The 58,846-nt window shown below is 42.0% G+C and overlaps 1 protein-coding gene across 1 annotated transcript; it reads left to right on the forward strand.

Moving 5' to 3' along the window:
• Positions 1–8,949: 8,949 nt before the first annotated feature.
• On the forward strand, positions 8,950–42,318 carry YWHAQ (tyrosine 3-monooxygenase/tryptophan 5-monooxygenase activation protein theta). Its single transcript, XM_081253670.1, has 6 exons — positions 8,950–9,058; positions 9,482–9,839; positions 36,067–36,190; positions 38,461–38,624; positions 39,269–39,364; positions 41,237–42,318. The coding sequence occupies exons 2-6, from the start codon at positions 9,546–9,548 to the stop codon at positions 41,294–41,296; spliced, it is 738 nt and encodes a 245-aa protein (XP_081109796.1). The 5' UTR covers positions 8,950–9,058; positions 9,482–9,545; the 3' UTR covers positions 41,297–42,318.
• Positions 42,319–58,846: the final 16,528 nt, after the last annotated feature.

The following is a 58,846-nucleotide window of genomic DNA, read 5'->3' on the forward strand; positions in this document are numbered from 1 at the left end:
TGTCCATTCGGTTGTCCACTTCTTGGTACCCAGTGTACGCACCAAGCACTCTGCTAGGCACTGGGGCTACCTGGGCAAGTCACAGAGACATAGCCCCGCCTTCCTGGTGCTTCAGCCCAGTGGGAAAGTGAGGTGCCATGCTTCCTGCTTGCGGAGTGCAGGGCAGGGGGAGCTCACCTAGCTGGGAGGGGCGGGGAGCCCAAGGACAGCCCCGAGAAGCTGTCATTCCTGCAGGCTCAGGACATGAGAAGTTAGCCGGCTGAAGCTGTGAGGAAAGAGGGGGTGGCGGGGGCAAAGCTCCGAAGAGGCTGGAGCACAGGAGGAGGAGAGGGCCAACAGATCAGACAGGGGAGGCGCTGGGGTGAGATCACGGGGGGCTTATGGGTCACCTGAAGGATTTTGAGTTGATCCTATTTATCTAACAAACACATATATAGCACTGTTCAAAGCACCTTCCCAATATTAACTCACTGAATCCTCGTAACAACCTACGAGGTAGGTAGTATTATTGTCATCATCCCCATTTTACTAGTGGAGAAAGTCAGGCACCGTGCACTTAGCTAACCTACCAGGATCACCTACCTAGTGGGTACTGGGGCCAGGCCATCTGGCTTCTGAGTCCAGCCACTGTATTGAGCTGCAGTTAAATGAAGCTGAAGGGCTTTAAGCAGGAAAGTAAAGCAAAGGTGAGACTTGCGTTTTTTACAGGATCAGCCCTGCCTAAGGGGCCAGGAGGTTCATATAACCAGTCTCCCCAGCGCGGCCTGCGCTTGCTAAGCTGCCCGTCTGGCTGCGCTGGTTCTGAGGGGATGGGGTAAAGAGGCACACAAGGGTCCACCTCCGAACTACAGATGCTGAGACCCCCTCGGGGGGTCTGCATCCCGGCATTCTGTCCAGAGCCCCCTTCTCGGGGTTCAGCCCTGTCCAAAGCTGACTTCCGCACAGAGGGGAGCGGCTATGGCCTTCCTGCGCTTCCAGAGGCCTCCACTGGGGCGGCAGAAAGGCGGGTGTGCAGACCATCGTCCTCTCGGTGGCTCTCCCCTTCTACCACGATCCCTTTCTCCCTGTAGCCCTCTGACGCCTGACGTCTTCTGCAGCGGCCCTGGCCAACACTCACATCTCCCTGCTCTCCACTCCCATAGCACTTATTGTGAGAGCCACACAATCAGTCCTGTGTGCATTGTTCCCCGACTGTTTTGTGTTCATTCATCCATTCAACTGTCCTGAATTGTCTGCAGATGAGTCATAATGTGAGAGATGGCTGAAGATTTGTTGCTTTCTGTACCAAAACTTTAAAAAAAAATCCAAACACTCTGGATATATGTGCATATATATATGCACACATACACATGTAGTATATAACAGACTTCAGCGACAGCAACAAAAAAATGAGAACAGAAGGAACATTTTTTGTGATAATCGAGGCACCTTTCTACGTACCTAGCCCTGCCTGAGACGTACGGGTCGTGCGCCCTTCCACTAAAAGGGGCCAGTCTCTTGGGCTTTCTCATTCACTTCTTGTAGGTTTGTCGTCTCCACCTGTCAACTGATTGCCTTGCACAGACCTTCCACGTAGACTAGATCCCAGGTCAGGCCATGGGGACAGGCCCGGGCTGGCCCCAGAGCCCCCTGCACTTCCTCTCCTCTGAATCATCTGGTGAGAAGGTGGAGTGGATTTCAGAGGGACTCCCAGGAGAAATTCTACTCCCGTTTTCTGAAGAGTTACTTCTAAACCGCTGTGGCTGAGAAGTCAGGTTGCTGAGCATCTGAGAACAGAAAAGCCAGGGAGACGTTCCCGCCTCTCCCCTGAGCTGCAGGTTAGGTGCCCCACCTCCATGCTCTCCATCAGGCTCCTCGTAGGCACTGTGTCTTAATCATTTTTGGAATCCCCTAGGGCAGTGTCTGGCACATGGCAGACCCTTCAATATTTTGTTGAATGAACGAATAGGAAATTGAGCCGAGTCAGGGGTTGGGAGCTCCTTAGAGGGCCTCACACAGTCCTCCACGTGTGCGCATCAGTGCTGGACTTTAGGACGTTTTTCTGATGCTCAGAGACCTTCAGGGCCAACTTCAAGGTTCTTAGTGTGCTCGTCACAGCAGATGCAATTCCGTGTTAAGGGAATACCTGCGAAATATACAGCTCCGCTTTGTATGCTTTCCTCTGTGAATTTACTACGATTCTAGTGATTTTATATATGGTTGGATACAAAGTAAGCACCCAGTGCAAATAATTGCTGGTATTGGAAATGTCCCCCTTGATGGCCCAGATTCACTCTCAACACGAACCCTCACTGAATGTCTTCTATGAGTCAGAGTCACTAGGGACATGGAAAGCAGATGAAACTCTGCCCCCTGGAAGGTCACAGTCTAATGGGGGAGCTGGGAGAGGAGAGGAGAGACAGACATGTAATTAATAAAAGGGAACAGATAAAAGATGAGAAGGTACCCTCTCCCTGCAGAGACGCTGAGAGTAAAACAGAGACTTCCATATGAAAATAAAATCAGCAGCTGATTCACCAGCAGATATATACTTAGCCACCCATGAACCTTAGATAACTAAACATTGTTCCCAGACCAGCAGACACTGGAGTTTTCATCTTCCATTGCAGGTAGTGTAGAGTCTTGTTTATTGTTGTAGAAGAAGATTGAAATTAGACAGACTTGTTTTTGAATCTTAACTCCGTAGCTTACCAATTTAGACTGGTAATTTAACCTCCCTGGGCATCAGTTTATTCACCCGTACACCTTTGTTGAGAGGACAGTAAGGATACAGATCAAGGAAGAAAACCCTAACCCTCAGGAAGCTCACAGTCTGGCAAAGGAGAGAGGTGAAACATATGTCACGGACACACACTTAAAGCTAGTAAAAGATACCAGATTTTTTGTTGAATGACAATATTAGTCAAGATTCTCCAGAGAAACAGAAAAAGATATGTACATATAGGTATATATTATAAGATAATAATAAGATAGATATATAGAGAGATTTATTATAAGGAATTAGCAAGTCCAAAATTTGCAGGGTGGGCTTGCAGGGTGGGGATCTAGGAGAAACTACATTTCTGTTTGAGTCTGAAGGCTAGCTGTTATAGACCCAGGGAGCGTTGATGTTGCAGATGAAGTCCGAGGCCGTCTGCTGGAGAATTGTCTCTTGCTCCAGGGAGACAATTCTTCTTGTTCTATTCAGGCCTTCAACTGATTGGAGGTGGCCCACCCACATTATAGAGGGCAATCTGCTTACTCAAAGTCCACCAATTTGGGCTTCCCTGGTGGCGCAGTGGTTGAGAGTCCGCCTGCCGATGCAGGGGATGTGGGTTCGTGCCCCAGTCTGGGAATATCCCACGTGCTGCGGAGCGGCTGGGCCCGTGAGCCATGGCCGCTGAGCCTGTGCGTCCGGAGCCTGTGCTCCGCAACGAGAGAGGCCACAACGGTGAGAGGCCCGCGTACAGCAAAAACAAAAGAAAAAAAAAAAGTCCACCAATTTAACTGTTAATCTCTTCCCAGAACACTCTCACAGAAACATCTGGAATAATGTTTGATCACCAAGTTGACACGTAAAAGTAACCGTTGCACTGAACAAAGCGAAGAAATGTAATCTCATGCATGCAAAACCACATGCATACGTCCAAATGAAAAGCGCTATATCTAGAAGGAGGTCACCAAAATGCCAGCAGTGGTCCCCTTGCAGAGGCAGCCTCTCAGGTTCTTTTTTACTCTCCTTTTGTATATTTATGTATTGTTTCATTGTTTTAATATAATGTGCACTGTTACATTTTTATTCAACATTATCATCATCACCATTATCATTACAAAAGCAATCAAGCTTTTAAAAAAATACCCTACGGGGCTTCCCTGGTGGCATAGTGGTTGAGAATCCAGTTCGATCCCTGATCTGAGACGATCCCACATGCCACGGAGCAACTAAGCCCATGCACCACAACTACTGAGCCCTCCTGCTGCAACTACTGAAGCCTGCGCTCCTAGAGCCCATGCTCCGCAACAAGAGAAGCCACCACAATGAGAAGCCCATGCACCACAACGAAGACCCAATGCAGCAAAATAAATAAATAAAATAAATAAATTTATATATATAAAAAAATACCCTACTAGCATAGAGGAAATGCTGGAGAAATGTCAGAATGCTTAAGCCTTTCCCCAGAAGCCCGGTGGACCAAAAGCTGGTTCACAATGCCTGAAATTCTACCAGTGAACTTTTTTTTGTTATTGTTTTTGGCCAGGCCTCATGGCTTGTGGGATCTTAGTTCCCCCACCAGGGATTGAATCCGGGCCCACAGCAGTGAAAGCACTGAGTCCTAACCACTGGACTGCCAGGGAATTCCCCTACCAGTGAACTTTTATCCTTTCAATGTAAGAGCTTTCTTTCTCTTAAAATGCAAATCGTGGCAGAAGAAATATTGCTGGAAGACTTATCTGTTTTTTAATGATGAAATGATTTGATTAGATTTTTTTCCTGAGAACACACAGTGAGAGTTGGAAAACATTGTGTAGCCGACGGGTGTCCAGGAGGTGCCAGAAATGGGACACCCACGAGCACAGAGGGATGCCTCCAGATGGCAAGGATGAACCTCGCCAGCTGCAGGTCTGATGGGAGACTGAGTTCTACAGGCCTGACCCCGGCCCTAAGCCAGGAAATGTGTAGGAAGACCTTGCCTGACCAGACTCCTTTGATTTCCCCACCTGTCCTGGCTCTACCTGAGTCTCATTTAGCCCCTCCAGGTGGAGTGGAGAATGGGGGCAACTCTTCAACTACCCCTTCAACAGAAGTATTGATAATGATTATATGGAAATTTGCAGTGAAAAGTCCCACTCAAATGTTTGTTTGTCAATGAAATATCTGCCATATGGCAAGAGAGGAAGAAGTTCCTTTCCGATGACCCACTGCTCTTGGCAAATAAACCACTGAAACAATTTATCAGAGTAAACTCAACCAGAAGGACTCATTCATTCTGAAATATACACTGAATGTAGCCATTCTGCAGACCATTAACTCTGCTAATTACAACAGTGATTCAAGAGATAAACCTTCACTAACTTTTTTTTTTTTTTTTTTTTGCGGTATATGGGCCTCTCACTGCTGTGGCCTCTCCCGTTGCGGAGCACAGGCTCCAGACGCGCAGGCTCAGCGGCCATGGCTCATGGGCCCAGCCGCTCCACGGCATGTGGGATCTTCCCGGACCGGGGCACGAACCCGCGTCCCCTGCATCGGCAGGCGGACTCTCAAGCACTGCGCCACCAGGGAAGCCCTTCACTAACTTTTTATGAGGCTCTGAGGCTCCTTGCAGCTGACAGGCATCTCCTTCCCTCCCCCTGCACTCTACCACCAAGCAGAGGGAAAAAGGGGGGAAAAAACCCTAATATTTATTGAATATATGCCCAGCATTTTCCTATGGGATAGCTCCACGATCCCTTTGGGGTAGGGATTATTTTTACAGGTTAGGAAACTGAGGTTCAGAGAAGATCACGGTGTTCAAGGTCAAACTGCAAATAAATAGCAGAGCTGGGACTGAGGATCTCCTGGCTTCAAGCTCAGTGTGCTCCCTCCTGCTCTTCTCTGGAAGCTTCTTCTCACCAAGTAATTTAGAAAAAATAACAAGAACATCAAACAAATAAAGTAAGAACTCAGTGCTTTCTTTCTTAGCTGTCTGTTCCCTAGAGTTCTTCCCAGCACGTTGAATGTGGATGTTTAACACATTTCATATTTACTGGGATGAAACTCCTAGAGAACGGAGACTAGTGTGATCTTTCCTGGAGTCCCTACAGCATCAAGCAAAGGTGTGGCAGAGCCGTTATACGGATGGGCTTTGGCACCCAGACTGCGTGCATCGGTGTACATCGAGGCTCTGCCACTCACTAGCTGTTTCACTCTGTGCACAATCCAAGGACTGTGCCTCAATTTCCTTATCTGTGAAATGGAGAAGGTGATCAGAATAGTACCTACTTCATAGTGGCATTAAGCAGAATAAATGAGTTAATACTTGCAAGAGACTTAAAATGGTGTTTGACACACGTAATCACTTAGTAAGTGTTAGCTCTTTGTGTGTCCAGGGGCTTCAAGTCCCCAGAGCTTTTTTTAAAAGTCTTTAAAATAAATTTATTTATTTATTATTTATTTTTGGCTGTGTTGGGTCTTCGTTGCTGCATGCCAGCTTTCTCTAGTTGTGGCGAGCGGGGACTACTCTTCGTTGCATTGTGCAGCTTCTCATTGCTGTGGCTTCTCTTGCTGTGGAGCATGGGCTCTAGGCGCTTGGGCTTCAGTAGTTGTGGCACGTGGGCTCAGTAGTTGTGGCACTCGGGCTCAGTAGTTGTGGCTCGAAGGCTCTAGAGCTCAGGCTCAGTAGTTGTGGCGCATGGGCTTAGTTGTTCCACGGCATGTGGGATCGTCCCAGACCAAGGCTTGAACCCGTGTCCCCCGCATTGGCAGGCGGATTCTTAACCACTGCACCACCAGGGAAGTCCCAGTCCCCAGAGCTTTAATTTTCTCCAACTGAGTTCTTTCAGGTGCCGAGGACTTTAGATTTAACTAATCCCTCTGGTCCCTCATAAAATATAATTTCATAGTGTGCCATTGCTTCCGAGAAGTTTTTACCCATGATTCCAGATGTAACTATATGAGTTGGTGCTCCATAAATATCTGATGATTGGATGAAAGCAGAAGTTATAGAGACTGAGTTACAGGCAGCAGCAAAAACTTGCCCAAGGTCACCTGGGGAGATGGCAGTACAGCCCAGACTTTCTGACAAAGAATTAGTGTTCTTGCCCCTACCCTCCCTCCCTACCACAAAGGTTCTGTCCCCTGACCGTTCTGCTCAGGGGTCTCCATCCCCCACCCACCTGCACTGGTTTCTCCTCTTGCCTGAGCTGTCTCTAATTTCAGTAAGCTTGAAATTCACTGGTCATACAGAAAGCATTTTATCTGTCCTTGCACATGCAAATTCTTTCCATTGGGATTTCTTAGTGTCCAGCTCCACCCCAGCCCACACGGCCATAAACACTCATGTGTCTACAGCCTGGCCCCAGGGATTCCAGAAATAACAGCAGGGCCCTCCATTAGAACGCTGGAACATAGTAAGGCATTTCTGCATTAAGACACAAGCCCTTTCCAGCCCAGGCCTCTCCTGTCCGTCAAAGCACAAAGCAACCTTTACAAGTCAGGACAGGGAGGGGCAGCTGGGAGGGAGTGTAGATTTCTGGAAGGTCCGCACCTTCTCCTGCCGTCTCTCTGCTCTCAGATCTTCCATTCTAGAGAGTCTCCAGATCTGCTCCAGGCTCCACTTAGAATCTGAAATTCTTTCTTGGCTGTGTCATTCTTTGCCTTCAATGATCTATTCTCCCTTGGACATGCTGGAACTGGAATCATGGCAGTGTGAGCCCATATGGCACAAAGGCCACTTTCCAGACACCCAAGACAGCCACCTGATTTGGAGTCAGGCACTGGGGAAGTGCCAGGAAAGAAGGGAGTGGCTGGAGGGGAGTGCCCAGTTTAAGGAGAAAGGAAAAGGCTAGCAACGACCCTCAATAAAAGGCATGTAGGGCGATCATTCCCATTTCAGAAGGATGTTCACGAGTAGAAAGTCAGAAGTCAACATCTAGGGAGAGAAGTTTAGCTTTCCAAGTGTCCTCTCAAAAATAATATCAGAAGGGACTTACCTGGTGGCGCAGTGGTTAAGAATCCGCCTGTCAATGCAGGGGACACGGGTTGGAGCCCTGGTCTGGGAAGATCCCACATGCCACGAGGCAACTATGCCTGTGCACCACAATTACTGAGCCTGCGCTCTAGAGTCTGTGAGCCACAACTACTGAGTCCGTGTGCCACAACTACTGAAGCCCACGAGCCTAGAGCCCGTGCTCTGCCACAAGAGAAGCCACCGCAATGAGAAGCCCGCACACCGCAATGAAGAATAGCCCCTGCTCTCTGCAACTAGAGAAAGCCCGCGCACAGCAACGAAGACCCAACGCAGCCAAAAATAAATAAATAAATTTATTTAAAAAATATATATACCAGAAGATTAAAAAAGCGTGTACGCATAAGACGACAATGATGTAAAAAATACGTATTTAGATGCATGACCTAGAAAGGCTAGAAAGAAATATAAAATCAGTTGCTTTTTCGGGGGTCGGGGGAAGGATTAAATGGGTGTTTTTCTCCAAATTATCCTTAAGGTCATTTCCCATTTTAAAGAAACTCATAATATCTGGCATTGCCAGAGACACCTGCCTGGACTTTTTTGGGTATTTTCCAAGGGAATTTCAGGTTTTAGGTGCCCGTCCGAAACCGAATTTATCTTGTAAAACGCATGCTTATGCCACTTTCTCCAGGAACTAATTCCTCTTTAATGGGGATGGGATTATTTCTAATTCGCGGTCCCCATCGCAACGTCATTAAAGGCTGAGTTCAGTGTATTGAGCTCCAAACCTTTGTCACGAATAGGAAGGTGGAGGAAAGGCAGGCGCTTGTGCAACAAAACAGCCGATGGTGTCACCCTCCCAGGCCGGACCTCACCAGGGCCGACGAGAGACGCAGCTGCATTAGCCCACAGGATGCAATGCACCATCAGCAACGGTGCTGCAGCAGGAGACCCGGCCACCGCAGGGGAGGTCATGGGAGCCTCCTGCTCCCGTGCCGCGCCCACGAGTACCGGGGGTGGCGGGGAGGTTGAGGGGAGTTGGTAACAGCATCGCCATGGCAACAGTGACGTCCTTGTACCCTGGATCTAATTGGAGGAAACCCCGTGGCCGAAGCCGCAGCCTGCCGGCCAACCGAACTTGCCCAAGCCGACCCACCCTCCTAGCCTCCGCTTCCTCTCCTGCCTCGCCCCCTTCGCCCCCTTCCGCGCGCTCAGTCCTCATTGGCCAGAGGCAGGGAGGAAGGCGGGACTCTCGGGGACAGCTCAGCGCGCCATTGGGCGGGGGGAGCGAGGGCCGCCGCGCTGCGGCCCGCCTCCCGGCTCGGAGGTAGGCTGAGACGGGAGGGTCCTCGGCTAAAGCCAAAGGCGGATCAAAGTGGTGGGACTCGCGCCGCGGCCGCCGAGACGTGAAGGTGAGCGCTAGGGTCGCCCCCGGCCCTCCTCGGGTCGGGCCGGGCCCGAGAGTCCGGCGGGAGGCCAGCCCCGGGGAGCGGCTGGCCTCGACGCCGCTCTCCTCAGGGACGGCTCCGGCGGGAAGGAAGGTGCGGGCCAACGGCCGCTTCCATCTTGGGCCGGGCGGGCGCGGGAGCGGCCCTTCCTCCTCCTCCCCTTCCTCCTCCTCCTCCTCCCCCCGCCGCGGGCCGCTTCGGCTGGCGCCCCCGGGCCTCCCGGGCACCCCGCGGGGAGGATGGGCGGGGGAGGGAAATTCAACGGGGCCGCGCGTGCGGACACAGACAAAGGGGGCGGCGGGCGGGCGGGCGGGCTGCCGGGGCGGCGGGCGCATTGTCTGACGGCGCCGCCCCCGCCTTCTGCCCGCGACCCCGCCCCGCCCGCAGGCCCTCCGCACTCCTCCTCGGCATCCGGGTCGGTGCTCGCCCTCGCTGTCCTGTCCCCGGCCCCATGGAGAAGACGGAGCTGATCCAGAAGGCCAAGCTGGCCGAGCAGGCCGAGCGCTACGACGACATGGCCACCTGCATGAAGGCCGTGACGGAGCAGGGCGCCGAGCTGTCCAACGAGGAGCGCAACCTGCTCTCGGTGGCCTACAAGAACGTGGTCGGGGGCCGCAGGTCCGCCTGGAGGGTCATCTCGAGCATCGAGCAGAAGACCGACACCTCCGACAAGAAGCTGCAGCTGATTAAGGACTATCGGGAGAAAGTGGAGTCCGAACTGCGGTCCATCTGCACCACGGTCCTGGTGAGTCCGCGACCGTCCGGGCGGCGGGCGCCGAGGCGCCTTTGTGTGAGGCTCTCCGTGGGGAGTTCCCCGGGAACGGGCACGAAGTGGGGGCCGGGGCCTGCCTGACGCCCTGCCGACGCGTAGGGGGCTTGAGGAGGTCAGCCTTGGCTTCCGTAACGCGTTATTTCAGTTCTTGAGATGAAGAAGCTGCTTTTTCTTTTTTTTTTTTTTTTTTTTCCGGTGGTAAGTATGTCTTTCCTAGGTGCTGCGTTGCTCCTCCACCAGATAAGTTTAAACGTGAGAGTCGTTTTGTAGAAGGCTGACACTCGTTTTGCAGCGTCCTGAGGCGATCTGGGAACCCTTTAAACGTATTGAATCCGTTCGTAGGCTTCAGGCTTCCGTTGAAAGAAGGGGCGGGCGCCTTTTCCATAAAGATCACGTATGTAAGTCGGTTTTCCTCCCACATCCAGCAATGGAAATTTACTTCGAAAATCTGAATAGGTACCTCGTTTTTCAAGTAAGAGTATCTGTTGAGCTTTTCCTTGTTAAAAGCGGGGAAGGGGGAGAGTTTGGTAAATGTGAAAAAGGCACAGCTACATCAAAGGAATAAAATGTCCGGGGAAATTTCGGTGCTTGATACCATTTCTTCGCTGTTACATAGCTACACGTGAACCCCGAGGTGTTGAAATGGATTCAGATCTGGTGTGGAGTAAGCGAGGAAAGCTTTCCAGGTTTTGAGCTGCCGGTCTTAGCTAGGGTGGCTTTGGGTGGAGTAGGGTGACCGCTGTATTCACGCTTATTGGTGAGAGAGAGCATTTTTAGCTTCGTCATTGTATGGATCTTTTGATCAGTAAGATAAGTTTTTAAAATGTCAATACCAGCATTATATCCTGAGGTATTTTAAAGTGTTTTAATACTGCAAAGAGTCATTTCTACTCATAAAATATGAAATAGCCGCTGCGGTTGCCTCTTTTAAGTGCCACTTTTCCAAGGGGCCTACTGATTTTTGATGTGTTTGTTCCATGTTGTGTTTTAGGTGGGCTTTGAAAGACAAACATGCTAGATTGGTGATTTTTCAAGAGGGAATAGAGGGGGAAATGCCTCTTGCTCTCCCAACCTTTGCTTCCTTGCCCTTGAGATTCGTGGGGCAGGAAAGTTTTTTCCTTTCACCTATTTTTCCAGTGTAAATAACAAGTGACCTGAACGGAATCATGGCTGATGGAGATAACTGGTAAAGGGGCGAAGGAAGCAGTGCAGAGCATGTTTTAGAGGTGGAGAAAACTTCGAGATTATTTGCTTTATGTAGGCGAGATTTTATGTTCATCCATGTCTTAGGTTCCACTGCCTGCCTAGCATAGAGGAGACACTTAGGCTTTTGGAACTGAATTGCTTGTATTCAAAAAATTTGCCAGCTTGAAAGTGATGGTAGACTTCAGTGGCATATGGTAATGGTTATTGACAACATCCACTCTGTCATCGAGGAAGACTGTAAGAACTCCATATGTTAACGAGAAGCTTTTTTTTCTATGCATGTTTTACTTTGGGACACTCTCACAGCATATTTCAATCTCTTTGTTCTGTTATTGTTTTGCAGTGTTACTTACCCTGCAGCAACTCAGAATTACCACAGAATTTTTCCTGTTCTCTAGCGAGTTAGCTGGGAATATTTGTTTTATTTTGTGGCTCCTATAAATTTTGGTTTCTCTAATGGCATAAGTAGAGGAGACTTTGCTTAGCTGATAAGTGACTTGAAATAGAAACCAAATAGATCATTTCAGTAGGAGAGAACCCCTGAAATTAGGACAGGTTTTGTTTGTTTGTTTGTTCTGTTTTCTTCATATATACTAAGTGAAATAGAAGAGTCGATTCATCAGACACCAAGGAATAAATAAAATATTTCTATTAGTGAAATGGCTTAAAAGACTAATTGTGACTTAACGGCCAACCTCCGAAAAAAGTCCTGAGGAAAGCCCATTGTCAAGTTGGCCGCTGTATTTGAGAGCTTAGCATGTGCAAGGCACTGTGCTAAAGCAGCATGGGGAAGAGCAATGCTGAAAACGGTAGATTTTGTCCTCCAGTAATTTATAATAAGGAGTGCATATGAGAAATCCCCAAATGTAAATAATATATAATTCCCGTAAGATGGTTATGCATAAAATGCTATGTAGTTTAAAGGAGACAGGAACCTCAGGAAAAGCTTTACAAAGAGGGGCTTTTGGAATGAGCATTGAGGGAGGGGGACCCAGGGGGGGTGTCAATATTCCAAGCAGAAGAAGTATACAGGATGGGCCTTATTCATGGAAGAAGGTTTCTGTACGAGGATCAGAATGTGTGCAGAGCTGGTGCAGGAGAAAAGCCTGTGAGAGAAGATAGGAACCATATAAGAGAATGTCAGAGGGAATTTTTCTCATCTGCCTGACAGTGGGAAGACTGAAGATTTTCGAATGAGATGCAGGTGGCAGTATCCAGAATTCATGCTTGGGTGCTAATTTCCGGCTTGTACTCTGAACTGATGGATAAGGAAGCAATAGACAAGTGAACAAGAACGTGGGACTTGGCACATTAGTGACGTAATCAGGAGTCTAGCAAATAATGGGGGAAGAAGAATGAAATCTAAAGTTGCTGAACATGAGCCAAAATTAGGTGTCCTCTCTGTTTTTCCCCCCTTTGGTGAACAAGAAGGAGAATTTAGTGTGCAGGAAGGGGATGACACTGACTTGTTATAGAAGGCTAATAAGAGAGTAACGTGGAGGGCTAGGCAAAATTTTGGTTGTGAATAGCAGAGATTCTCAGCTTCATCTTTCTATTTCATAGAGTAGGTTCAGGGTGGAATTATTTGGACTGTTTACTCGAAATGAACATGGCAGACAACTCTCAACCCTGTTGATAATCACTGTACTGAGAGAGGTTATTGAATTGCGGAGGCAGTAAAAAACGTTGAAATCCAAATATGTAATCTAAAGAGCAAAAGGAATTAACAAGACCCAAACAGCCAAGACCAGACTCTTCGTAGAATCTAAGAGAAGTTAAAGAGGAAGATATTACCAAGTTATCTCTGTCTCTCAGTGTCATTTGTGAAACCAGAGGTTGGGCTAAAATTTCTAAGTCTGTTCCAGTTCTGATACTTGGGGACTATAGACTTATATGGTCCCAGTCATTCCACCTGTGCTCTGACTTCCAACTCTAAAATGACTAGTTTTTTATAGTCCAGGTTGAAGAAGAACATGTCCTTAATCATTTAAGAAATGTTGAAAAACTAACGACTTCAGTGAAATGTCTTTAGGAAGAGGGAATGCAGAAGTCATTGGTGATCCTAAGTAAGCAGTGTTGAAAATAGCAAAGTTTAAGTGAAAAAGGTTAATACTGTAAGTTGTATGACAACCGGGCAGTGGTTAAAAACTTGAACAAGGTGTTTAAGAGTCATTAAGAACTGGGGTGTGAGGTAAGGGTAATTGAAGAAATCAGAGGGGTCCACAAAGCCCTTCTGGGACCTGAGAACAAATATCATGTACAAAGTTCATGACCTTGGAGTAAGAACAGGACACTTAGAGAATGTAGTTACAAGATAACCTCTGTCTCAGGCAACCCCATGTTATCCTTCTGTGTTAATGGTCTTTTTATTAGACTGTTTTCAGTAGGTTGCTTTAGTATAAGGTATAAATGGTTTCAGGAGTTAAGGTCTATGTTGTGATTTTTTTTTTTAAGTAAGAATCATTTAAAATATATAGAAACTGAAATTTGTCTCTGGTGTGTAAAAGCCCTGTAATCTTAATTCCATAATGTGCTTGAATTTAGTTGTGTTCTGAATTAATCTCTTAATGAAAATATGTCTAGTGCTAGTTGTTATTTTGAAGTAAGACCAATATGTTGTTCTTGATAGTTAATGAGTCTTAATGTAATCTTTTTGACGTGATGGAAAAAGTATGGGCTCTGGAATCAAGACTGACTGTTTTTGGGTCATTGCTCCATAACCTTATAATTTTGTGACTACAGGCAAGTTTCTCTCAGCCTCTGTTTCTTTATCTATAAACTGCTGATGATGGTTCTTGCCTTTATAGGCTTGTAGTTAAAATAATAGGTAATAACGGACATTTAATGGGCATTTACTATTATATACTAAGTACTGTTTTAAGCACTTGATATACTCACTCTGTTCCCATTAGTTAGGTTGATAGTATTATTTATGTTTTAAAGTTGAGAAAACGGGGGCATAAGGAAGTTAAGTAACCTGGTCAGTATCACAGAACTAGTGAGTGGTAGAGCAAGGATTTGAACCCAGGTAGTGTGACTCCAGATGAAAGTGTATGAAACACATTTGGCCCTAAATAACATAGTAGCTGACTAAAGATCACAGTGTTTTGGGGAATTTGTACAGTTTAATAAATGTTTGTAAGTTCAGAGGGAGGGAGGATAGATCTGCGGTGGACAAAACTCACTTAGTCTATAATTTTGAAGCCCTCCTTATATGCAGGATATTGCAGTAAAATTTTTAAACTTGACTTTTGGATTTTTTGCATTTAGAGTGTAAGCTCCTTGAAGCTAAGAGTTGTTTCTGAAGAGTGAAATGGAATGGAATATTGTACATACAGGCATAGAAGTATAAGGTTTGATCAGTGGTTCTCAGCCAGGGTGAATTTACCTGCCAGGGGACATTTGGAACGTTCTGGAGATAGTTTTTGCTTGTCAAGGCTGGGGTGGGAGTGGGGAGGTGCTACTGATACACTGTGAGTAGAAACCTAAATGCTGCTAAGCATCACATAACGCATAGGAAAATCCCCCACCACAAAGAATTACCCAGCCCAAATGTCAGTAATGACTGAGGTTGAGAAACTCTGGGTTAGGTTATAAATAAAACAAGCAGTATTAAGTTGTATTGAATTGTATCACACCTGTCCTTTAGATTCTTATTAATATATTGGCATCTTGTCAGAACCCTTTGTCTAGACTTCAGCTATTTTTTTTTTCTTTGACACTCTTGTGTGTATGCTATTTAACTCTGCAGTTCACCTTTCTGGCACTTACTCACTTACTCAGTGGGCTCTGCATTTTCAAAGTTCCACCTCAGGGTTTACCTCCAAGGCCCTGAGCTTTTTTCTTTTAAAAAAAACTTGGGGGGCTTCCCTGGTGGCGCAGTGGTTGGGAGTCTGCCTGCCGATGCAGGGCACACGGGTTCGTGCCCCGGTCCGGGAAGATCCCACATGCCACGGAGCGGCTGGGCCCGTGAGCCATGGCCGCTGAGCCTGCGCGTCCGGAGCCTGTGCTCCGCAACGGGAGAAGCCACAACAGTGAGAGGCCCGTGTACCGCAAAAAAAAAAAAAAAAAAATTGGCACAGAGAAAAACGATCCAACTGAAATTATAGTGAAATCTGTTTAGGAAGAGGCAGTTAAAATTGATGAACAGGGCTTCCCTGGTGGCGCAGTGGTTGAGAGTCCGCCTGCCGATGCAGGGGACACGGGTTCGTGCCCCGGTCCGGGAAGATCCCACATGCCGCGGAGCGGCTGGGCCCGTGAGCCATGGCCGCTGAGCCTGCGCATCCGGAGCCTGTGCTCCACAACGGGAGAGGCCACAACAGTGAGAGGCCCGCGTAACGCAAAAAAAATTGATGAACAGCAAATATTCCCCTCTCCTTCATAACTGCCATTAATAGTTTGGCATATGTGGTTCCAGACTTTCAAGCCTGTACTGTGTGTTTATTTGGATGTTGCATAATTATACTTATGCCCCACTGAACATTTAGGTTGTAAACAAATTTTTCTCTTTTATAAACAACACTGGGAAGGACATCCTTGTTGCGTGCTTTATGCTAGGATTTACTTAGGTTAAGTTTTGGGAAATGAAATTTCCAATCAGAAGATAACACATTTTTTTTTCCCCAGATAGCCCTCTGAAAAGATTTTATGTGTTTATACTGTCATCAGCTGTTGTTGAGAAAGGCCATTTCCCCTTACCCTCTCCAGCACAAACAGTTGTTTGAGGTTAACAAAAATCTAGTGACTGGAAGGGTTGAAATTTTACCTCCTTGTTCCGTTTTGGGTGTAATGAGGACTACCTTTGTTCTCATAAAGGGCTGGTTACCAGACTTTTTTTTTTTTTTTTTTTTTTTTTTTTGAGTCTCATATACAGTTCCACTTATAAAATGATGCCATAGCATGGGATTAGTTAATTCAGGGTGCTTGACAGTTGGGAAATCTGCTTGATCATATTGATGTTTATTTATTCCTTTTTGATATTTATCAATACCAATTTTTGTATTTAGCACTAGTTCTTTCAGAGTAACAACGGAAAATATCTTTGTACCATTGACTTTCTAGGTATCAAGGAGGGATGTTAGAGAGGATCATTTGAAAAGATGAGAAAAGAATAAAAACTATAGTTCATCCATTTCTACTTTAATTAAACTCTTAATCCATGGGTAAATCAACAATGAAGGTTCCTGAAATACTTCATGATAAATAATTCGACCAGATTCGAAAACATTGTTTGCATATTGAAGTGTTTAAAGACAAAATGATGCTAATACCTAGAACTTCAAAATAATGGGTGAGGGTTATAGATGAAACAGGTGTGTCTGTGAATTAATACAGTTGCAACTGGCTTTAATGGGAATTCATTATACTACTCTCTCTTCTCTTGTATATGTTTGCAGTTTTCCATAATTAAAGGGTTTTCACCCCTAGAAATTTTCCACTCTTACGTACTTACACAAGAGGAAAGACCTGTACAAGAATGACCATAGCAGCTTTGTTCTAAGAGCAGAAACCTGAAAACAATCCATTAGTAGGAAAAAGGGTAAAGTGAGGCATATTCATACAGTGGGGTACTATTCAGCTGTAAAAAGGAATGGACTACTGACGCATACTATAATGTAGATGAATTTCAAATACACGCTAAGTGTAAGAAGCTTTGCACAAAATAGTACATAATGTCATTCTATTTATATGAAATTCTAGAACAAGCAGAAGTAAGTAGTCTGTGGGTGAAAAATCAGAAGAGTGGTGACCTCTGGGGATGGAGGCAGGGACTGACTGAAAGGGGCAGGAGAGAACTTTCTGTGGTGATTGTAATGTTCTTTGTGTTGATATGGATTTGCGTTACACATGTATATGCATTTGTGGAAACTCAGCAAATATGCGCTTAACATTTGTTCATTTCATTGTATGTAAATTTTTGCTTCAAAACAAAATAAACTCTAGTTAGTGATATTCGTGTACTGATGTCTCAGTTTACACTAGAACTAGTAGAAATGGATGGATGTTTGGTAAAAGGTTAATGGTAGGATCTGGGTGGTGGGTATATGGGTGCTCACTGTAATTGTTGGTTGCTGTATATTAGGGGTATAATATTCTACACGCTATGGTTGAATGCCTTTAATACCTATAGCAAAAAAAAAAAATACTGAAACCCATGTCTTGTTGACCTCAAGATATGAGAACATGTCTCCTATCCACCTAGGAGATGGCCCTGATGGACTTGGCAACATAGCTTTTGTTTGCATTTGGAGGTGGATGCTAACTAGATTAATGGGGGTAAAGAATGCAGTGGAAGACTTACAGAACTGACCGGCCTCTGGGGCAGTGGTTCTCAAGCTTCTCGGTCTTAGGATCCCCTTGCACATACTTGAAAATACTGTGGAACCTAAAAGGTTTTGGTTGTGTAGATTATATCTGTAGATATTTACATTATTAGAAATTTAAACTGAGGATTTTATAATCCATTTTAGAATAATAAGTCCATTAGAAATTAACATTACTTGTGTTTTTTTTCAATTGTAGTAAAATATACATGATGTAAAATTTACCACTTTAAGCATGCACGTCTATGGCATTAAGTAGATTCACACTGTTGTGCGATTGTCACCACCTTTCCAGATATTTTTCTTCTTCCCTAACTGAAACTCTGTACCCAGCAAACACTAACTCCCCATTCTCCCATCTCAGCAACCACCGTTTTGCTTTCTGTCTCTGAAATTGACAACTCTGGATACTTCGTGTAAGTATAATAACTTTTTTTTTTTTTTTTTTGCGGTACGCGGGCCTCTCACCGCCGTGGCCTCTCCCGTTGCGGAGCACAGGCTCCGGACGCTCAGGCTCAGCGGCCATGGCTCACGGGCCCAGCCGCTCCGCGGCATGTGGGATCTTCCCGGACCAGGGCACGAACCCGCGTCCCCTGCATCGGCAGGCGGACCCTCAACCACTGCGCCACCAGGGAAGCCCTAACATTTTTTTAATAAAAAAATTGAATGAGAAAAGTGGCATTGCTTTATAATCTGTTGTAGTATCACGTCTCTTTTAGCTCTTGGAAAACTCCACTCATGAGAGAATGGCAGTGAAAAAGCAAATAGTACCTTAATACGTATTATGAAAATGGTTTGAGTTTGTGCCCTTCCCCATCCAGAAAGTTGGGGGGAGGGGTAGAAGTTCTGTGAACACATTTAGAAAATTGCTGCTCTGGGGGCATTCTGTGTGATTGAGCAGTTTCTGAGTAGTGGTCATCATGTGGTGATGATTAAATTTGTAAAACCTTCCCCTCCCTTCCCATTGCCCAGTCCCTTTACCCCCCAAATTATTCTAGGAATATAGTTTTGGAGACCAGAAAAATCACAGACTTGATAATAAAGAAAAGTTTATTTTAGATATTGGGTAAGAAAGAGTCTCTGTTCATTCCTGAAAAACTAACTTGAGAACTAGTATGTTGGAATGGCTTCTGCTTCCTTATGTTGAGAATGGTAAAGTAAGGTTAATATGATGTCTCACTCCCCAGTACCCAACCCAAAGGCAGAGGTGGCATGAATGAAATATGTAGATAATGGGCTTTTGGATCTGGTTGCATTTAGGCTTGAAAGTTAGCTCTTGAAGATAGGAAGTCAGGTTAGTTGTTAGCCATCATTGGTTGAAGCATTTCAGTGAAACTCGTCTTTCACGAAGATCTTGACTATCCATTTACATTTTTTCTATCCAGCTGAACAGTATTCCATGATTTCTTTGTCAGCTGGGCCTTTTGCTCTGGATGGATTTGGCGTGGGGTGGTGCTGAATACATGTTGTAAAATATTCTCAGTTTACTGACTGCCTTTGACCATTCTTGTGTATGTTTGCTGCAGGCGTTACTTAGAGAAATGGAGAAACAGTGGTGCAGGTGGTGAGACCATGACTATAAGGACTTCTGTAAATTTAATCTAAATGCTTATTCTTTTGTAAAAAATTTATTTTATTATTATTATTATTTTTTAAATTTAGTTTTGGCTGCGCTGTGTCTTTGTTGCTGCACGCGGGCTTTCTCGTTGCGGTGAGCGGGAGCTACTCTTTGTTGCGGTGTGCGGGCTTCTCATTGCGGTGGCTTCTCTTGTTGCGGAGCACGGGCTCCAGAGCGCAGGCTCAGTAGTTGTGGCGCAAGGGCTTAGCTGCTGCGCGGCATGTGGGATCTTCCAGACCAGGGCTCGAACCCGTGTCCCCTGCATTGGCAGGCGGATTCTTAACCACTGCACCACCAGGGAAGCCCTAAATGCTTTATTCTTAAAGGACAGCCTTAGATTGCTCTTTGTAAGTGCCAAGGTGACTGTGGGAGATAAGTGGGAAAGTACGTGAAACTACTTTAAAACCATAATGATACTAAATCAGACTTTCTGCTGTTACTCATCTAGAGTATTTAGTACTCCCATTTTCCTTCTTATTTTGCTCATTCTGCCAGACATGACTTGAACACAGCTCAGAAAGGTTTTGCTCTTTTAAAACTATAGTATTAGATAAATGTAACTAAACATATATCAATACATATTAAGTGTTCTAATCTTTCAGCCTGGTACTATTTCCAAGTATTTGGCAGTATACTTCTAGACCTTCAGTGGTTGTGTTGCTCTCTCAGGATTCTGCTGAACTAGTAAAGAGGTTAGAAAGATTATAGTAAGGGTTTACGCATCCTTTAATCAGAGAATACTCTAGATTATTTGGGGACTGATTGCAGAGACCAGGTATTTGATTCTTAAGGATGTCAGAAACTTAAAAAAGAGTTTGGAAGGATTGACTATCCCGTTAATATAGTTGTGCTATATGTAAGTTAATTTTTATGTAATTTAGCTTTTAATATATTTGAAAAAAATTATGCAGTATTTAAACATCGAGGGACTGACATTTGAAATGGGGAATGGTATATATTGAGGTGACTTTATGTTCCTGGACAAATTGAGATGGGAGTCTTTATCAAACTACCAATGGTCCCCTGGAAATTTTTATTTCCTCCTGACCTTTCCCACATCTACCAAGATACTTGGAGTAGAAAAAAACCTGAGAACCATATAATTAGAGAAGGGATCAAGAGAGTAGCAACTTCAAAAGATTAGGGGGCTTCCCTGGTGGCGCAGTGGTTGAGAGTCCGCCTGCCGATGCAGGGGACACGGGTTCGTGCCCCGGTCCGGGAAGATCCCACATGCCGCGGAGCGGCTGGGCCCGTGAGCCATGGACGCTGAGCCTGCGCGTCCGGAGCCTGTGCTCCGCAACGGGAGAGGCTACAACAGTGAGAGGCCCGCGTGCCGCAAAACAAAACAAAACAAAACAAAAGATTAGGGAAGGAGGTAGGGGAGAGTGCATTGGCCAGGCTCAATGACAAAATTTGTTAATTTTGATGAAATATGACTTATTTTTTTTTCTTAGGCTGCTTGTGCTTTTGTTGTAATATTTAGGAAACCATTACCTAATCCAAGGTTGTAAAGATTTATACCTGTGCTCTTATCTAAGACTTCTACCATTTTAGGTCTTACATTCAGACTTTCGGTCCATTTGGAGTTAATTTTTGCATGTGGTGTGAAGTGGGGCCCAACCGTCATTCTTTTCATGTGGCTACTCAAGTTGTCCCAGCACCATTTGTTGAAATATTCATGTATGCTTGATCTGAAATTCTCAACTTATGGGGAAAATAACAAGTGGCTTGGCATAAAAGCTCACTTAAGGAAAACTTGTGATTGCTCCATTCTTCATGCTCTAGCCAAATTGTTCACCCAAAGCCCTGCATATTTTGTTTCTGTCCCTCTGCTCACTGCTTTTCTTGGTTGGAAGCCCTTCCTTCTCCCATTTCTATATGTTGAAATCACACCTATCCTACCAGATATAATTTAGGTGCCACTACACTTGTTATTATAGTCAGTTACAAATTACAGCCTATTAATACTTTCAGATCTGTTTCCTTCTACCCTCCTATGTGCAGTTATGGCTGGATGAGACATGTGTTCACCTGCAAGGAAGCTGAGCCATACTGATTTACTTAGTTACACAGCCAGTTAGCTGTGACCTCAAATTCAACTCTTCTAGAATAGTGTTCTTTCTGTTCCCTCTGCCTTTCATAGTAAAGCCTTCCTTTATAGACCCTATTCTTCTGAGATCATCTCATCTTTCTCTGGGTTCTCTCTTGTGTGTAAGTCGGGGAGAGTCAAGGCTTTATAAGTCTGTGCTCTTCAACTAGAGCAGCTTCCTTTTATCTCTTTTACTGTTTACTGGTATTGCTTAAAAAAGACTTAGGGCAGCAGGGAGAGAAAATAAACACTTCAAAAAAATTTGAAACCATTACCCTGTTAGATGGAGTCCAAGTTCCTTAACAGGACTTAGAAGACCTTCAAGCCTTTCCCTTTAGCTTCCTTTCTCACTACTCACTCCTTCCCTCTGTGTTCCAGCCACATGGAATTATATGGTTCTCTCCTATATTCTGTACTTCCTTAGCTCTGCTCTTATTCTTTCCCCTATGTAAGCATGGGTTGTTATATTAATATAGTGTTTTGTTTTCCACCGTCTAGTAATGAGACCCAATTCTGTATTGTCTGGAGTTTACAAGTGTCCTGAGTTCCTCTTGCGGCTGCATCTAAGTCAGATCAATATTGGTAAGCTGTAAGGGTATGTAAGAATAAGGACTTGGTCTATATTTTTTCTTCTGTATGCTATTAAGCACTGCTTTATTTTTCAAGGTTATTTTTTGTGCTGTACCCAGTAGTTCAGTTGAATATAATCAGTAACCCATGTAAGTTTAGGTGCAAATGCAGATAAATTTTTTTTTCTTTCTTTTAAAATTTTCTTCTCTTTATGCTCTGTAATAGGTCTGGTAGACGAAAGGCTCAACTACAGGGTTGTATATAATTCAGCTGCAGAGGTAAACGTATGTGGCATGGGTTAGCCACAGATGGAAAAATTAGTCTGCAAATAATTGTGTAATTTCTATAATGTAGAAATGGCTTAATTCAATTTGTCATAGACTTACAAAAAACAAAGCTCATCTGAAAGTACACTGGTATCTTTGCTATTATCTATTTTTGGTAGTTTTCCTAGGATATAGCAAAACTTGACCCATATACTAAGCTAGCAAGGCAATTTTGACCTATTTTTAATTACTTGAACATATTTTCTTTTAGGTATCAGGATGTCTGTCCAGTTGGATTACTTATGACCAAACTAAGATTTGACTTCCTGTTCTGTTTGTTTTGTTTTCTTTTCCTTTTAGGGAACACTGTTGTTTTCTCACTATCATTTGTCATGTTTTACTTTGCACATTGCAGTGGCTAACATAGTTTCTGGATACTAGTAAATTGCAAGTTCTCCAAGGGGAAGGAAGTATGGACATTGATGCTTGCCTTGGTTCTTCTGGTAGCACTGATCTGTAAGTGTTGGTAAATTGTGGTTGTTCATGTGTAATTGGTTTTAATGCAGATTTGACAGGTTTGGAAATCGGTATTAGTGTTGCCAGTGTGTGTATTAAACTGTCCTTCCAAACTTTTATATCCTGGCCAGAGGGTTGGGAACTTTGAACAGAAGGGATAACATTCGTATCTTGCGGTTGTGGCCACTCAGTATCTAGCTGCTAAAATGTGGAGATACAGCAGGTCAGACAAAGGACTGGACATTACCTTTGTCTCTAAGAATATCTGGACTTGGCTCGGCTGCCTTGGGTGAAGTAAGGGGACAAAGACCGTGATTCTCTTTAATACTGACACATTGCAATTTGCACAAACCGTATTATTTGTCAGAGGCTAAACTCTTTCTGTTACGTGTCTTCACCACTGCAGTCATAACAGCTCTGTAGCTGCGTTGGAAGATGGGACGAACATTCTTATACAAGAGAGCATTTTTATTGTTTTTAAGTGCTAATTGTTTAGGAGAGGAGAGGGGGGTGTACTGTGCTCACAAAAGGGCCCCTAAAAGGCACCACCGTGCCACAGTAGATGTTGATAGCAATAGTACTGTCATTGGTGATCATTTTGCCTGGGTCATGGGTGGTGGTGGCTAGACATCTTCTAGACCAGGAGAAAGGGTTTGGAAATAATTGGGGACAGGGACATAGATCAGAGCTTTTTCTCTTTTTGTTGAGAACTTTGAATTCTTTTTATCTGTTTCCTCCCCTTCCCCTTTGCCTGTTTATCTTCTGGGTTTTAGCTCCTTATTTCTTTTTGCCCACAGAAGTAATTAACCACTTGATTGCATGGACTACTCTGGCTTATTTTACTTTCACTGAAACTACAGTAGCACATATATCCCCTTGGATCTGAGGAATCCATATTAAATTTCTCTGACCACGGTGGCAGTTCATCGTGTCACATTAGTTCCTATTAATTTTATTTTATTAATTTGACATGTATTTCAGGCAATGTTGGATTTTAGGTCTTTTGTTACTTTTAGAATCATATCTCAAAAGTTTTAACACTTTTTGTACAAGGTGGTTTTTAGTCTACACCCTTTCTCCCAGGAAGGCATGTTCACGTTCATGAATGCTCCAGAGCTGTTTAAATTTTAGTAAATAGAAATTGGAGATGTGAAGAACTTGGTAACACTTTTTCACAGATTTCTGTCCCTCAGATCACGGTAAGGCAGAATTGTCTGTCTGTCTGTCAGGGTGCCAGATGAGTAACACAGTAGTGTACACTTATGGTCTAGGGTTTGTCTCCTTGGATTTAGGGCCTCCAAATCCACTTCGCTGGCACACTGAGGGGGAACTACAAGAGTTACAAGTCAGGCAGTCGTTGTCTAGCCGTGTTTATTGCTTGAAGGCAGATTTACTGGAGGAACCAAATTAGCATTAGAAGGTTGTTTGGTGAGCATAGAAACCAGCAAGAAGAGGCAGCAGTTGGATGATCTTAATGACTAGTTACTATCAGCACTGCTGCATCCAGCCTCGCTGTTGGAAGACTGTTCACAGACCCAAGTACCATCTTCTCTGAATAGTGCTGTAGATACTAGCAGTGTTTGCTTTTTCATTAACCGCCCCCCCCCCCATACCTGCTGTATTCCCATCACCTAGCAATGAGTGTTTTGCTTCTTGGCGCGCCACTTTAAGTACTGATATTCGGGAGGCACACCGTTGTTACTCCATGCTCTTCCTGCCGGTGCAGGAGTAGTAACAGTAGAAACAAGTGTGGATGTCAGTCGGTTGAGACAGTGCTTCCCAGCTCCCTTTGTCTTGTGGCACACACAGAATAACCTTTTTTATTTTATTTTATTTTTTTTGCGGTACGCGGGCCTCTCACTGTTGTGGCCTCTCCCGTTGCGGAGCACAGGCTCCAGACGCGCAGGCTCAGCGGCCATGGCTCACGGGCCCAGCCGCTCCGCGGCATGTGGGATCTTCCCGGACTGGGTCACGAACCCATGTCCCCTGCATCGGCAGGCAGACTCTCAACCACTGCGCCACCAGGGAAGCCCCAGAATAACCATATTTGTGTAACACACTGGGGCAAATGGATTTCTTCTCCAGCTTCATGCTGCTGGATGGCTGAGGGGATCAGTACCTCTTCATCACTTATATTAGTTGAAAGCTCTAGGTTTAGAGTCTAATCCTGAAGGACCATGAGTGCTAGGCTTTAAATTTATTCTTTAACAGCCATGGGGATTTTTTGAGCAGGGGATTAACGTGTCCAGAATTTATGGTTAATCTTGTAGTAGGATATAAAATGGATTAGAGAAAGAAGAAAGCCTAAAACCTGGTAGATCAGTTAGGTTATTGGATTAGTTGAAGTGAAATGATATGGTTAATTCTGGGTAATAGAAATAGAAATGAGACTGAAAGGATAGATCAGAATACTAATACAGAGGTACAATCAGTAGGGCTTAACAACTGGTGGTAGGATGGGAAATGGGGAGTGAAAAAGTCAAAGGTTGTGATGAGGCTGGGTGGCTAGGAGGTAGGAGGATGGTGGGATAATTAGTAGAAATAAGCAATATAAATATAGAAACAGGTTTGGAAATAAATTTGTTCCTGTTTAAGGCATATTGAGGTCTAGTGGCTATTCATATTTCAAAATGTATACGAATACTTAGCCGTGTCACACTATGGAGAAGTTGGGATTGTGGATGGGGTAGTGGCAGGGGTTGCATTACCTCCGTGAGTTTGTTGCAATTTATAGTATGACCTTTAGCCTTTTTTTTTGACTCAAACACACCAGAATTGAGCTATTTTTTGGGGATAGATCCACAATAATCAAGCTCGTGTGACTGATACATAAAACCGAGAATATTAGTTTCTTCATTTACAGTGAGGAATAACTAGCACAGAGATTGAAGTACTTGTGTTGGCGTCACCAGTAAGGTCTCACTCAGGAGGCAGGTAGACTCACATAGGAATCAAGTCATAATGCAGGAGTTGCTTAGTCAGTGTGGCATTATGACAAGAGAAGTGGATGGCTTTTCAGGTGTTTAATGGCCATCATCTCCAGGGTAGGGCATGGATGGATCAGTGGTTGTTTGACTGTGATTCACACTCCCCTAGACTATGCAGTTATCCCTTAGTATCCAAGGGGGAGTGATTCCAGAAGTCCCCAAGGATACCAAAATCTGCAAATGCTCAAGTCCCTTCCATAAAATGATGTAGTACAATGAATAGGGTTGGCCCTCCATATAAGCAACTTCCTGATTATGACTGTATATTGGATCCTTTTCCTTCAGTGTCTGTAACCCTTTTCTGTTTCCATGCCTCTGAGCACTGTTCTTTCTGATTGACTCATCCTTATTTGTAAAGTAGATTTACTTTACATACTGTAGGATTAGAGTCAAGTCTTGCATTCCTATTAATTTGCTATACAAATATGTATATATATATGTATTATAGACAAAATAAAGTCTTTTCCTTCAGTGGTTTATAGTTAAGAGCAGGGAGATGTGTGTTCCCAAAGTATACTCTGTTTCTTCGAGAAGTTTTCCAAAGCCTTGACTTGGAAAAAATTACATCCACAGGCTTCGGTGACTATAAATATGGGGGACCAGGGGAGTGAGGCCAAAGAAGCATTAGGATAACACCCAGGTTTCTAACTAGGGCAACTGAGGGCTTTTCTTTCCCAAGACAGAAAATTGTGTAGGGGAGGAGAATCAACAGCAGATTGTATTAGGAAGGCAAATTTAATATGTTTTAGATGAGTAAAGTTTAAAGAGCCAGTGGCCCATCCAGCTGTCAATAAATATAAATAGGAGCACCTTGCCTGGTGCTTAAGAGAAAGACTTGTGTTGTGGTGCATGGTGATGGAGGTTTGTGTACCAGGCCGTGTTCTGAGTAATTTGTATTGAGTCATTCAGTCTTCACATCAGGCTGCTGAGAAGTAGAGATTGTCATTGACTCTTTTTAATAGTAAACTGAGGTATGAGCTGCAAAAGTAAATTGCCCAGCCAGGTAAAGGGCAGATTTGTGAGTAATCAGCATGTAGATAATTGGCTGAAGTCCTGCCAATAAATATCTAAAATGAACCCACGTCTTGTCAGTTACCTTAAAAATGGATAGTGAGCTGTAGAGGTAGTTGAGATCCATGATTATTCTAATGAAACATTTCCTCCTAGTAGCAGATTGTATTTTCATAGTTAATTGTCAGATTTTTAGAAAGTATAGTCTCAAAAGCAGACACTTGTTGGATTAAAGAAGGGAGGAAAGGAGCACATTAACTATCCTTAAAAATTTAGTTAATCCTCTAAAAGAGGGTAGGAAAACACGTGTCCTTTACTAGCCAACTCAATCCTTTGCACATACTTAATATGAAAGAACTTTTGTCCTTTTAAATAATCTGAAATACTATGCTCTGCAAACATGAAGTATCACACATGTATTGTTATTCAGCATCTTGTAATACTTCTGTGTTGTTACAGTTTCGGAAGAGTTGTTTTCATAGATTATGACCAGAAATTTTCCCGTTACTCAGTATTGTAGTTGCTGTAAGTATTCTACTTGGTGACTTCTCTTTTATTCCATTACTTCTTCCTTTGCAACTCTAAAAAGGCTCTTCCAGTAAAGGTCTGAGTGGGAACTTCTGTCTTTGTCTGGAAATGTCTTTGTTTTGCGCCTGCTTTTATGTGGTACTTTAATTGGTTTTGGAATTTTAGCTGACAGTTGTTTTTCTCCTCACTTTGAAGATACTTGATTGTTTTCTGTTGAAAAATCAACTGTCAGTCATACTGTTGTTTCTTCCTTTATAGGTAACGTGTCATTTCTCTGGTTGCTTTTAAGAATTTTCTTGTCTTTGACATTCTGCAATTTTGCCATGATGGTCTAGGTATGAATTTATTTTTATTTTATTTTGCTTGGGATTTAGTGTGCTTTTCCACTTTGAAGGTTATTTATATTCGTAACTGGGAGACTCTCAGCCATTCTCTACATAACATCTCTTCCTCATTCTTTCTTTTCTCCTGGAATTCCTGTTGCATATTACCTTAGACATCATATCTTAGACATCTCTTTCTATTTGCATCTTTTGACTGATCCACACTTGTTTCATCATGTTAGTTCTGTGTTCTGTGGCGTTTCCTCAAATATACCTCCTGTTTTACTTTTTTTTTTTTTTCTTTTAATTCTAAAAGCTCTCTCCCCCACCTCCAAGCTACTTTTTCTTAATTCATTGTATCCTGTTCTTTATCTGGACTTCTGTTTTGGGTTGTTTTAATCAAGAAAATTTTCAAACTTAACAAAAATAAAGAGAATGCTATAATAACCCCCCATGTACCGATTACCCTGCTCTAGCGATTGTGAATTTTGTTTTGTTTATATCCCCAACACACACACACCCATTATTTTGAAGCCAGTCCTGGGCATCATCCATTTAATCCATAAATATTAAAATATATATCTTTAAAGGATTCTTTAAAAGAGTCTTTCAGGCATTTTTAATATACTTGTGTTTTATTACACGGTGTTTCATTTTTTAAGCTCTTGGGTACTAACCATCTGTTTGTCTGCTGATCCCTCATTATGGTGGATCTGTCCTTTGATTAGTTTTGTTATTTTTAAAAATTCAGGTGTAGTTTTTCCTGTGGAACTTGTGTGTGTGTGCCTTGGATTATGGAAGTGGTTTTGATGATTTGTTTCTGCTGGGCACACTAAGCCTCGACCCACTTTTACACAGATTTTCAGCTCGTGGACTCACACATCATGTATGAAATAAAAATTGGAAGAGCACCTGCACAGAACATGCGTTTGGGTTTCAGTGTTTCATGGGAGATGACACCCACATCCACCCACACCCCCAAAAGCCCAGGAAATAGTTTTCTTGCTACTTCTCAGCAGTGATAGACACAGTTTTTCTAGGATCCTTTCCCCTTACACGTCATTGTGTTGTAAATTTTTACTTTTTTGCTCTAACTTCATTTCCTCTTCCTATCTAGCACTTGAATATCTCCCTTCCTTCCTTTGGGGCTTTGCTGTAATTTTTTTCTTCTATTCTGTTTAGCATTTTGATTATTTTTAGAAGGGAAAGTCTGCTTGGTCTTACTGTATTGCCACAACCAGAAATCATGTTTCAACCCATCTATTTTAAGGTGAAGAGTCATAAATTTCTTAAATACTCCATACAAGAGTGAGTTAGAGGGGTGTGTGTGTGTGAGTGTGTGTGTGTGTGTTTTAATCTGATACACTGCTATTCAGGTAGCATTTAATATGTGTTACTATTTCATCTGGTGAGGTAGACAATACCTAAAAACACATTCAGACTTGTATTTCAATTAAAAGTCTTCTGTTCGAGGGCCTCCCTGGTGGCGCAGTGGTTGAGAGTCCGCCTGCCGATGCAGGGGATACGGGTTCGTGCCCCGGTCTGGGAGGATCCCATATGCCGCGGAGCATCTGGGCCCGTGAGCCATGGCCGCTGGGCCTGCGCATCCGGAGCCTGTGCTCCGCAGCGGGAGAGGCCACAACAGTGAGAGGCCCGCATACCGCAAAAAGAAAAAAAAAAAAAAAAAAAAAAAGTCTTCTGTTCGTGTGTTTGTGCTAAAATCGAAGAGTTACATTAACTTGTGCTTCTCACATTTGTCAGAAATGCTGGTAATATTAGATCTGATTTAATGTAACAGAAAAATATTAATAAATGCAGTTTTACTGCCAGAGTCTTTATTGTTTAATATTTATTTATTTAATTTACTTATTTACTTGGCTGCGCCGGGTCTTAGTTGCAGCACGCGGGATCTTTAGTTGTGGGCATGCACATGGGATCTAGTTCCCTGACCAGTGATCGAACCTGGGCCCCCCGCATTGGGAGCTCGGAGTCTTAACCACTGTGCCACCAGGGAAGTCCCAGACAGAATCTTTAAGTACATGAAGTTATATGAGATACATCTGGAAAATGGACTAATATCATTAACATATATCCCTACATATCAGTAAGGGAAAAAACTCACTGGGAAAATGGCAAAGGATATAAACATACTGTTTAAAGAAAACTGCAAATAAAACCATAGTAAGATGTTTTTCCTTATTAAATTGGAAAAGATAAAAAATGATAATACCTTGGGTTCAGAAGGATGTTGAGAAATTGGAACACTTACACATTGCTAATGGGGATGTAAATTGAAATTGCCCCTAGGAAGGACAGTTAAACATCTGTCTTCCAAGGATCAAATGTACATTTGGCACATTGTTGGAAATATCAACAGATTTGAAGCAACTTAAATGTTCACCAGAGGAAACTAAATAATTATGGTATGCCCATACAGTGGACATACATAAATAATACTGTTCAGTGTTCTGTAGCATGAGGCAGTTATAAACATATGAATATGGAATGATCTCAGAGGGATTATTACATGGAAAAGGCAAGGTGTAGAACAATGAATGTAGTACGCTAACACGAGGGAGGGGGAACGTACGTGGATTTTAAATGTTTAAAATATCTGGAAGAACATACAAGAAACTGGTGATGATGGTTACCTTGGGAGGGGAAGAACTGGCTGGCTCAGGATCCAAGGAACGGAGAGAAACTTTATTTTTCACTTTTGAGTTTTAGGTGATAGACAGTATTACATATTATTTTAATGGAAACCAGAGTCTTACTGTGTGTGAAAAGAAGATACAAGTAAGGGAAGAAGAATCCTGTGAGGTTGAATTTGAATTCTGGATATATCAGTATGAGATCATGATTTTTCAAAAAAAAAAAATTTGCTGAAGGAGTGAAACAGTGAGAACAATGGGGGAGATTTCTTTTTTCCTTTTTTAGAAATTTTAGAGTGGTAGTTAATTAACTATTGTACATTATTACTTTGATAAAAATAAAGAATTACAAAAACAATTCAAGAAAAGCCCTGTGCCATCTTAAACCCTATAATACATGTGAAATTCTCTTGCTGTTGCATCCATTTCAGTATGTTGCCATGTCATGGTTAATGTTCATTTGACAAATAACGAATCTTACTCTGTGGTAGGCACTGTGCTAAATACTTAACATACGACATACAGAGTTTTGTGAATGAAAAATATTAAGGAAACATTTTCATCTAGAAGTTGCTCTGCTTAACAGGTTGTTCTTTTGATTTAATACCTTAGAATTAGCATAGATTATTAAAACTAGAAAAAGCATAGATTATTAAAACTAGAAAATATTTTGATTATTTTATAGAAGAAATTAAACTAAGGAACTTGCTCTAGATGGAGACTCTAGAACCAGATGTTTGGTCCAGCATTCATTCCAGTGAGGTTCAATTGTGAAATTTGGTTCCTTTTTCTTTCTTTTTTTTTCTTTTTTTTTTTTTTTTTTTTTGCGGTACGCGGACCTCCCTCTGTCGTGGCCTCTCCCGTTGCGGGGCACAGGCTCCAGACGCACAGGCTCAGCGGCCATGGCTCACGGACCCAGCCGCTCCGCAACATGTGGGATCTTCCCGGACCGGGGCACGAACCCGTGTCCCCTGCATCAGCAGGCGGACTCTCAAGCACTGTGCCATCAGGGAAGCCCATGGTTCCTTTTTAAAATGTACTTTTGCTAGTTTGGAAAGTTTTTTTTCTACTTATTTCTTTTTGTTTTAAAAAGATTTTACTGTCTTCAGTGACTTTCTACCTGTTTGTGCAATTGTGCCTTTTCCTATGCCATGGGCTCTGTGCCTTGGAATGTTTTTTTCCTCCATGCTTTCTGCCTGTTTGTAAAATGCAATAAAATTTTCTGGATGAAATATGACTTCCTTCTTGAGTGTTGAATTTTTCTTTGATTTTGGTCTCTTGGGGTTAAAACCTAATTAAGAGTTAGTTATTGTATAGAGACTTTATTCTTCCTACATGTCAGTGGTTCTTTGTACTATATATAATACTTGAAGTTGGGATGTTAGAAAAATTTAGCTCTTAACCATTAGATAAATGTTCCATTTGTTGAATAGTTTATGTTACCCTATATACTATATTAATTCTTTTTTTCAATATAAATTTATGTATGTATGTATGTATGTCTGCGTTGGGTCCTCGTTGCTGCGCGCAGGCTTTCTCTAGTTGTCGTGAGCGGGGACTGTTCTTTGTTGAGGTGCGCAGGCTTCTCAATGCGGTGGCTTCTCTTGTTGCGGAGCATGGGCTCTAGGCGCCTGGGCTTCAGTAGTTGTGGCACACAGGCTCAGTAGTTGTGGCTCACGGGCTCTAGAGCACAGGCTCAATAGTTGTGGCGCACAGGCTTAGTTGCTCCGCGGTATGTGGGATCTTCTGGGACCAGGGCTTGAATCCGTGTCCCCTGCATTGGCAGGCAGATTGTCAACCACTGCGCCACCAGGGAGGTCCCTATATTAATTCTTTTGTTTGCTTTACTAATTAAATAACTTAAGGCCAAAGCCTTATCTCTCATAGATATGCTCCATTATTTTATAGGGTAATGCTAAGAATACTAGCTTTATTTTCAGATTCTAGCCCCATTTAATTAATAATATGACTTTGTGTAAGTTTCTTGATGCCTAAGTGATTTTATTCACTTGTAAAGTTATCATAATGGTTCTTATATGTAAATAATACATGCAAGAGCGGTTAGAATAGGGCGTGGCACATATTGAACACTTAAATATTTGTTGAATGAATAATCTTTTATGGTAACGTGTGCTGATTAAACAGATAAAAATATACAGATAGTGACTAGTATATGTGCCATAAAGTTAGAGATTGAACATGTTAATAGTTTTATTTAATGAATTTCAATAAGCTGATAGAGAGGAAATTGAAAATCCTTAGAACATTTTTTGTTTCCTGTTGATTATTTTGTTTGTATTTCAAGGCTCTTCATCAGTTACCTGCTCTCTTAAAAAGATCAGTTTGGAAAAAAAAATCAGTTTGGTATACAAAGAATAAGCTATATAATGAGGAAGAAGAGCAGCTTACTTTGTCTATAAAACAAATCACTTATAAATGAATTTAAGATAAAAGTATTAGTTTGTTGAATACAACACACGGACTATTACCACTGAAGGTAAATTAATTGTTTTGGAAAAGCTATGGAAGTGATGGTAGGATTATTGTATGTAAACATAATTCACTCCTAGAGATAGAGTTAGTACTGGAGTTGTGTTATTCTTCCTAACCTTTTCTCTAAGGTTTGGGGTTGAAGAGGAATAATTACTATACTAAATTTACATCACTGTTATTTCTCACAGTTTCATTTCTTGCATAGATCTTTACTGCTTTTATGATGTAATCCTTTTCATTGTTATTCCCATCCTATTTTTCTGAGATTAAGCTTATTCTCAGGTGCTTTAGCATCTCCTAAAACGACCTGTATAATAATAACTTGTATTTTTTCCTCTGACTTTGCTTGTATTTCAGTTTCTTTCATCTAGAATGTTTTGTTACTAGTGTATCTTGTAATTTTGGGTAGTAAGTGCACTGACTTCTTCACAGATCTCTCAGATTCTCAAAAAGGAATGTACTTCTTGCATTCTGCTTCTCAATCGGGTAACACTGAACACTGAAGGGAGCCCCAATCTTAGTTCTCCAAGCCTCCCAGGATCATAAAATTTGCTGGTTGAAGCGTTACAAAGGGGATCTCCTGCTTAATTGACAAGAATAATGTAAAGGGGGAATTAGTGGAGGAACTTTTAACTACATTAATGTTAAAAATTGATTCCCTTCCTCTCTCCTGACTTCTTATCAATGACCTTATCTGGGAAGATTTTCTTATTCCAGGGAGCCACTTGGCATTTTGGTTTTTACTCTCTGACCTGTATTGAGTCTTTTTTTTTTTTTTTTCCGGTACGCGGGCCTCTCACTGCTGTGGCCTCTCCCGTTGCGGAGCACAGGCTCCGGACGCGCAGGCTCAGCGGCCACGGCTCACGGGCCCAGCCGCTCTGCGGCATGTGGGATCTTTCCGGACCGGGGCACGAACCCGTGTCCCCTGCATCAGCAGGCGGGCTCTCAACCACTGCGCCACCAGGGAAGCCCAGAGTCTTTTTCATAATTTAATTTTTTTAACAAAAAATTGTGCACCTAGGCTCTGTATACCTTAAGTATTTATAGCCTTTATTCTATGTGGTATTAATAATTAATAACTGGTATTGATATAATACCTGATACAGCCGTAAATCGTTTTGGTAAGACATGAAGCAGAATCCATTGTCTTTTAATTGGGCTAAAATCTACATCGCTACTACTGATAGCACATGGAAAGACAGAATTATTCTGTACCTGTTGTTTCCTTCACAGAGAGCTAGTGGCATCTGACAAAGAACCATGATACCTGGCTGAAACTCCAGGATGGAAGTAATGCACAAGTCACTTTATAAAAACCAACACTGTAAATCGTACGTAATGGCTATATGCAAACTAGTGATCAAAGTTAATAATTTTAGAAGGGAAAAGTTTACAGTTAGCTTATAAGTGGCTGTGTAAACTGATGCAATAGCTGTTTAGCAGCTTTCCAAATCCTTGGAAGACCAGTGTGCCAATAAGAGAGTCCTCATGGGCATTCCCACATCTGGCTCAAGTGACTAAGGGGGGATGAGAGCTAGGATCACGTTCCTCTCCTCTCCCCAAGTCCTCGTTCTAGTCAGTCAGACTTTCCTCAGCCCCTGATACCACATTTCTGCCACATTTTAATCATAAAGTACTAGGTCTTAAATGTTACAAGTAGCTTTTTTTTTTTAAATTGTAAATACTGTCTTTACCAGAGCTGGCGCTGGCACTGTTTTGGAGATCCTCTGTGGGATCTCATCTTAACTGCCTGACTTACTTGCGAGAAAAAGAAAAGTGAGGGGCTCTTCATTTTACATTGTAGTTCGTTAGTTTGGATATAAGCCAGGGGTGTTGGTTCCCACAGTATAAATACTGTGTTTGCATTATTTGATACTGCTTCTCAGAATCTACTCTTGTTTAAATTTTTTTTTTTAAGATAGAGATGACTGAGTCAGTTTGACGTTTAGAAGCTTAGTGAACATTTTTGTGGCTGTCTCACCATTGCCCCCCACTTCCTCCCCAGAAACCCCCTAAATTCAGGTGTTCCATAGAAATAGTTTTAAAATTGGAAGTCATCCATGATATGCAAAAATGGTATTAGAGGAAAAATTTAAAGTAGTATGATTTTGTAAGATTCTGGGAAAGAGTTTTTCTCAAGTTTATTTTAATAAATAACCATTAAAATTGTATTGGTGATGTTGAGCAGGAGAAATTCTTACAACATGATCCTTCAGTTCTTTTCCCACTTAAGAGTATGATGGTGCAGAAGCAGCATTTATTTTCATTTGACTTTAGTGTTTGGGTGTAGCCCAACTATTTCTTCCCTTCTTGGCCCAGCAGCTTTGCAGATGTAAGCCACACTTTTGATACTTGCCGCTTTTATAACGTATAAATTTCTGGGGCTTCATTAGGTAATTTTAGTGTAATACTAAGTTTAACTTCCCCTGAGCTTCAGACCCTTTTAAAATATATTTTTTTAACCTAAACATATTTTTCGTTAAATTTAAGGATTTAAAATGTTTCTCTGTTTATTTTCTTTAAAATAATATGCATATAATCATTGCATTTTGTTTAAGTTCTTTTTATTCAGATAAACAGCAAGAAAGCTCTTGAGTTAAAACTACATTTTCTAAACCATATTTTACTTCTTTAGCATCTATTTGTTGATTTTGCTCCCCCCAAATTTTATTCACCATATTTCTTATTACAAAAAGATTTTTAAATTACTTAGCATCAAGTAAAATTGATAATCCATGAAGGTGTCTATCATACTCACTTTTTTGTGACTTTTTAATACTCCTGGGCACACCTTGTACAAATACCTCAGTTTGAGAGGCACTAGCTCATTGGATCAAGTGGACATTTCTTGGTATGAAATGAGGGATAAAAGACATACTTAAATACTAACCCAATTTTTAAAAATAGTTGTCTTTGATAGACATGACTGTCACATTGCTAGGTAAGTTTTTAGACCACTTGCTCTCAACCCCTAGACTCACCCTTTTTTTGGATGAGCGCTGGTCGGCAGAGGACACTTGAGTAGCCCTACCCTGGGACATAATGACTTACTTATTCTGTGATTATACTCTTCTTCATATTTGATGTCTTGAACATTTTATTTCCCCTCCCTAAAATGATTGCACATCCTCGTTTTCTAACTGCTGCATTCCTTCTGTTACTTCTTGACAAGGCAAATATCCCTTCCCCAGGGAATCCTGTCTTTACAGTGACCATCACCAACAAAGCTAGACATTCCCTCTCTGTGCTTCCATAGCCCCTTATTCACATATCTGTACTGTTAACGGTATACTTACCTCTTATTAGACTGTGAACTCTTTGAGGGCAAGGACCTTATTTCCCCTCTGGTCAGATACAGTGCCTAGCACCTAGCAGGTATCAGGAAATGCTTGCTTCATTGAGTGGATGAGTGGACAGACAGGCTCTTTCTAATTAGTGTTTGATGTAATATAGCTCTACCATTAGAAGTTATGACTTGCTATGACCCCAGAACATTCAGCTAATGGCAACCACCTGACCCCTGCTCTCTAGCCATGCTTCCAGTCCAGGGTGGTATGGTGTGGAGTTACTATGGCAGTTATTTTTGCTAGTACCTAATGTTTTAACTTATTTCTTTCAGGAATTGTTGGATAAGTATTTAATAGCCAATGCAACTAATCCAGAGAGTAAGGTCTTCTATCTGAAGATGAAGGGAGATTACTTCCGGTACCTTGCTGAAGTTGCTTGTGGTGATGATCGGAAACGTAAGTGTATTTGGTTTATGGGTAAAGCTAAAGTATAAAAGAGAGGGAGGATAAATTTATAATGTTACCGTACGTTCTCAAAAATGAAAACATAGTTATGACTTTACATTATGTGCTCTTTATAAAAAATTAAACTCATAAACTCTCTGATTATAACCTGATAAGATATTATTAAAAACAGGCTTAATCTTTTAGGCTTTAGAATTTGGTTCACCATATTTTCAGCCCCAGAGTTCTTTGCGTATGCTTTGGGTGATTCTGTTGTGTCACATGGTCTTCAGCATCTTGTATCTTGAAACTTACGATAACTGGAAATTACATATAGACTAGAAACAGGACATTGTACTTTTTCTACTTGACGTATTAATTTATTAATTACTGCCTATTTTGAGGGATCATAACACTGACGACTAATTACACAGAACCACATTTCTGAGGAGGAGAGGTGAGATGAGAGTGTTATTGCTGGTATATAATTTATCACAGAAAACACAGCTATGGGGAAAAGAGTAACCTGATTTCCCAACTTGCTTGTAAAACAGTCAAAGTAAATTTATTAGCAGTGAACTCGGTCTCCTGGAGTATTGGTAGTGTACAGTAGTATATTGTGCATGTGCCGCTAGTCTGGGTAGAAGTATCACTTAAGGTCCATATTTTTTTTCCAGTAAGTTTATTTTGTTCGTCATTTTACCCTATCCAAAAAGGGCATGCCCCACAAACGGTTATTACAGCCTCCTCTTCCGCTCTCTCAGAGAGTTAACTAAAAGTGAGACAGTTTTAGCATCCCCAGAATTAGTGTAATTGAAGATAAAAAGAGAAAACTTTCGTGCCTTGCTGTAATAGAATCTGTATACTGGACTGTTGTGTTATCAATATATAATTTCTGTTGCCATAATGGTAAGCAAAATTGAATGTGACAGATATTTGCACAGAACTGAACATTTAAACGTCAACTAGTCAAAGGGATATCTTTGGGAGATTGGACCGTAGCCCCAGCATTAATCTGATCTGACCCTTTCTGGCTCATTGGGATTTTCTCGTACTATACGTAGAACACTCCAGTAGTCTGGGATTTGTAAATAGTCTGTATTTACAAAGTCTAGATGCTGAGACGCTTTAGAACTCTCATTGGAATGCCTCCTTATGTGCAGGACACCAAGAGCTCCGTAGTTAAATGTGAGGGCCATACTAGCTATGTTCAGATCAGTGAATGTGCCACTGGAGAAGAAGAAGGAAAGGCACGTATTCGGGCTTTAAAGGGATAACTTGATTTCTGTTAGGTCAGTCCTTCGAGAGCTGTAATGGGCCCAATGGCCTCATTCAGAAAACCTAACCTCTTCAAAACATGATATAATCAGATTAGTGTTGGTAGTTCTTCCTGAACATTTTGTTCAGGAAGGTGACATTTTTATTAAGCCAGTAATCAAACTCTGGTCAGAGCAGATTTTGACCTATATACTACTGCTTTTATGTTGCCTTTCACATAATACATCTTGATACCGAGGGTCAGTGTTATTTCTACAAATAAGTCACAAAAATAGAGATTTTGGTGGTGATGATCTTTGTAAAATGTTTCCACTATTGTGGGAAGGGATATTGCAGCTGATTTTTTTCAAGTTTTATTGAGATATTATTGACATATATCAAATTGTTTTTAATTGCTACATTTTCAGGTAATAAAATTAAAAGACATGAAGGAAGAAAAGTGTTTTAGCCCCAGAGATGGAAAAACCTGATATATTGTCTCATGGTTTTTTTATTAAGCTGATTATAAACAAGCAACATTATAAACTAGTTTTTTAATAGCCCAGTACAGGATAATGGTTTTGGTTTGCTACTGTGGTTTTATCTTTATTTAATTTATTTATTTATTTTTTGGCTGCGTTGGGTCTTTGTTGCTGCATGTGGGCTTTCTCTGGTGGCAGCAAAGGGGGGCTACTCTTCATTGCTGTGTGCAGCACAGTGGCTTCTCGTTGCGGAGATAGGGCTCTAGGCACCCGGGCTTCAGTAGCTGTGGCTTGCAGGCTTAGTTGGTCCCCGGCATGTGGGATCTTCCCTAACCAGGGCTCGAACCTGTGTCCCCTGCATTGGCAGGCGGATTCTTAACTACTGCGCCACCAGGGAAGTCCCCTGCTACTGTGGTTTTAAACGAAGGCTACAGAGAGAAGTCTGGCTCTACTGAGTTAGTAGCATATGTTAAAGGTATTACTGTATACTGTACGGATATTTTCAGTATCGTGCTTTTTTATTTCATTTTTTCCCCTTCACAGAAACGATAGATAATTCCCAAGGAGCTTACCAAGAGGCTTTTGATATAAGCAAGAAGGAGATGCAACCCACACACCCAATCCGCCTGGGGCTGGCTCTTAACTTTTCTGTATTTTACTATGAGATCCTTAATAACCCAGAACTTGCCTGCACACTGGCTAAAACGGTAAGATGTGTGTCCCGAAATACCCTCTTTAGGTTATTTGAGATAGCAAGCATGTTAATTTCTAGGTATTTTACTTGGATATCCAGGGATGATTTTTACATTTATTTGGATATCTCCTTTTTCTTACCATCATGACCACCTACCACTGTCCTTCTCAAGATCTTACTCTCCCAGCTATGGTTGTAAGCAGTAAGATCTGTCTAAAGAGCATATTGGTCAGAGTAATCAAAAAAGTATGAAAGAAATGTAAAGGATTGGAAAGTAATGCCTGCCAGGTCTGATCAGTAGAATCTCTGCATTCCTCAAAGTGTTTCAAAATGGAAGTGTTCCAAGGGGTTTTTGCAAATAAATACTAGTTCTTATTTGTAAAAAAATATATTGGGCATAGCTACTGTGCTGTCTGTCCTGTGAAAGAACTAAGAAATGCTTGTTTACTGATTAAGTACGTATAACTTTATAAGTTTTAGTCATCCTCAAAAATTCTTAAGCTGAGAATCCGAGGAAGTGATTTCATTGAGTTTTGTTTTAAGTGATAATAGAACATAAGTGGATGTTCATCTATTTTATAAAAATGGTTTGTGACTATAGAGTATCAGTTTGTGTCGATGTAAATATTATTTACTATGGATATTAATATTTGTCAGGCTTTTGATGAGGCCATTGCAGAACTTGATACACTGAATGAAGACTCATACAAAGACAGCACCCTCATCATGCAGTTGCTTAGAGACAACCTAACAGTGAGTTTTTCATTCTTTTAATTTTATTTCCTTTTCAGGAACAAAAGTATTAATATTTTATTCAGGCTCCCTGTGTTTTGGGGCAGCTATATTAGAGCTGCACTTGCTCTTAGAACATGATTATATAAAAATTACATAAAAATATTAAATATGTATTAGTATTTTGTGTAGGACAACTGTTCTTCGTAGGCATATTTTCAATTTGAACAGGCATTTTATCAGACCTTCCTGAGAAAGTACTAAGATTTTAGGAACTCATAATATTAACATTATTGACTCTATATTTGACTGGTATGAAGATGTTGATAAATTATGTTAATATAGAGAGTTTGTCTTTTTTAATTTGTTTTTTCTTTTGTTTTTCTCCCTACCTCTTGTATAGACAGGGGATGGAGGAAAAAGTAATGGTGAAAAAAATACGGGTTGAGCTTTACTTAGCTTCTTTTGTAGGTTCAAGTAAATTGGATATGTCAAAATCTTAGACAAAATGTGGAAGAAACATACCTTTTAATATAAATGTAGTTCTCCCCACCCACCCCAGTTTTGATGCTTTATCTTCTGCTAGATTAAAAAAAATTTTTTTTATTTTTTATTTTTTTGCGGTACGCGGGCCTCTCACTGTTGCGGCCTCTCCCGTTGTGGAGCACAGGCTCCGGACGTGCAGGCTCAGCGGCCATGGCTCACGGGCCCAGCCGCTCCGCGGCACATGGGATACTCCCAGACCGGGGCACGAACCCGTGTCCCCTGCATCAGCAGGCAGACTCTCACTCTCAACCACTGTGCCACCAGGGAAGCCCTAGATAAAAGAATTTTTAACATTAGCACCCTATCTGTTCAACTTTGCTGAAGAGAGAAATTATGAAGACAGTTCATTCCCAGCCATTAGAAATCCCTCTGGTTGTGAGGTGACAATAGAAAAATGATCAGCATAAATAGCTTCTATAGAAGAAAAACAAACTGAGCAATTAACCTCTTTCCAGATACCATGCGGGATGGACCCGCGTCCCCTGCATCGGCAGGCAGACTCTCAACCACTGCGCCACCAGGGAAGCCCACGTGGAGCTATCTTTTAACTAGTTCTGTTTTCTCTCTCCCAGAGACAGTTCTTTGGGGATATTTGTTTGTTTGTTTTTCTTTTAGTATCTTAATAATGACTTAAAGGTTAAGACTTCAGCTTTGCTAAAATTGCCACTAGTATCTTGGTGCTGGTCTAATAGAAATCCATTTTGTGAACTATTATTATGCATAGTCGACAAGTATTGACTATTCCCTTTTTCACTTCATTGTTCCATCCTAAAATTAGAGAGACTATAACATCCTACCTAATTCAAGAACCGTATCTACATATCTTCATACACACATGCTGCTTCCCTGTAACTTAACATCGTTCACTCCTGTTTAACTCTTTGCAGCATACAAAGTAAGCCTGCTTCTTTTTCTATATGATAGCCCTTCAGGTACTTGGCAATGGGGACTTTGACCATGGTCCCTGCCCACCCCCCAAAAAAATTGTTTTGGCCTTATTAATCTCATAAATTATATTTTAGTAGTGCTTTTAAAAAGAGCATTGGGCTGCCAGAAATTGAGAGAGCATTAAATTCTAAGGATGTTGTTAGTTACCTTGTTCTTACCTGAGGTTATAGTAAGCTTTGAAAATGTACTCAAATAGCGTGTATGTGTTTGTCATTTTGTAAATGCACAGTGAAAGGAATACAGGGGTACACTTTGGGAGGAGTTGATGAAATATAACTTCCAGTCTTAGTCATAATCTCTATTGTTTAATTTACTGCTCTAAGAATTACATTTTGATACAATAATAAGACTTGAAATAATTGATCTAGAACTAGTAACTTAATATGATTTTTTTTCTAGTTATGGACCTCAGACAGTGCGGGAGAAGAATGTGACGCGGCAGAAGGTGCAGAGAACTAAGTGCACACAGGTGTCCTCCTCTTTCCCCGCGAGAAACCTTGTTACTCATCTCCATTCCTTACTCCATTTGGATTTCCTATAGCAAAGAAACCCATTCATGTGTATGGAATCAACTGTTTATAGTCTTTTCACACCGCAGCTTTGGGAAAACTCCATTCCTTGATTTGTGTTTGTCTTGGCCTTTCTGGTGTGCAGTTACTGCTGTAGAAAAGTATTAATGGCTTCATTTCATATAAACATAAGTCACTTCCAAACACTTATGTAGAGGACTAAAAATGTATCTGGTATTGAAGTAATCTGAACCAGTTCTGCAAGTGACTGTGTTTTGTATTACTGTGAAGATCTGAAAATGTGGTTAATTACAATTTAAAGAGTGTTCTACATAACTTCTTAATTTCTACATTCCCTCCCTTACTCTTCTTCGGGGATTTTCTTTCAGTAAGCAACTTTTCCATCCTCTTCATATATTCCTTTTTGGTAGGAATCCAGAAGTATTAGATTGAATGGAAAAGCAGTTGACATTTTGAGGCTGGAGGTCACAAATTAAAATGCCTCCTGTATCATATATGATGGAGGTCTTGTGTATCTGTGACAACAGGGGGTTTCCTCATTCATTCTTCATTTGCTGCTGTTTAAGTTGACAACTTCCCTTCCCAATAAAAATTCACTTACACCTCCTGCCTTTGTAGTTCTGGTATTCACACTTTACTATGTAATAGAAGTAGCATGTTGCTGCCAGAATACGAGCATTGCTTTTGGCAAATGAAAGTGCATGTCATTTCTTAATACACTAGAAAGGGGAAATAAAGTACACAAGTCCAAGTCTAAAACTTTAGTACTTTTCCATGCAGATTTGTGCACATGTGAGAGGGTGTCCAGTTTGTCTAGTGATTGTTAGAGAGTTGGACCACTATTGTATGTTGCTAATAATCATCGACTGTAGTCCCAAAAAGGCCTTGTGAAAATGTTATGCCCTATGTAACAACAGAGTAACATAAAATAAAATTACATTTTATAAACCATTTACTATGGCTTTGTAACAATTACATGCTCATATTTTAAGGGACAGGTGAATTTACTACTTTCTGAAGTTTATTGATACTTCCCTTTTATCTCATGTAAAATGGAGTAGTGGTACCCATTTTTCTGCATTGTGATACACTTGTCTAGGGATGCCTGGACCTGTATAAAATTGGACTACATTTCTTAAGAGTTAGTGTTTTACCTTAGATCAGTTTTGTGGACCCTCTCTTCCTTAGATGTAAATGATATTAGTTAACTGTTAAATGAAATAAAGTGGACATTTTAAAACTAGAAAAGTTAAAATTATGTGATTGTGAGTGCTTTGGCTGGTGTTAGAATTACGTTTCACTGGATATTCAAACAGAATGTCAGAGTTTAAGAGTACCTTGTTTTGTTTTCAGATAATTCTCTTTGTAAACACTCAGTTGTACCATTGATGAGTTCAGAATAATTTTGGTTTTATAATATTGCCATGGCTGTTATACTAGCCTGTCTTAGTATTGGCCTGAGAATTTATTTTAAAGTCAGAAAATTATCTGAAAAATTAAGCTGTGTAGGATTATCCTTTTTCTCCTAAAAGTGTAACTATGAAACAGGGTTTTGTTTGCACTTGATTTGTTTTCTGAGGGGAAATGAAAAGACAGAATTGAATGGGACTTGCAGAAATTATCCATTTAAATAAGATTAATAGAACTCTGGTCCGCCAAAATCTAAATCAGTAAGACAGTGCTTTTTAAATAAAAATTTCAATAAACATTGAAAGAACATTGTGAATTAGCAGAAAAAATTATCAGTCCTAACAAAGTTGTAAGTACTGAATAAAGTAATGACTACACTACTTTGGTGAGTTATGAAAGTAGCCTTCTTTCTTAAAGAGCAGATTAGTCCCAGGTTATCTCCTTGCTTTAGGAGAGGTGAGCATCTTTAAAAGCGGGCCCAGCCTGTGGTATTATCTCTTTTTGACTCTCATTTTGGGGCCTCCTTGTACTAGATGTAGAGGATATTTATAGAATACTGCTAAGAACTCAGTCGGGGTAGAGGGAGGGTTTAAACCCAGGTTTGAGCTTTCTAACTTTTGTAATTACTTTCTGGGATAGTTTAGAAATTTTAAATGTTACACCTATTTTGTAGTTAGAACTTTTTAATTGGCAGTTTTCCCTTTAAAATGTCATTTAGGTTTTAATAACTGAAAATAACAGGAGGGTGGATTGCATCCTAACACTGATTATCCAAAATAAAAACATTAGGGATTTCTCTTCCAACATACAGTACATTCAGCCATGATTATTTGATCCGAGATTGGGAAAGAACAGTACCTTTTTTTGGACAGGATTGGTAGACTACAGTCATGTGTATAACTTTAAATATTTATCAGTAGAGACTGTGAGTTTTTTAAAAATCATGAAAAACACTAGGAAGCCCATTTAAAGTGTGTAAAAATTCTAATAGAGTAAAATATTTTGAGATCAGAATTCTAGTCACTTATATTTAAGTGGACTGATTTTTTTGTTTTGTTTTTGTGGAGTTGAGCCAAACATTCAAAAATATTTGAGGGCCTATTTTAAGCACAAACGTGACAATTTTTGTTAAATTATGAGCCTGAGTTTATTTGGACTGGTTATAGATAGGTGTCATCTGATATGTTTAGGAAGACTCACTTTAAACTGATTAAGACAGTTATGTTGTATGTTTTATTCTGCCGTATATCATCTTCCCTTGTATAATTTGTATTTCATCAGCTTTGCAAGAGGAGAGTTATCATTGTATATCATCTATATTACCATTGGATTTTGAGGCCATCACAATTAAGTACCAGTATAAACCACCTGCCACAATAACGTTTTTTTTTTAACAGAAACCACTAATTTTTAAAAATTAATTAATTTATTTTTTGACTGTGTTGGATCTTTGTTGCTGTGTGTGGGCTTTCTCTAGTTGCGGCGAGCAGGGGCTACTCTTTGTTGCGGTGCGCGGGCTTCTCATTGCGGTGGCTTCTCTTGTGGAGCACGGGCTCTAGGTGCGTGGGCTTAAGTAGTTGTGGCTCGCGGGCTCTAGAGCGCAGGCTCAGTAGTTGCAGCGCACGGGCTTAGTTGCTCCACGGCATGTGGGATCTTCCCGGACCAGGGATCGAACCCATGACCCCTGCATTGGCAGGCGGATTCTTAACCACTGCACCACCAGGGAAGTCCCCCACAATAACGTTTTTGATGCATTCAGCAGGTGCTTAAGAAACCTGTGGTATGAATACCAGAAGATGAGTCCCAGACCATCACGAAATTCAGTTCACAGCAGACTTGCCATTTACTGGTTAGCCACAATTCACTTACAAAAGCCTTTAGACTTGATGCTTTAAAGGGAGTAATAATAAATAGTAAGTAATAATAAATACCCAGGGGGAGAAGCTGGAGACTGAACCATCTTCAGTTTAAAATTAGAACACCTTGAGCATGTCCATAAATGGTCTGGCCCTTCTGTTTTAGTTACAGGGAACCAGCATTGATTGAATTCATTTTGGTGCCTGGTCATGTATTAGGCACACGCGTTCATATTTAGTCATATTTAATCCTCTCAACTGCCCTGCCAAGTTAATTTCCCCTTGACTGATAGGACATCTGATCAGAAAAAAAATGAAGTTATTTGTCCAAAATGAATGTGTATTAAGCGGCAGACCTGTAGTTTGAAATCAGACGCCAAAACCAAATTCATTTCTGTCACTGTTGCCAGCTGTGGGTGCTTCAGCTTGTTTACTATGGCTAGTAAATAGAATTATTTATCTTTTATTTTCTGTCATATTTGGAGGGTTTGTTTGTTTTTTTAACTCTTCCTCTACTTACCCTTAATCTGTCATTTTTGCCCTTGAGGAAAACCTTAAAAGCAGCTCGAGGTATATTAGGACATGCTGGACCTAACCCATGGTTACGGAGGCAAGTCCAAAAAAAATCAACTGAATTTCCCAAGGTCCCAGCTAATGTTTGACCTGAAGCTAGACAAAATTAGACCAAAAAAAAAAAAACCAGATGAAAATAGCTCCAGATTCTCAGTAATTCTCTGCTGCCTAAGTTGAAAAGAATTTTCAATGAAAATTATGTGTTCTTGCCACTCAGACTTAGAAAATGAAGGCTTTAATTTACATTTCTCTAGGAGCGTTTTTTAAAAGGTGTTAGCCCTCTAATGATTTTCAGAAAGTAAGGAAATAATGTTCATTACCAAGCATTTGTCAAATTTATGGTTCAGATACGTTCTTCATTTTGTATGTTTCACACTGAAGGCCCTTGTATTGTCAATGCTCATCGCATACCCAATACTTCAGTGTAGTGATAAGGCCATCGGCCAGGGTTCTAGCCCAAGCGCCCCACTGATAGCTGCATGTGATCTTGGGTCACCATATCGGGGGCCTGACTTACCCATCCTCACAGGTTCTCTTTTTAAGCATCTTCACAAATAAAACTCAGTGTCATAAAATTTTTGAGGTAGATTTTTTTCCTGATTTATGAATGAGAAAACTGAGGCACAGATGCTAATGATGTGTCCTAGGACTTGGGTCCTCATAGCTAAGTGAGTGGCGGTATCAGGATTCAAACCTGGGTAATCTACTTGAAAGTTGGTACTCTTGCTGCTGTGCTATGTTGCCTTTTTTTGGAGATTAAAGCAGTGACAGATCAGTGCTTTTTAAAAATTTCATTATGATCCATTAGTGGATAATGGAAACCTAATGGGTCACAGCCAGCTCTTTTATAATAGAAGTATATGGCATGGGAATTCCCTGGCGGTCCAGTGGTTAGGACTTGGTGCTTTCACTGCTGGGGCCCGGGTTCAGTCCCTGGTCGGGGAACTAAGATCCCACAAGCCGCACGGCATGGCCAAAAAAAAAAATATGGCATGTTAATAGGGATAATAGTTTGTGAAATCATTTTCACTTTATGTGAACAGTGGCTTGTGATGTAAAATTGATTTCAAATGAGTTTAAGAGCCATTTGTTCTAGATGGTCTTAGAGGTTTCTTTGCAGTTCATGTCCTAGGACTTAAGTTTCTAATTTCACTGTTGTGAATAGTATCAGAGTTGTGTTTTGTTTTGCGTTACGCGGGCGTCTCACTGTTGTGGCCTCTCCCGTTGTGGAGCACAGGCTCTGGACGCGCAGGCTCAGCAGCCATGGCTCACGGGCCCAGCCGCTCCGCGGCATGTGGGATCTTCCCATACCGGGGCACGAACCCGTGTCCCCTGCATCGGCAGGCGGACTCTCAACCACTGCGCCACCAGGGAAGCCCAGTATCAGAGTTTTTAATGGTGACATCGTTGGGTCCCTTCCACTTACAGCATTGTGTTAATGGCAACACTTTCTACTTTAGAATGTGCTGAGCAGTGAGCCCCTTAATGCCCTTTAGAAAAAAAGGAGACTCCCTCTTTTGAGGGCAATACTTTTATTCCACATTGCTTGAAGGATTATGTGAAGATTAATTCTTGTATCTTTTCTTTGTCCTCAGACACTTCTGCAGCATATCACAGCCTTGGCCTAAGACCATCAAGGAAGTACTTAAACCCTAGAAGTATGGCAGAGTTAGGATTTACTCGGCTAGCAAAGAGGATTATTAAGGGCTTTCATGGGATATGAATGACTCAGTGGGTTTGAAACTGGGTTGAGTCCCAAGTAAAAATCAGTACAATAGGCCTTACTACTCTAGGCTCCTAAATTCTTTTATTTGAGCTGGAATACAGCTCTTTGAGGAGTATCTAAGGTTCTTACCCAAATGCCTATCAAAAGAGTTGTATTACTGTAATTTGAACTGAAGATTTAGGAATTTCGTTGCTAGTTTAGACAAATGAAATTATATACTGTAGACTTGTTTGAGGTGAGATTTATGTGCCTACATACAACAAGCACCATTTTTCTTCCTGTGAGAGCAGTTGACGTTGTTGACAACTGGAAAAGGTCTGCTTAAAAGTCAATTAAAATGCGACGCAGAGTGCAGCCTGGTTTTCTTTCCGCTACGGAAATGTAGGGGACCTAAACCCACTTAATGAGGCTCAGGTTACCTCATTTCTGAGGACGTGTGTATGTGTGTACTAGAAGCTGGCATTTATTGAAAACAATTCCTGCCCCTCACTCATCTCATGAGCGCCACTCCACAGCATCTGACTTGAATAACTCTGGACCCTGGAGGAGACCAGACTACTTGTTTTTAATCTTCTGCTGGCGTCACTCTGTTTTTTGCCCATTTGGAATTAGTGCTGAGCACTGTCTCCATCCTAGAGCCGTGGGTCTTCAGACACGGCCCTGCATTTCAGCCATTCTCCTTAACAGGTGGTGTTCTTTCAGCTGTTCTGGAACTTAGAACCTTGGAGCGTTCCGTGGAAAGATTTCAGAAGACTCTTGTGTCCTGAGACTGGGGCAACACCACTCCTTTGGAGCTAGGAACGTAAATGGGACAAGATGACTTGTCTGTTCCTACAGCTGCGTGATGTGAGAGGCATGTGACCTAGCAGAGAAAGATCTAGCTTACACGATCATTCATTGATTCACTTACTCACTTGTTAAATATATTGAGTGCCTGTTATGAGCCAAGGACAATACTGGGTACTAGTACTTGCAGCTTTGCCACTTTTTGTAGGCCTAATCTCTCTCAGCTTCAGTTTTCTTACCTATGAAAGACACACCTGCCCGGCCTGTGAGCCAATATGTGGAAGTATTTCCAAGTGTAAATGGGTTGTGAGATATACACATGTGGAATACTCAGTGAGTAGCAGGACAGAAACTTGGTAGGCCACCATGTGAGCTGACTCATGGCTCTGTGGGTCACCAGGGTCAAACTAGAGGCCCACTATTCCTGTTACAAGGTGGAGCACTTGAGTTCCTTCTGTTGTTCGTCTATCCTAGATGGTTGGTTCAGGGCAAAATAAAATGCAAATGAGCTTTCTTTCTTAAAGATAAGCTAGAGGGCTTCCCTGGTGACGCAGTGGTTGAGAATCCACCTGCCAATGCAGGGGACGTGGGTTCGAGCCCTGGTCCGGGAAGATCCCACATGCCGTGGAGCAACTAAGCCCGTGCGCCACAACGACTGAGCCTGTGTGCCCTACAGCTGGTGCTCCGCAAGAAGAGAAGCCACCGCAGTGAGAAGCCCACACACCACAACAAAGAGTGGGCCCCACTCGCAGCAACTAGAGAAAGCCTGCGCTCAGCAACAAAGACCCAACACAGCCAAAAAAATAAGTAAGTGATGAAAACTCCTGATGGCTCTGGGGAGATAGTACTTCTTAGATAGAAACGAGTATACAGTCTCTTTCTCCTTAGTTCTTTACAGGCTAAACTATTGGGTTGGCCAAACAGTTCATTCGAGTTTTTCTGTATGTTGTTACAGAAAAACCCAGATAAATTTTTGGCCAACCCAATAGAATAAGAGGTTGCAAACCCAAATTAGGCTGCCCTCCCTGTGTTTCTCTTCTTAAGAAGACTCTCAAGGGCAAATATCCCTGTACCTCTCCAGGAGCTAAGAGCTCTTAACTGTAAAAAGAGCACTGTACCCTCTCATTCTCTCACAATAGATGTCTCTTGAATTTTGCATTCTGTGCTCAACTTGAGTACCCTGTTGTGGAGGCATTGGAGGTGACAACTGGTGAACGACGGGCCTTCCAGCTGTTCTCTTTGTGTATATTCTGCTGGGTGGATGGTCCTGTTGCTACCAACTGTTGGATTGCACGCTCCTCTGTCAGATGACAGTCAGAAACTAGCCGGTCTCAGCCAGGGCCCATTTTCAGGAGTTGTCTAAAGAGTTACCGCCGTTTAGGCAGCAAAGCCATGGACTGGAGATCTGAGTCCTGGCCTATCATTCCTGCTATTAACTTGCTGTGGGACTTTGGGAAAATCAATGAACTTCTTTCTGTAAACTTCAGGAAGGCCTAGGGATTCTATGAAGATGGTTCAGGAGTACTTCACACCCAGTGCTCTCCTTTGATCTATTTCATACATTAAGTTTCTGCAAAAGATTTCTTTTGGAGCTAGAGTGCTACAGCTAAAAACAATAACAACCAAAAAAAGACTTGAAAACATCACCAAACTGGATGAAACACACATTCCCTTGTTTATTTAAAATTCACATCTTTGACACTAACTGGAGTTTTTAATGGATGTCTACTTGGAAATTATTTCCAGAACAAGGCAGAATGTCAATAAATCTACAGTGCTCACTTCAGCCGCACATAGACTAAAATTGGAACGATACAGAGAAGATTAGCATGGCCCCTGCGCAAGGATGACATGCAAATTCATGAAACATTCCATATTTTTGAGAGGGGGAAGGGTAAGCTGGGACGAAGTGGGAGAGTGGCATGGACATATATACACTACCAAATGTAAAATAGGTAGCTAGTGGGAAGCAGCCGTATAGCACAGAGAGATCAGCTTGGTGCTTTGTGGCCACCTAGAGGGGCAGGATAGGGAGGGTGGGAGGGAGGGAGACGCAAGAGGGAAGAGAGATGGGGATGTATGTGTATGTATAGCTGATTCGCTTTGTTGTACAGCAGAAACTAACACACCATTGTAAAGCAATTATACTCCAATAAAGGTGTTAAAAAAGTCATTACATAACCAGATAGTTGTAGTGATGAAATATCGAGGGCTGTACACGATACTAAAAATAAGCCAGCGTTGTAATTCTGCATCGACTTGTTTGATCTGTACTGCTTCAGAGTAAGCCAGTAAATAAATGGTAATGTCCCCCCAGGCAACTCTGTTACATTCAGGCTCTTCAGTGTGACTGGTCCCTCAGAAGCAGAGCACAGGACTGCACAGTGGCCACGCGGATCAGAATTAGGGAACCTCTGCTCTGGAGAGAGGCACCGCTGCATGGGGAGTTCTCCCTGATTTTCATGTATAATCTGAACAGCGTGGAAGCAAGAGTGCTTCTTTCTGTTGTCTAGATTCTAAGATGTTTTTATAAGTAGATCTCATTGATTGGGATCCTAGACCCTGACCTCTTAGCTCCCTGCAGGGATGTCATGGTCAGCTTGGAGACCACCCACTGCCCAACTCTGAGGACACCATTCGCATCAACTACAATGTAAGTGAGTGCTGTTCCCTTAAGGAGTCTGCAGACACCCCACACCTGATTGTACCTCCTTTTCCTAAGCCACAATGTGGGTAAACTGCGCTTTTATAGAAGAAGGACAAGCTCATTCCTAATCAGCTAGGACTCTCTAAGCCTAAGTTTGCTTATTTGTGTAATAAATTTTTATTGAGCACCAACCCCCTCTGGCCCCAAGCCAACATCCCTCTGGAAAATTAACTGGCTATTTCAAAGGCATAAAAAGCACTCCACTAAGATCCTAACACTTTTCTTTCAGGGCCTGTCTACCCATGGCTTTGCTGCTTCTTTCAATCTCCTGTCTGATCTCTTGATCATCTTGAAATTCACAAGAGGCTCTCTGCCAGTGGGCAGGATAGGGGGAGAGGAGAGAGGGAAAGGAAGCCAGGCACACAGCTACTTGATAGTAGCTTTGGCAAGTAAACAAGGAGGTTAAATTGCTGGGTTAGGTCAAAAATGTGGGAGTTAACTTGTGGATTTTATTGTTCACCCTCAAGCAAGAATAAACTAGAATTTGCCAAAAAGCGAAGAGTGAATCATTCAAGACTGTTAACCAGTTATTTTATTTTCTGGGGACAGATTCATGAAATAAGATTCCTTGATTGGAGTCAGTCCCCATGCCCTGTAGCAAGTTTTCTCCAAACAGTGCATCAGCCCAGGAAGAGAAGAGCTTTCCCCCAACTAAGAACAGAAACAAAGAGCTTGGGGAGGGAGGAGCTGGAGTCCAGACCTACCGTGACCTGGCCTCAAGAATTCTTGGAGAAAATGGGAACAGCTGAAGAATAATGATTAAATCATGAGAGCTTTAATATTAAAAATTAGAATTAGGCAGGGAGAAGTAAAATAAACTGTAAATTTATTCTCTTCCCTGCTGGCGACCCTCTGGCAGACTGGCTTTGAAAGACCAAATGTATGCATAATGTATAGCTTTTCTGTTTTTTTCTTTCATCATTCAGTTGCCCCAACAAATTGCTTTAAAATGCTACAGTTATTTCCCTACATCTCTACCAGATAAAGACCAGCCTCTCTCATTAAACCCTATGAGGTAGGTACTTTACATTCCCTATTTTAAACGTAAGGGTAGGAGAGTGTCAGTGATGTGTCAAACAGATGGTAGATTGTTCACATCCAGGCTGTTTTGGCTCCAAAGCCCATGCCCTTAGCATCTAAGCCATAGTGAGATCCTCAAAGAACAAAGCAGGATTGAGTGGTGAAAGTGTAGATTATGGAATCACAAAAGATGAGACCTGGGTCCTGAACTAGATAACATTAGTCCTGTCCCCTCTCTGAGGGGGGCTGTCACGGCTGGAGATGACACAGTGCTTGGCAGAACCTGGGGTAATATTGACTATGTTGTTGAAACTTATCAAATCTACACGGAAGCTTCTCTGAGTTGGGCTTGTGTTAGGGGGTTGCCTGATTCTCAGGGCTTAGGACATGCTTTGTGTCCAATAAAAAAAAAAAAAGTCTCCTAAAAGTCTATTGGTTAACAGGTCTCTGCCTACTCTTTATCAGTTACCACGGGATCTTCAAAAGGCGACAACTACAAAAAAACTGTGAAGGAGACCTGGAACCCACAAAGTCTCTTAAGATGGCCACTGAAGGATAGGTAGGTTTTTTTTGTTTGTTTTGCTTTTTTTTTGCGGTACGCGGGCCTCTCACTGTTGTGGCCTCTCCCGCTGCGGAGCACAGGCTCCGGACGCGCAGGCTCAGCGGCCATGGCTCGTGGGCCCAGCCGCTCTGCGGCATGTGGGATCCTCCCGGACCGGGGCATGAACCCGCGTCCCCTGCATCGGCAGGCAGACTCTCAACCACTGCGCCATCAGGGAAGCCCCGCTAGGTAGGTTTTTGATAGCTAGTAATATGTTCTGGGCAAGAGGAATTTCAGAAGAAAGGGTAGAAGGGGAGGAGATCTCAGGGTGTGTTCCATGAGCATGTATTAGTTTCTTAGGGCTGCTATAACAAATGATCACAGACTAGGTGGCTTAGAACAAGAGAATTTTAATATATTTATTTATTTTTTGCTGCGCCAGGGGGCTTTTGAGGTTCGTTCCCCAACCAGGGAATCAAACCCTGGCCCCCTGCAGTGGAAGTGTGAGTCCTAACCACTGGACCACCAGGGAATTCCCCAAACAAGAGACATTTATTCTCTCACAGATCTGTAGGCTGGAAATCCAAGATCAAGGTGTCCGCAGAGCCGTTCTCCTTCTGAAGGCTCTCGGGAATAATCCTCCTTTGCGTCTTCTTGGCTCTGGTGGTCATGAGCAACCTTTGGCTTTTCCTCGGCTTGTGGCTGCATCACTCCAACTTCTGCCCGTGTCATCACATGGTGTCTCCCTGTGTGTGTACCTGTGTCACTTCTCCTCATAAGGACACTCACTGGTCATCGGATTTAGGGCCCACCCTAATCCAGTAGGACCTCACCTTAGCTTGATTATATCTACAAAGACTTTATTTCCTAATATGATCACATTCATAAATACACAGGGTTAGGACTTGAACATATCTTTTTTATGGGACACATCCACCCATTACAAGCTTTAAATTGTCTAATTTGTTTGGTTAATGAGAACAGCCTTCTGCACAGGACTGTGTTACTTGCTGTGGAAGGTAGCATAGTCCTTGCCTCAGGAACTTATGCTCTGGTGGAGAAAAACAAGATAGCATCAGTAGACAACAATGCGGGACAAACAGAGGATAGACTATAAAAGAAGCAAGAAACATACCATGAGGAAGAGACATTTAGGCAGTGTTATCCAAGACAAGAAGAGATGTTGGTGGAGAGAAAACCAGAAGCAAGAAGGTCACTTCAGAGGCTGTTAGACTAGTACAGAGGAGAGATGAGTGAGGGACTGAGCTGGATAGTTTCCTTCAACACCAGTTAAGCATATTAACTGGTACTTCTCTACAGAGTAAAATATTTAGGAATAGTTTTATATGTCCTAAAGCGTAAAAAGCCAACGTGACTAAATGCAATATGGTATCCTGGGTTGACTCCTGGAACAGAAACTGTGCAGTCCTATTAGTGGTTATCAAGGGCCAGGAAAAAGGGGTAATGGAGAATGACTGCTTAATGTGAATGGGGTTTCCTTTTGGGGTGATTAAAACCTCCTGGAACTAGATAGTGGTGATGATTGTACAACACTGAATGTACTGAATGTCACTAACGATAAATTTTATGTTATATGTATTTTGTCACAATTTTTTAAAGACTACAAAAAGGCACATGCTTTAAAAAATTGTGAAATCTGATGTTATTTTTTTAGTTTTGACAAACATACCTTGATTATGTAAGATATTAACATTAGGGGAAGCTGTGAGTATTTGGGAACTCTGTACTATCTTGCAACTTTCCTGTACATCTAAAATTATTCCAAAATGAAAATTTTATTTTAAAAATTAATAGGAAAAAATGCATGACACCAGCTTTTTTTAGACCAATACACATTGTATGTGTTTTTGTGTTTCTGTGTACCTTTCATCTTTTAGGATATATGTCCTTTGACATCAAAGGTATGATGTGGGTCTCTTTGGTATTACTTTATTTCCAGCCTTATTGAGGTATAATTGACAAAAAATGTGTGTATATATATATATTTTTAATTGTGTATATTTAAGGTATACAATGTGTTGATGTTATATACCTATTCACTGTGAGATGATTATCACAATCAAGCTAGTTAACACATCCATAGTTACCATTTTTGTGTCTGTGGTGAGAACACTTAAGAAATACTGTCTGGGACTTCCCTGGTGGCACAGTGGTTAGGAATCTGCCTACCAGTGCAGTGGACATGGATTCGAGCCCTAGTCTGGGAAGATCCCACATGCCACGTAGCAGCTAAGCCTGTGAGCCACAACTACTGAGCCTGCGCTCTAGAGCCCACGAGCCACAACTAATGAAGCCCGCATGCCTAGAGCCTGTGCTCCACAACAAGAGGAGCCAGCGCAATGAGAAGCCCACACACAGCAGTGAAGACCCAATGCAACCAAAAATAAATAAATAAATAAATAAATTTAAGAGAGAACGAATACTGTCTGAGCAAAGTTCAAGTATAAAAAACAGTGTTCTTTTTTTTTTGTTGTTGCGGTATGCAGGCCTCTCACTGTTGTGGCCTCACCTATCGTGGAGCACAGGCTCTGGACACACAGGCCCAGCGGCCACGGCTCACGGGCCTAGCCGCTCCGTGGCATGTGGGATCTTCCCGGACTGGGGCACGAACCCGTGTCCCCTGCATCGGCAGGCGGACTCTCAACCACTGCACCACCAGGGAAGCCCCAAAACAGTGTTCTTAACTATAGTCACCATAGTGTACATTAGATCCGCACATTTTATAACTGAAAGTTTGTACCTTTGACCGATATCTCCCCATTCCCACCCCTCCCACCCCCAGATTCTGTCAACCACTGTTCTACTCTCTGCTTCTTTGAGTTTAACCTTTATAAGATTCTACATGTAAGTGAGATCATACTGTATTTACCTTTTTGTGTCTGACTTATTTAGCATAATGTCCTTCAGTTTCATCCATGTTGTTGCAAATGGCAAGATGTCCTTCCTTTTTACGGCTGAGTAATCTCCCATTGTATGTACACACCACGTCTTCTCTATCCATTTATCTGCCAGTGGACACTTCAGTTGTTTCCACGTCTTGGCTATTGTGAATAACACTGCAGTGAACATGGGAGTGCAGTTATCTCTTTGAGATTCTGATTTCATTCACTTTGGAGGTATTAATCTTAAAATGCTAGTAGAGTTACCAGATTTTAAACATTCAACAACTGAGTTCTGTTTTTCTAAATAGGACGAAATGGAACAGGTTTTCAATTAAGGCCTCTGGCCACTGCAGAACTGGAGAGTAATTGGCTATTGCTTCCTCTCTGGGGCCTGTCAACCCAAGAGTAATGACTTTTGGCCATTTCAGACCTGAGGTAATTTCAAACCGGCACAAGTTTCCATTTTTTTCTCTTGATCCAATCTCTTCTCTGGGTTCAGTTATTCCTGTGGTTCAATTACTCTGAGATCTCTAGGGAGAGAGAAAGGGATTTAAGAAGGAAAAGAACACAGCTCCATGTTTTGTGTGGCATACAATATATAGGAGGTATGCTTCCTCTGCTCACAACAGACAGATTAGCCGCTGCAAATATGATAACTCTGTGATAAAGACAAAGATGCCTGATAAGAAAGAGACATAAAAAAGTGTGTGTGTATGTGAGAGAGAGAGAGAGAGAAAGAAACTGTTACTAAAATTTTAGAAATGAACCTTCTTGAAATAACATTTTGAATGAAATGGCTGGTTTCCTTCTCGTTTTGAACTTGAGGGGAAATACTATTCCAGTTTCAAGAGGGCTGGTTATTTTTTTGCCTATTATAAAATTCCCAAAGAATCATCTGTTTACCAGTGAGGATCCTCAAATATTCTGCTTTGCTCCGTGCGTGATGTATTTTTCATTTTTCTTTCTAAAAGGATCTGAAATACATTAAAATTTCTGAACTAAAATCCTGGAAACTATAGTTCTTGGTACATGACTTTGTATATAGTCATATTCCAGGAAGAGCGGTCTATCGTCTAATGGAGATTTGTGGATTGACTCATACTTTTTAAGTTTTTTATTGAATTTGTTACAATATTGCTTCTTCTGTTTTATGTTTTGGTTTTTTGGCCGCAAGGCACGTGGGATCTTAGCTTCTAAACCAGAGATCGAACCCGCACCCCCTGCATTGGAAGTCTTAACCACTGGACCACCAGGGAAGTTTCGACTCATACTTTTTGAAGTGCTAACTTCACATAGATTTGTTTACTGGCAAAAAAGGATACAGATGTAGGAATAATTAGCATTTTAGAAATAGAGTGATGAAGAATCTATACATCTATAAGGACTGGTGGGATTGGTATAGGACAAATAGTGGATAATAAGAGAAACAGAGCTGGGATGACAAAAGAAAAAGCCCCCAAACTCAGCCAGAACTAGACAGCCATGTCTCTGATCATTTAGATGAAAGGTCTTACCAATGCGTATGTGGATCTGGTAGTTAACTCCAGAACCATAGGTGGCAACAGGTGTTTAATGATTGTAAATATTTTACTCTTTTTTTTTTTTTTTTGCGGTACGCGGGCCTCTCACTGTTGTGGCCTCTCCCATTGCGGAGCACAGGTTCTGGACGCGCAGGCTCAGCGGCCACGGCTCACGGGCCCAGCCACTCCGCGGCATGTGGGATCCTCCCGGACAGGGGCACGAACCTATGTCCCCTGAATCGGCAGGCGGACTCTCAACCACTGTGCCACCAGGGAAGCCTATAAATATTTTACTCTTACACTCACTTGCAGTAAGTAAACTGTAAGTAATTCATTCTATAGCCTGGGATCAGCAAATCTCAAGTAATCTTTTACTTATCTTTATTAAATCCTAAATTAAAAGAACCACTTCTGTTGTTAAGGAGAGGAACCCAGGATCCAGTTAACTTGTTCATGTGTTTTTCAAACAGACAATAGTGGCTGTATAACAAACTACCCTTAATTTCGGAGCTTGAAATAACCAGTATTTATTATCTCCCAGTTTCTGATGGTCAAAAACCAGGGAATGGCTTGGGTGGGCAGTTCTGGCTCAGGGTCTCTCCTGAGGCTGAAGTCAAGCTGTTGGGTTGGGGGACTGCATTTGTCTTAAAGGTTGCCCGGGGCTGGAGGATTCACTTCCAAGCTCAGGCAGATAGTCTTTGGCAGGTCTCAGTTACTTGCTGGCTGTGGGCTGGTGACCTCTCTTCCTATGAAGCACTCCATAGTCTTCCTGAATGTTCTCATGACACAGAAGCTGGCTTTGCCTAGTGAGTGATCCAAGAGAGAGCAAGCAAGTAAGAGAACGCCCGAGATGGAAGACACAGTCTCTTACAACCTAACCTTGGAAGTGAAATACCATCGCTTCCTCTTTGCGCTACTGGCCACAGAGACCAACCTTGGACCAGTGTGGAAGGGGACGGACTCTACTAGGGAGTGAATATCAGGAAGCAGGGATCACTGGGGGGCCATCGGGGAGGCTGGCTACCACAGTGGCTATCAAATCTGTCAGGTATTTATATTCCATTGGGAAAATTTAAACCTAAGAGTTTTAATTTTGAATGTCAGTGTTGGGACTTCCCTGGTAGTGCAGTGGTTAAGAATCACCCTGCCAACGTGGGTACACGGGTTCGAGCCCTGGTCCGGGAAGATCCCACATGCCACAGAGCAACTAAGCCCGTGCGCCACAACTACTGAACCTGCGCTCTGGAGCCCGCGAGCCACAACTACTGAGCCTGCGTGCCACAACTACTGAAGCCCGCACGCCTAGAGCCTGTGCTCCACAACAAGAGAAGCCACCGCAGTGAGAAGCCCGCACACCGCAATTAAGAGTAGCCCCCGCTTGCCACAATTAGAGACAGTCCGCGTGCAGCAATGAAGACCCAACGCAGCCAAAAATAAATAAGTAAAATTAAAAATAAATAAATGTCAGTGTTTACATTATGCTGGAAATTTCATCCTTTGCAACTACTTACATTTATGATGAAAAATGTTAAATGTATACAGGGAGTACATATTTTTTAAAAATTCTTTTGGGGATAAGAGTATAAAAGTTTGAAGACAGCTGGCTCAGACTACTAGTTCTATCCAATGTGTCCCTCTTATTATGTTCCTCTGGCTCTATATCTCCCCCACGTGGTGCTCTTATATCTTAAAGGCATGGACAATTTATAAATGAAAGATAAACCTCAAACTGGAAATCATCATTTGGGTCCTGATTTGTGAATGGGAAAAATTACTTGAAACCTTGACTGTCTCTGAAAATCTAGGACTTCTGGATATGAATAAGCAAATGAATCAGGAACTTTACTTTTTTAAAATGGCATTTATTAAACAGATAGTGAAGGGCCGTCTACGAGCAAGGGACTGTAGAAGAGCTGTGGGTGGAACACAGAAAGAGTATAATCTAGGATCTACTAAAGGTAGAAGCTGGAGAGCATGGTGTCTGGGTGCTCAGAAAGTAAGATGATATTCTCACTGTACAAAAAAAAATTGTCCACAACTGTCACGTTTTATGGGATACATCTTTTAAAAATTATGTACAATTTGCAGAGGTGAACCTCTGCTTACTTTTTGATTAGGAATGCCATCAATGTATATGTTTAATGAAGGCATTTTATACCTCAGATGAACACAACAGGTTCAGTTAAGCCCAAAATGCACAAAACCAGTAACTCTGGATAATAACTGTTGGGAAAAGATGCTGAGAATTTACTGAGGCATGCCACAGTGAACCTAAATTCAAACCATAGTTTGAGTATTTTATTAGTAGCAGCCGTAAAACTTGACCAGACAGGACTAATATTCTATCCCTAAGAGTTTTCGATTTCATAATGGAGACAAGGCTGTCCCGCTCACTCACGCTTAAGTGGAAAATGTGTTCTGTCGTACTTGCATAAAC

This window comes from Mesoplodon bidens (genome assembly GCF_964165515.1).
Source record: "Mesoplodon bidens genome assembly, chromosome: 14".
Taxonomy (NCBI): domain Eukaryota; kingdom Metazoa; phylum Chordata; class Mammalia; order Artiodactyla; family Ziphiidae; genus Mesoplodon; species Mesoplodon bidens.

Bases quoted from the DNA above. Each gene is read 5' to 3' on its own strand.
- YWHAQ (XM_081253670.1), top strand. From the start codon at position 9,546: ATGGAGAAGACGGAGCTGATCCAGAAGGCCAAGCTGGCCGAGCAGGCC. The intron at 38,625-39,268 runs GTAAGATGTGTG...AATATTTGTCAG, and splicing joins CCTGCACACTGGCTAAAACG to GCTTTTGATGAGGCCATTGC. The intron at 39,365-41,236 runs GTGAGTTTTTCA...TTTTTTTTCTAG, and splicing joins TGCTTAGAGACAACCTAACA to TTATGGACCTCAGACAGTGC.